This window comes from Equus quagga, chromosome 13, assembly GCF_021613505.1.
Source record: "Equus quagga isolate Etosha38 chromosome 13, UCLA_HA_Equagga_1.0, whole genome shotgun sequence".
Lineage (NCBI taxonomy): Eukaryota > Metazoa > Chordata > Mammalia > Perissodactyla > Equidae > Equus > Equus quagga.
The window spans coordinates 85,028,269-85,091,000 of NC_060279.1; the positions used below are offsets into that span (position 1 = coordinate 85,028,269).

General features: G+C 53.5%; 4 protein-coding genes and 1 long non-coding RNA gene across 10 annotated transcripts; 2 read left to right on the forward strand and 3 right to left on the reverse strand.

Moving 5' to 3' along the window:
- The first annotated feature begins 20,157 nt into the window (after window positions 1-20,157).
- On the forward strand, window positions 20,158-36,087 carry TTYH1 (tweety family member 1). 3 transcript variants are annotated; one of them, XM_046681007.1, is made up of 13 exons: window positions 20,158-20,283; window positions 22,897-23,075; window positions 25,037-25,148; window positions 26,015-26,235; window positions 28,954-29,049; window positions 30,317-30,389; window positions 30,876-30,951; window positions 31,443-31,498; window positions 31,671-31,763; window positions 31,971-32,063; window positions 35,250-35,392; window positions 35,530-35,575; window positions 35,863-36,047. In XM_046681007.1, the coding sequence occupies exons 1-13, from the start codon at window positions 20,158-20,160 to the stop codon at window positions 35,902-35,904; spliced, it is 1,356 nt and encodes a 451-aa protein (XP_046536963.1). In that variant the 3' UTR covers window positions 35,905-36,047. The 3 variants fall into 3 exon arrangements, with proteins under 3 accessions (XP_046536963.1, XP_046536964.1, XP_046536965.1); XM_046681008.1 differs by having other exon boundaries at window positions 35,866-36,047; XM_046681009.1 differs by lacking the exon at window positions 35,530-35,575 and having other exon boundaries at window positions 35,866-36,087.
- Window positions 36,088-39,723: 3,636 nt separating this feature from the next.
- On the reverse strand, window positions 39,724-40,673 carry LOC124249735 (uncharacterized). The gene is made up of 2 exons (XR_006891453.1): window positions 40,353-40,673; window positions 39,724-39,947 (listed from the first exon to the last, which is right to left on the reverse strand). It is a non-coding gene; the product is annotated as an uncharacterized LOC124249735 (long non-coding RNA).
- Window positions 40,674-40,738: 65 nt separating this feature from the next.
- Window positions 40,739-52,851, forward strand: LENG8 (leukocyte receptor cluster member 8). 4 transcript variants are annotated; one of them, XM_046681005.1, is made up of 16 exons: window positions 40,747-40,924; window positions 42,468-42,560; window positions 43,275-43,449; window positions 43,813-43,908; window positions 44,733-44,843; window positions 45,675-45,927; window positions 46,148-46,289; window positions 46,567-46,755; window positions 47,154-47,432; window positions 47,510-47,650; window positions 47,797-48,082; window positions 48,664-48,765; window positions 48,846-48,914; window positions 49,003-49,132; window positions 49,215-49,422; window positions 51,587-52,851. In XM_046681005.1, exons 2-16 carry the CDS (start codon window positions 42,523-42,525, stop codon window positions 51,747-51,749), a joined length of 2,382 nt encoding a protein of 793 aa, XP_046536961.1. In that variant the 5' UTR covers window positions 40,747-40,924; window positions 42,468-42,522; the 3' UTR covers window positions 51,750-52,851. The 4 variants fall into 4 exon arrangements, with proteins under 4 accessions (XP_046536960.1, XP_046536959.1, XP_046536957.1 ...); XM_046681003.1 differs by having other exon boundaries at window positions 40,742-40,924; window positions 46,151-46,289; window positions 49,215-51,728; XM_046681001.1 differs by having other exon boundaries at window positions 40,744-40,924; window positions 49,215-51,728.
- Window positions 52,631-55,572, reverse strand: LENG9 (leukocyte receptor cluster member 9). Its single transcript, XM_046681006.1, has one exon. It carries the CDS (start codon window positions 54,478-54,480, stop codon window positions 52,966-52,968), a length of 1,515 nt encoding a protein of 504 aa, XP_046536962.1. The 5' UTR covers window positions 54,481-55,572; the 3' UTR covers window positions 52,631-52,965.
- A 42-nt stretch (window positions 55,573-55,614) lies between these two features.
- CDC42EP5 (CDC42 effector protein 5) lies at window positions 55,615-60,514 on the reverse strand. The gene is made up of 3 exons (XM_046681010.1): window positions 60,270-60,514; window positions 59,575-59,722; window positions 55,615-56,151 (listed from the first exon to the last, which is right to left on the reverse strand). The coding sequence occupies exon 3, from the start codon at window positions 56,149-56,151 to the stop codon at window positions 55,690-55,692; it is 462 nt and encodes a 153-aa protein (XP_046536966.1). The 5' UTR covers window positions 59,575-59,722; window positions 60,270-60,514; the 3' UTR covers window positions 55,615-55,689.
- Window positions 60,515-62,732: the final 2,218 nt, after the last annotated feature.

The following is a 62,732-nucleotide window of genomic DNA, read 5'->3' on the forward strand; positions in this document are numbered from 1 at the left end:
CTCCTTTCTTCCTTCCCTCCCCCACCTCCTTCCTTCCTGCCTTCCTTCCTTCTTTCCTTCTTGCTTTCTTTCTTTCTTTCTCTCTTTCTCTCTTTCTCTCTTTCTCTCTTTCTTTCTTTCTTCTTTCTTTCTTTCTTTCTTTTTCTTTCTTTCTTTCTTTTTCTTTCTTTCTTTCCCCCTTCCTTTTTCTTTCTTTCTTTCTCTCTGTCTCTCCCTCCCTCTCTCTCTTTCTCTCCTTCTCTTTCTTTCACTTCTTTTTTCATTTCTAGCTCCACAAGTTGCATGCTCAGCAATTAATGTCCCAAAATTCATGTTTTCTTTACCAAAAAAGTCTAAGGTCATAAAAATTTCACTTTAACTTCCATTGTATCTAACAAGTTTCGATATGAACCACTCTCTGTTCATTTCTAAATATTTTGTAACTTCTGTGTTATTTTTACTCTGTAATTCATAAGTTATGCAGAAAATTTCTTTTTCATTTTAAAATGTATTTTTCCAGTCTTTTTTTGATTTCTGATACAATTTTCGTAGTCAGAGAATGTGGTTTGTATTACAGTAAATCTGTGGCATATTTTGAGGTCTCCGTGGTGAATTAATAAGTCAATTTTTAGAAAGGCTCCGTATGTTCTTGAAAAGAATGTTGATTCTCTGTTAGTGCTGCTTTGTGAATATAAATGTAACAACAGCAGCAACAGTAACAATCATATTTTTTTTAATTTCTTTCTTTCTATTCTTTTTTTTTTTTTTTTTTTGAGGAAGATTAGCCCTGAGCTAACATCTGCTGCCAATCCTCTTTTTTTATGCTGAGGAAGACTGGCCCTGAGCTAACATCCATGCTGATCTTCCTCTATTTTATACGTGGGACGCCTACCACAGCACGGCTTTTGCCAAGCGGTGCCATGTCCGCACCCGGGATCTGAACCGCTGAACCTCGGGCTGCTGAAGCAGCACGTGTGAATCTAACTGCTGCGCCAACGGGCTGGCCCCACGAGCATGACTTTATAAGCATAACTCTTTTTCTACGAATAGGGAAGTATAGGGTCAGTCATTTTTTTCTAAAGCACGTTACTGCTTTAAGAGATGACATCCTTGTCAGTTCCTTTGATTAATATTCCGTATTTTGTTGATATAGTGGGAAGTTCACATTTCTTGTGCTAGCCTATTGACTTTTCATTGCTGCCTAATGTAAGGTTTATTTTATTTATTTTCAAACAGATGTATTGAGGTATAAGTGATATATATAAAAACCGCCAAGTGTGTAATGTACACCATTTGATGAGTTTGGAAACATCCGTGCAGTAACCTTTTCAAGGCACCTTCGAGCACATACATTGTCCCCTTTGCTCTTCACTGCAGCCCATTTCTGATTTCCATTCCCACGGTACCAATGGGGAGGTGGAGACTCCTGTGGTCCGGGTCACCCGGCCCTGGTCCTGGTCCTGGAAGATCACGGGCAGAGACCACCCACCTGGGGTTGCAAAGACTTAACATGCGTCTTGCGCTCCCTCTTGTGGCTGCAGTGGGGAAATTCCCGTCTAAGTTAAAGGCAAAATGTCTTTTTCATCCGACAAATTCATGTTCTCGTGCAATAAGTATTTGATGATCCTCTACTGTGTGCCAGGCACTGTTTGGGGATCTTGGGATCCATCAAGAAGCAAAGCAGACAAGGATCCCTGCCCTGGAGGGAGACAGACTATACTCCACCGACATAAGTAAATTCATAGTCTACCAGAAGGAGGAGAGTGATTTGTCAAAAGGAGAAAGTGGAGGGGAGGTCCAGGGAATCCAGAATGCCTGAGGGGACGGGACAGGCTGAGGTGTTAATAAGGTCAGGGAAGGAGCTGAGGACGTGGCATTTGAACAATGATTAGAATGACAGGTGAAATTGGTCAGTTGTCAGCTGGGGGAACACAGCTCCAAGTAGAGGGGGCAGCGATAGTAAAAGACTGGAGTGGGCGCATGTGGGGCTCATTCAAAGATCCGCAGGGAGAACAGTGTTGCTCGTGCAGAGTGGGGGTGGGGAGAGAGGAATTGGGGGGTTAATTCAAAGAGGTAAGGATGGAGGCAACAGATCATATAGGGCCCTGCTAGTCACTGAAATTACCCTAAGTGAGATGGGAAGGGACACGAATGACCCCATAGGGGAGGAAGAGAATTCCTCTACCTTCTGGGTCCTTCTGGCTGGTCTATGAATTAAATTGACATGAGACAGATATCAGGAGAAAATCAAACAAAGCTTTATAACATGTATACACGGGGGAACCCAGGAAAACTGGGTAACTTGCTAGAATGGCCAAGCTTCCACCTTAAATACCATTTTCAGCTAAAGACATAGGAGGGTGTTGGGGTAGTGGTTTGGGACTTCAAAGGGGAGGAAGACAATTCACATGGAAATGGAAAAGCAAATGTTTGGTGGATAAGAATGGGCTTAGCAAGGACCCTTACAATCTATGGATACCCAGAGTTATCCTCCTGGGGACAGGTCTTTTATCTTAAATTCTTTTAGGCAGTTGGGGAAAAATCAAAGTTTCTTTTAGAGCCTTTTGTTCTTAAATATATAACTGTATCAAATCAACACATTGTACACCTTAAATTTACACAATATTGTGTGTCAATTATATCTCAATAAAGCTGGGGGGGAAAAAGTATGGTCTATATTAAAAAAATGATAATCAAACCGAAGAGGCACATTTTGGCATGGCCAATTCTGATTCCCCACAACCCCAGAGGGAACACACCTTAATCAGTGATTCTTTCTCCAGAATCTCCACAAGAAAGATGAGCCATTCCTCATAGCAGCGAATGCATCATCCCGTCAGCCTTCACACATCCTCAGCAAGTCTTCCTCTTCCTTCCAGGAGTCAGGACTCCTTCCTCCTGCTCTAGACCTGAAACTGGCTGACCCCTGGAATCCACTCAAGTTTCCAGGGGGCTCTATTGAAAAGTAAGTTTGTGGGATGGCGACCCCAGAGTTGCGCAGTTCACAACCTACACAGCTGTCCATGAAGGTCCTGATGTTCTTCCTCTGTGCTCCCACCGAGTTCTGTGCTGGCTATGTCATTTTTCTGGGTGATGCAATGCCTCAACTTCTCTCCTCCCCTCCCCATAGCTTATAAGCTTTTTGAGGACAAGATAGAATCAGAGTGCCATCTATATCTCTGGTACCCAGAAGAAAGACTGAAAAACTGGAGGCTTCAATAACGTACTACTTAACAAGTAAAATAAACAAATTGGGTAATTATGATTGGATTTCTGTAAAAGGTCAGACAATTATGGCAGGGTCCTAGGAACTGGCCCGTAATTATGTAGAGTCACTGAAGGATGTAAAGTCACTAGAATCAGCTAGGGAATCATGGTGTAGTCTTAGGAACCAGCTGGATAATTGCACCAGGAGCTCCCAGGAGCAGCTGGGTAATGATAGTAGAGTCCCTGGAATCCACTGGTAATTACTGTGGAGTCATGGAATCAGCAGTGACAATAGAAGAGGCCCAAATACAGGCATCAGGAATGTCTGGAGACGTTTTTGATTGCCACAATTCAAGGTAGAGAGGGATACTCCTGGCGTCTAGCAAGGGGAGGCCAGGGATGCTGCTCAGCATCCTGCAATGTGAAGGACATGCTCCACAACAAAGAATCATCCACTCCTGTCTAAGCATCCTGCAAAGTACAGGACAGCCCCACAGCAGATCATCATCCACTCCTGTCTAAGCATCCTGCAAAGTACAGGACAGCCCCACAGCAGATCATCATCCACTCCTAAGCATCCTGCAAAGTACAGGACAGCCCCACAGCAGATCATCATCCACTCCTGTCTAAGCATCCTGAAATGGGCAGGACGGCCCCACAGCAGAGCATCATCCAGTCCTGTCTAGGCATCCTGCAATGGGCAGGACGGCCCCACAGCAGAGCATCGTCCACTCCTGTCTCAGTCAGTTCAGGCTGCTATAACAAAAACACCATATACTGGATAGTGTAAACCACAAATATTTTTTCTCACAGTTCTGGAGGCTGGAAGTCTGAGATCAGGGTGCCAGCATGGTCAAATTCTGACGAAGTCCCTCTTCCTGGCTTCCTCACACGGCAGAAGAAAAAATAGTCCCTCATCAGGCACAGAATCTACTGGCACTTTGGTCTTGGACTTGCAGCCTCCAGAAGGGTGAGAAATAAATGTCTGTTTTCATAAACTGCCTCACCTATGGTATTTTATAGCAGCCTGAACGGACTAAGACATTGACCAACGCTTGAAAATGTTTACCCATATTGAGCCCATAAGTAAGCTTGGTTAGTAAAAATAAGAGTGATGGTAGTTCTATTTGTAGTGTATCTGTTCAGTCTTGGTTTGCAAGCAACAGAAAATGACCAGCTAGCTTTGGCAGAAAACGGATGTGTTGCCAAGAGTTTGGGTAGCTTATGGGCTCTAAGGAAAGGCTACAGAATCAGGATCTGAGAATGGGCAGAAACACAAAAGGCAAAGCATCTTTGCCTCAGCTGCCTCGAGAGGAAATTCCCACCGTGTGGGACTATGTGATGGGCTGAGCCCAGGACCCATGCACACTCTCTACCTGTGATGTTGTGATTTATAATAAGAAATGCATATTTGGTCTTCATCCTCATTCCTGTCACAGAGCTCCCAAAACCCTTGGAATTTACCAAGTGATAAGAGCTGTAAGGGCGTCTTTTTTATATATTGGCTTATAACATTGTGTAATTTCAGGTGAACATTATTATATGTCAGTTTCTGTACAGATCATATCGTGCTCACCAGTAATAGTATAGTTTTTATCCATCACCACACATATGTGCCCCTTTACCCCTTTCACCCACCCCCCACCCCCTTCCCCTCTGGTAACCACTAATCTGTTCTCTTTATCCTCATGTGTCATTATTTTCCATATATGAGTGAAATCATGTGGTGTTTATCATTCTCTATCTGGCCTATTTTGCATAACATCATACCCTCAAGGGCCATCCATATTGTTGCAAATGGGAAAATTTTGTCTATTTTTACGGCTCATCAGTATTCCATTGTATATATCTACCACATCTTCTTTATCCCTTAATCAGTCGATGAACACTTGGGTTGTTTCCACATCTTGGCTATTGTGAATAATGCTACAACCAACATAGGGGTGCATAAGTCTCTTTGTATTGTTGATTTCATGTTCTTTGTCTAAATACCCAGTAGGGGGATAGCTGGAACATATGGTATTTCTATTTTTAATTTTTTCAGAAATCTCCATACTGTTTTCCATAGTGTCTGCATCAGTTTACACTCCCACCAGTAGTGTATGAGGGTTCCCCTTTCTCCACATCTTCTCCAACATTTGTTATTTCTCGTCTCCTTAATTATAGCCATTCTGATGGGTGTGAGGTGATATCTCATCGTAGTTTTGCATTGCATTTCCCTAATAACTAGTGATATTGAACATCTTTTCATGTGCCTGTTGGCCATCTGTATATCTTCTTTCAAAAAATGTCTGTTCATATCCTCTGCCTACTTTTTGATCTGGTTATTTGTTTTTTTGGTGTTGAGTTGTATGAGTTCTTTATATATTTTGGAAATTAACCAAAAATTACAACACATACCACAGCAATACCAAGAATTATAAGAGAATACTATGAAAAGCTACATGCCAAAAAATTGCATGACCTAGAAGAAACGCATAAATTCTTCGACTCATACAACTTCCCAAAACTGAATCAAGAAGAAATAGAGAATCTGAACAGACCAATTACAAGTACAGAGATTGAAATAGTGATCAAAAACCTCCCAAAAAACAAAAGTCCAGGACCAGATGGCTTCTCTGGCAAATTCTACCAAGCATTTCAAGAAGACTTAATACCTATCCTTCTCAAACTATTTCAAAAACTTGAAGAAGACAGAAGGCTTCCTATCTCTTTCTATGAGGCCAAAGTTGTCTTGATATTCATAACAAACCCCTTTCAAACATACCTGAGTTTATGTGAAAGAGGTGAATTTTGGAAAGCTCCTAAGCATGGGGGCTGGTTATCAGTAGAGCCAACCACGTGATTGGATGGTTGGAATTTTCAGTCTCACCCCTTGACCTCTTGGTGGGAAAAGGAGCTGGAGGATGAATTAGTCGCCAAAGCCCAGTGATTGAATCAATCACACTCATGTAATGAAGCCTTGATAAAAACCCAAAGGGCTGTGTTCAGAGAGCTTCCCAGTTGGTGAACACATGGAGACGCTGGGAGAGTGGGTCACCTGGAGAGGGCATGGAAGCTCCTCACCCTTTCCCTATACCTTGCCCTTTGCACCTCTTCCATCTGGCTGTCCCTGAGTTATACCCTTTTATAATAAACCAGTAATCTAGTGAGTAAAATGTTTTTCTGAGTTCTGTGAGCACTCTGGCAAATTAACCAAAGCTGAGGAGGAAATCATGGGAACCTCCCATCCATCTATCGCTGGTCTGTCAGAAGCACAGGTGACAAGCTGGACTTGAAGTTGGAGGTGGGGGGAGTCTTGTGGGACTGAGCCCTTAACCTGTGGGATCTGATGCTGTCTCCAGGTAGATGGCGGCAGAACTGGGTTGAATTGTAGGACACCCTGCTGATGTCAGAATGGCTTGGCAGTGTGGGAAAAAGCACGTATCAGAACGGATGTCAGAAACACACTATCGTTACCTCAAAGGGTGTGGACAGCAGGTACCTTGACTTCCAAAGAGGGAAGCAGAAAAGACATCCCATGAAGGCTCAGATTGACAGGAACTTCTTCCTAAACAGGAAAAGGGTCCCTATGCGGAGAGCCAAAAATGACAAATGTGCTCTGCACCACTATGCATACCAAGGTGATTCCTTAAATAAAACCTCTCTTCCCACACACTTTCTGCCAGCCACCAAGAGGTTTTTTGTAATGAAGAGACTGACAGGCAAACCTGTGGGTGAGATGATTGTTATAGGCTTAGTTTTTCTCCAACATTTTATTATGAAAACGTTTCAAACATACAGAAGAGTTGAAAGAATTTTACAGTGAATACCCGTATACACCCCACCTGGATTCAACCATTAACATTTCATTCTTTCTATTTTACCGCGTAGCTATCTGTCATCCCATTTGTGGTGTTTTGGGTGCATTTAAAAGTAAGTTGCTAACATTGTTATGTTTCATTCTGCATACAATGAAATGAAATACATAAATCTTACATATACTAGTAACTGTGTTTTAACAATTAGATACCCAACCACTATGAAGGTACGGAATGCAGCCATTGTCCCAGAAAAATGGTAGGTGCTGCGGCTCAAGGGGGTGGGGGCCTGGGGAGTTAGTATTTAATGGGGACAGAGTTTCAGTTTTAGAAGGTGAATAAGTTCTGTGCACGGATGGTGGTGATGGTTGCACAACCACGTGAATGTATTCAATGCCACTGAATCACACACTTAAAAATGGTTAAAAGGGTAAATTTTATGTTGTGCACCTTTTACCGCAATTTAAAAATGAAAATAAAAAATAACCTTTTGCAGTTAAGATTGTTAGCTTCATTTAACTGCTAAATAATCAAGGCCAGATCAAGGATGTGTTTTCCACGGGGTCGCAGACCTATACAGTGAGGGAGTCAGAATTTGAATTTGCATTTGCATTCCTCCAAGATCACCTGCTTTCCTTCTCCAGGCTGTTTTTCCATCCTCTTCTGCAAACATCCCCAGTAGATGTAATAATAACAGTATCAATAATAGTAACAGTGGTTGTTGTTGTAGTAAGAATAAAAATGAGAAACAAAATGCGGAGTAGTCATCCAATAGACTGTTACTCAGTCATAAAAAGGAACAAAGCCCTGATACGTTCTACAATGTGGGTGAACCCTGAAACATGCTGCTCAGTGAAAGGAGCCAGATACAAAAGGCCACATAGTGTATGATTCCACTTACATGAAATGTCCAGAAAAGGCAAATCCATAGACACAGAATGTAGGTCAGGGGTTGCCCAGGGCTGGAGGGGAAGGGAGTGCAGAGTGATGGCTAATGGGTATGGGGCTTCCTTTGTGGGTGAGGAAAATTTTTTGGTACTAAATAGAGGTGATGGTTGCTCAGCACTGTGAATGTACTAAATGCCACTGAATCATGCACTTTAAAATGGTTAGTTTATGTGAATTTCACCTCAATAACAAAATAATGATAATAACAGCTACCGTATATTGAGCATTTACTGGGTGCCACACACCATGTAAGCCCTTGGACAGGCAGGAATTTACTAATTCATGGCACCTTCTGAGGTCAGGATAGTTATCTCCATATTCGGCAATGGATATTCCAAGTCACAGGATCACAAAGCTGGCACGTGGCAGATCTGAGACCTGAACCCAGGCTGTCTGTCTGGCTCCAGAGCCTCTCCTTTTAAAGATTATTCTGCCAGGGGGTGAGGGGGATCAGGTTGCGGGACTCAGGGTTCCCATCCTTTCCTCCACATCGGCTCAACTTTCACTTCTCTGAGTTTAGGCTTCTGAGCAAGGTTTCAAGTTTCCTATGAAACATGGATTGTGTGGCACACCTTACCCCACCCCTACAAAAGATATAGAATGTAAAAATGAGAGCAAAAGAAAGAAAAAAAGAGGAAAGAGAGAAAAAATATACTTGAAAATCCCTGACGCTCCTTTTCCTGCCAGCCCAGGTGAGGCACACCTGTCCGGCGTCGCTCAGATGGGATTTCAGGAGCCCGTAGGTTATGCTGTCTTTTTCTTGGTTGGTGGCCAATCACTGCATGCCTGTCATGCTATAAATAACATGGTTTAATTTTTGTCACACCTGCTGCAGCTAAACATATCTGCAGCATCTGGGCACACACAGCGTTTCTTGACAAACTCCACTCACAGCCTCACTGCCATGCCCTGAGTTGCCTAAAAGCCCCTAGAGGCTCTCTTGAAAATAAGCTCTAAATTCCTTCTCTGGATTTCGGACCCTGCACGAGCTGCCCTGCCCACCTCCCCAGCCTCATCCTCTAGCACACCGGCTCCCTTGCTCACTCCATCCACTCCCCACATACAGTTTTTGTCTCCAACCCAAAGCTTATCCCTGCCCCAGGGCCTTTGCACATGCAGTTACTTCTACCAGAAACTCTCTCCCTGTGGCTTCTTCTCCTTCTTCAGGTACCATCTTGTATCACTTCCTCCAAAATACCTCCTCATCATATCAAATAAAGTTGGTCCCTTGTTATACTCTCTCGTAGCTCCTCATCCTTTGCTATCACATCTCTGCTCTCAATTTGTAATCTTATAGGTAGTGCTGTACATTGGGTCCCCATCACACCACCAGAAACTAAAAAAGCATCAAAGGAAAATCACCAGAGTGACGAGAAGGGCACATCATTTCTCTGGTCCTTACCCCCAAAGGCACAACCTCAGTCCAATCACGAAAAAACGTCTGACAAAGGCAAACTGAGGGAGGCTGCGCGAAACCCCCAACCAATGCTCTGCTGACCCGTCAAGGTCGTAAAAAATAAGGAAAGACTGAGGAACTGTCACAGACAGGAAAAGACTAAATGTCACGTGGGATCCTGGGTTGGAGAGAAGACATCAGCGGAAAAATGGGAAATTCGAATACAGTTTGTAGTTTACTTAATTCTAACGTGTGAATGCTGGTCTCTCAGTCTTAATCAAGAGCCCTGGTTATGTAAGATATTAACCTCAGGAAACGGTGAGCGGAGGGTGTGTGGGAACCCTCTGTACCATCTTTGCAACTCTTCTGTAAATCAAAATTTATTTCAAAATAAAAAAGTAGAAAATATAAACAAAAAACAAGCATCGGCAATTCCACTTCTGGGTCTGTGCCCAAAAGAATTGAAAGCAGAGTCTCAAACAGAATTTATTGTTTCAGGGAACAGACTTACAACACGCAGTAAATAAGCCTTAGAGATCCAATGCACAGTATAGTGAATATAGACAATAATATTGTACTCTAATCATCAAATGTGCTAAGAGACTAGAACTTAATTATTCCAACCACTAAAAGGAAAGGATACTTATGTAATACGATAGAGGTACTAAATATTGCTACAGTAGCAATCATCTTATGATACATAACTGTATCCAATTAACATGGTATGCAACCTAAATTTACACAATGTTGTGTCAAATATATTCAATTTAAAAAGATTTTGAAACAGTTTGCACACTTGTGTTTATAGCAGCATTATTCACAATAACCAAGAGGTGGAAGTAACCCAACTGTCCATCGATGGATGAACAGATGAGCAAAATGTGGTCTATCCAAACAATGGAATATTATCCAGCCTTAAAAAGGAAGGAAGTTCTAACACGTGCTACAATGTGGATGGACCTTGAGAACATTATGCTAAGTGAAATAAGCCAGACATGAAAGAGAAATACTGTATGATTCCACTTATATGAGGCACCTGGTGGTCAAATTCAGAGGCACAAAGCAGCATGGTGGTTGCCAGGGGATGGGGAGAGAGTTGTTATTTAATGGGGACAGAGTTTCAGTTTTGCAAGACAAAAAAGTTCTGGGGATTTAGTTGCACAACATTGTGAATGTTCTTAACACTACTGAACGGTACACTTAAAAATGGTTAAGACGGTGAGTGTTACGTGTATGTGTATCTTAACACAATTAAATTTTTTTAATTAAAATTTAAAAAGCCAACCTATATGTAGTTACATAGGAATGGGTAGTTGTTTTTTGTAAGGGTGCAAAAACCTTCCCGAAGGAGGATATAAAAGGTGTTAAAAGGGAAGAAGGAAGTGTGGGGGGTGTTGGAGACGTCTGTGACCCCGAATGTAGTGGTGCTATCACGGGTGTTTACACCTGTCCAAAGTCATCACATCGTGCACCTTAAATACGTGCTATCCTTTGTATATCAGTTCTACCTCGACAAAGCTGATTGATCGATTGATCAATTTGTGAGGAAGATTGGCCCTGAGCTAACTTCTGTTGCCAACCTTCCTCTTTTGTTTTTCTTTTTCTCCCGAAAGCCCCAGTATATAGGTGTATATCCTAGTTGGAAGTTATTCTAGTTCTTCCGCTTGGGATGTCGCCTCAGAATGGCCTGATGGGCAGTGCTGGGTCCACACCCGGGATCCAAACAGGCCAACCCTGGGCTGCCGAAGTGGAGAGCGCAAACTTAACCACTCGGCCACAGGGCCAGGCCCCTAATAAAACTGTTTTTAAAATAGAAGGCATTTTCCCATTATCTCTGCACTTTGCTTCAGGTCCCAATATTGAAGCCAACAGATGATAAATGTCCACCTGTTCTGAAGAGTGGTTTCAGACACATCCCCATGGAACATGCCACACAGAAGCCCAAAGTGGCACATTTACCCCACCGCCCATCTTGAGGTGAAAGGTTCATAAAGAGGTGGGATTCTTGGAAATGTACTTTGCAGTGCAGACTGTGCCTTCCCTTCTTGTAGGGTGTTATAGACTGAATGTTTATGGCCCCCAAATTCATGTGTTGCAGCCCTAACCTCCAATGTGCTGGAATTAGGAGGTGGGGCTTTTTGGAGGTGATTAGGTCTGGATGAGGTCCTGAGGGCGGGATTAATGTCCTTACAAGAAGAGGAAGAGAGGGGCTGGCCCCATGGCCCAGTGGTTAGGTTCCAGCACTCCACTTCAGCGGCCTGGGGTTCACCAGTGTGAATCCTGGGTGTGGCCTTAGCACCACTCATCAAGCCGTGCCGTGGTGGCTTCCCACATAGCAGAACTAGAAGGACTTATAAGTAGGAATTGCAACTATGTACTGGGGCCTCAGGAAAAAAAAAAAAAAAGAGGAAGATTGGCAACAGCTGTTAACTCAGGGCCAACCTTAAAAAAAAGAAGAGGAAGGGAGACCAGAGCTCACATTTGCTATCATTTTCTCTCTCTGTCTGTCTGTCTCTCTCTCTTTCTGCCATGTGAGGACACAGCAAGAAGGCAGTCAACTGAAAGCCAGGAAGAGAGAATGCCTCCCCAAAATCTGTGAGTATAACAAACCATGTTTTCAGTGGCAGTCTCCTGATCTGGTGGCCTCGCCATACCTGAATAATAATAAAACCTATATTTCACAACATCTTGGTTCCTCCATGACACTGGGCTGGAGCATCGTGAGAGAAGGATATGAGTCCCTGAAGTTTGGGGGCATGGAGTGGGGGACATAAAGCTGAGCAGCCGGCTAGAGCCACCGTTGCTGGTAGAGCGAACACACAGCAGAAGCAAGTCTGACACAGCGGAAGCTGCATAGCAATGAGAACACCCAGCGGAGTGCCTGAGGGGGAGAGCGCCCAGGGGTGTGTGATGGGGAGCAGGAGCCAGGAGGGTCACAAAAGGACAAGAAGAAGGGGGGAAGGAGGGTGAAGACAAGTGCAGTGCAGAGGGATGACCTCAGGTGGCTCTGCAGTAGGCGAACTCCCACTTTAAAGGTTTAGCATGATCCAAGTGATTTCTCCCTCACATCAGGGTCCCCTGCAGGTGTTCCTGGATGGGTGGGCATCCCATGGCCTTTCAGGACCCTGCTGCAGATGGCAGGAGAGATGAGCCAAGCCTGGAAGACACGCCCATCATCTCTGCAGATATTCCAAAAGCCAGAAGAAGTCATGAGGCCCTCGAGGAAGAGGAGATAAATGCCAATACCTGGCTGGCAGGTTGCTTCCCAGTGAGAAAGAAAAAAAAGGAGCCCCAGATGTGCTGAATGGATATGAGGCTCACAGCCAGGCTGGGACCCTCTCTCGGGGGGACACAAACAATCTCACAGGACATCTGCTTCAGTCAACATCACTGTGCAACCCACAAACATCCCCCTCTCTCACTGAGTGATGACTGTTGCTTCTTTACCTAGAACAACTTTCTCCTCACTCTCGTCTTCTTCTTGTGGATAAGCCTTCTGGAGATGCCCAACGTGGGGTATCAGAATTGGCCACCCCAAAATGTGTCTCTTTGGCATGAAGATTATTTGGGGCTGGTTACTTTTAAGAAACTTCAGACAGGGAGAAGCTCTGAAAAGTAGAAGTTACCCTTTGCAAGAGATATTTACATTTGTAAGGGAAATCATCTGTAAAGCTGTCTCCCTCTCTGTACCAGGAAGAGGGGGATGACCTTACCTCTAGAAACTCTTATCAATGCAGAAGGCAGGACTTAAATCTGCACAATAACCTCCCTCTTGTTTACTGTGCTTTTCTACCGTAACTGACTCCCCCCAGCCCCAACATCCTCCTTTGTCTTTAGCTGAAGACAGGATTTAAGGTAACATCCTCCACCATTTTGTCAAGCTACCCAATTTTCCTGGATTTCTCCCATGTATATATGTTATTCAACTTGTTTGATTTTTCTCCTGTTATTCTGTCTCATGTCAATTTAATTTGTAACCCAGACAGAAGGACCTAGAGGGTAGAGGATTTGTCTTCCTCCCCAACACTGATCACAGAACTACCCCTGCTTCCTGACAACACCCAATCCAGAGTAAGCTCTCTCTTCCTTTGACCATGTTCAAAATGACTCAAGAAAATCCGAATCCTAAGAGAGCTCCTTTCTAACACCCTGTACATTGGTCTGCTCAAGCTGCCATAACAAAGTACCTCAGACTGGGGGCTTGAACAACAGAAATTTATTTTTTCGTGGTTCTTGGGGCTAGAAGTCTGAGATCAGGGTTGATGTCTTCTGAAGCATCTCTCCTTGGCTCATAGATGGTCATTGTGATATTGTGATTTATAGTAAGAAATATATATTTGGTCTGCATCTTTTTTTCTGGCACAGATCGCCAAAACTTTTGGAATTTCCTAAGTGATGAGAGCAACAGAGGGGTCTTTTGTTATGTTAATGAGGTGACTTTTGGATCCCACCTAAGGATGGGGGTTGGGTTGGTTGCCAAGAGAACGGACCCAGTGATTATGATGCGGGGTCGGTGAGCCAAGGAGTCGAAAGAAAGATTTCTTGGACTCTCAAGGTCTGACAGTAGTGCTCTTTTATTTAGAGAATAGTGTGGAATAGCATGGGGACAGGACCCATGGGCAGTCAGGCTGCTGCGTGGGGACAGGGCCCACGGGCAGGAGGAGCCGCTGCTGCCGCAGCTTCTGTTGCCCACATGGGTGGAGAGTAAGGCTAAATTTAAGGCATAGGTATGAGAGCCATCTCTTTACAAGACGAAGGAAAGAATATGTAAAAAAGTTAAAATGGTATCAGTGCAGGTGGGGTCTGGCCATTGGGTGGTCTCACAACTCTGAGATAACAATCAAATCGGATTAAGTAAAGGCCAGAAGCCACCACCCTAAATCAGTTACACGAGGTTGCCAGACAGTAACCAACTTAAGTTCTTGCCTTCCCCATTAAGAGTTTCTAGAGACAAGGTCATCTCTCCTCTTCCTGGCGCAGAGAGGGAGGCATCCCCACAGATCGGGGTTTCCCCCACAAATGCATATGCCTCCCAACAAAGGGCGAGCAAACTCTGCTCCTCGGAGCCTGCTTCTCATCTGCAGTTTTAAAAGTAACCAGCCTAAAAATCCTCATCAAGATGAGTCTGTGTCTCCTTTCCCTTTGCCCTCAGAGACTGGTCAAAGAGGGCAGAGAGAGTGGACAAGCCAACCTGTGACTCCCTCCCTTGGTCTTAGCCCAAGACTCCTCCAGGAGAAAGGGAGCGACTTTGAACTGGGCACCAGATGGATATTTTGCTATTAAGTTAGGCTGGACTATGGACCCCCTGAAATTGGGACAGTCGGAAAACCCCAAAATGGCAAGAAAATCTGGAAGATCGACTCCTGATGTAGCCTCGGGAAGGAAAAGGGACGCAGACAGATGGAGTGTGAAGGCAGGGTGGGAAAGAATAAAGCTGCTTCCTGTTCTCGCCAGTGAGCCCAGACTTTTTTTTTTTACTCTCATTTTTCTAAATTTTAAATTGCTTTTTTTAAGTAAAATTTTTATTTTAGAATAGTTTTAAACTTACAGAAAAGTCACAAGGATAGTACAGAGTTCCCATACACCCCTCACCCACTTTGCCCTGCTGTTAACATCTTACATTATTACTACAGTGCATTTTGTCACAATTTATGAACATTGATGCGTTATTGTTAACTGAAGTCCACATTTTGTTTGGACCTCCTTAGTTTTTACCTAGTGTCCTTCCAAAGAAGACATTCAATCAGCCAAAAGGTACATGAAAAGGTGCTCTACATCACTAATCATCGGGGAAATGCAAATGAAATCACCTCACACCTGTTAGAATGGCTGTTATCAGAAAGATAAGAGATAACAAGTGCCGACAAGGATGTGGAGAAAAGGGAACCCTTGTGCACTGTTAGTATGAAAGCAGACAGGTGTGGCCACCATGGAAAACAGTATGGAAGTTCCCCCAAAAATTAAAAATAGAACTACAACCAGCAAATCCACTTCTGAGTATTTATCCAAAAGGAATGAAATCACTATCTTGAAGAGATCTCTGCACCCCCATGTTCACTGCAGTATTATTTACAATAGCCAAGATATTGGAAACAAGCTGAGTGTCCACTGATGGATGAATGGTTAAAGAGAATGTGATACACAGACACACACACACACACACACACACACACTGAAATATTATTCAGCCATAAAAAAGGAAATCGGGCCATTTGCGACAGTATGGATGAAACTTGAGGGCATTATGCTAAGTGAGATAAATCAGACAGAGAAAGACAAATACTATATGATCTCACTTATAGGTAGAATCATAAAAAAAAAACTCATAGAAACAAAGAACAGATGAATGGTTGCCAGCAGTAAGGGGGGAATGAGGGTGATTGAGTGAAGGTGGTGAAAGGGTACAGATTTCCAGTATAACATAAATAAGTCCTGGAGATGCAATGTACAGTATATGGCTAAAATTAACACTGTATTATATATTGGGAGATTGCTAAGAGAGTATATTTTTAAAGTTCTCACCACACACACATAAAATGTAACTATGTGAGGCCATAGATGTGTTAACCAACATTATTGTGGAAATCATTTTGCAACATATACGTATATCAAATCATTACATCGTACACCTTAAACTCACACAGTGTTATATATCAATTATATCTCAATAAAGCTGGAAAAATATAGACTACTACAGGGACTACCTAGATACCCACCACCTGGATTCCACCATTAATATTTTGCTTTATTACATATCTATTCCTCTGTTGATCCACCTTATTTTCTCTTTTGATCCATTTCAAAGGAACTTGCAGACACCATTACACTTCCCCTCCATACTTAAGCATGCATGTCATTAACTAGAGTTCTCATCTCTCTTTCAAGGTAGAATTTGCAGAGAAATGCACAAATCTTAAGCTTGCCACAAATGCAGACCCCTGTGCAACCCAAACCCTTGTCAGGATGCAGAACAATGCCGTCACCCCGGAAAGTTCCCTAGCTCCTTTTCCAGTCGGCTCTGTCCTCACCCTCCCAGAGGTAACCGCTGCTCTGATTTCTATAGCCACCATAGATTAATCTTACCTGTTCCAGAACATCATCTACATGGACTCATACAATATGTACTCACAACCACCCTGTGAAACTGGCAAGTGTCCCAGAGTTTAAGTCTCAGGGAGCACATGCTGAGAACCCTTTAGCCAGGATGTGCCCTGGTCTTCCATCAAGAAAGGCTAGTCAGGAGGCCTTCCTGGAGGCGGTGGCATTGCTGCCTCTCTCAGGCTGCTCCTTCTCAGCTTCTTTGTGGGCCCCTCTTCCTCCGCTTGCCCCTTCCATGCCGGCACTGCTCAGCGCCTGGCTAGACCAGAGCTTACAAACCAGCCAGCTCCAACCCACGGACAGGTTTTATTTGGCCCACACAGTTTTCTTCTTGTATTTGAATTAGTTTTAACATTTAAAAGCTGAGGGATTTTGCTTTTAAAAATATCTATATTTCTGCCTTCTCTTGGGAATTTGGAACATCTGGTGATGCTGTGTCCCTCTTCCCATATGGCAAACATTGGCTGAAACTAGATAGCAGCAGCCATGTGCTCTGAGCCCTCCTCCACTGGGGGGTTCTCATGCACCAAAGCACTGAATTAACACCTACAGCACTTGGGATGGTGCTGGAACAGCATTCAGCTAAAAACCCTAAAAATGCTCCAGGACCACCCCATAATAACCATTTGTCTTCCCCAGGAAAAACAGACCCAGGGAACAATGGCAGGAGAAGTCAAGGAGAACAAATTTCTACCAGGTCTCCCAAACACTCAGATGGATGCCTTGGACTTAATTAATACAGGCTAATGGAATTCTCCAAAGAGGCTAGAATGCAGGCCTTTGGGGGCCTGAACCATGTAAGAGAGACAGAGAGATGGACACAAGAGAAAGAGCCAGAGTGAAACAGAGAGAGAGAAAGGGAGATTCAGTCAATTCAAACTTTTTTCTGAAAGGAATAAAAGGGAGTGGAGATTGTGTGTGTGTCTGTGTGTGTCTGTGTGTGTGTGCGTGTGCGTGTTCATGCATGCACACACGTTGGGGGCAGAGTACAGGAACCAAACATTGAGCTCCCCCTGGAAGCAATACAATCTACTTCTACCTAGTAGCTGTTATCCATTTTCTAACACCAACCCACATTCTTCTCTGGAATTTGAGATTAGTGTTTCAGATTGTGGGTCAAGACCTGTTAGCTAGGTATGAAAATTTTAGGAAGTGGTGCCCAGATTTTTATTTAGGAAATAGAAAACATAGGCTAGAAAATATCTGAAAGTATTTCACCTAGGAGAGGCTAGTTTTGTTTTGTGAAACATTTTACTTCGTGTGTGTGTGTGTGTGTGTGTGTGTGTGTGTACCAGATCATGATATAAAATGTATTTCGCTCTGTGGGTTGTGGTCCTACAAGTTTGAAAGCCACCACTCTCAAATATTATCTATATGGGAAGGGTTGACACAAGGCCAGATGGTGAAAGCTATAAAAGCAGGATTGAGTGGGTCTTGACTTGATCCCACAGGTAATAGGGAACCACTGAGTGTTCTTGAGTTGCACAGTCACAATGAACGCTTTACCCTATCCAAATACACACGCACCCAACCACACGCACCATAGCATTTGGAATTCTTTTCCCTTGAGCAAGTCCTACAGATTCAGCAAACATTGGCTGTGGACATGATATAGGAGATTATCCAACCCAGGGCTTTTAGAACAGGCTAATCTCACCTCCTACCCTCTCATTTTACAGATAGGGAAACAGAGACCAAGATGGGAAATCACTTGCCTGGGATTACTTAGCACAACTCACAGCTGCTTGTCTCTGGATCTTCCCCATCTCCAGGCCCCATGTAGCCCATCTGGTTGGGAACTGTGGAGGACATGACTCCAACCAGAACTGGAGGCAGGCCAGAGAAGATCTGGGTAGTGATGATGAGTATATATGTGTGTGTGTCAGGGGGCAGTTATCCTCACTCCATTCTGTCTCCATCATCATCATCACCACTACCGTTAACCATCATCACCATCACCATCACCATCATCATTGTCGTCACCATCATCACCATCTTCACTATCATCACCATCATCATCATCCTCCCCAGCATCCCTATCATCACCATAATTATCACTGTCATTATCATCATCATAAATATCATCACCACCATCACCATTCCCACCATCACTGCCTTCATACTATCATCGTCATTATTGTCACGACCACTGTCACCTCTTATCATCACCATCATCATCCTTACTATTATCTTCATCATCCCCACCGTCATCATTATCATTATCACCATTATGATCATCACCACCATCATCATCACCACCACCATCAGCAGCAGCACCATCATCATCATCACCATACTCACCACCACCATCATCATATCGTCATCATCATTATTGTCATCATTACCTCCTCACTATCATCACCATCATCTTTGCCATTATCTTCATCACCCCCATCATCACCTTCACCATCATCATCGCCATCATCATCCTCACCTTCACCACCTGCAGCAGCAGCAGCACCACTCTAACCATCACCATCATCATATCATCATCACTGTCACCACCATCACCAACACCATTGTCACCATCATCATTATCATTACCACCACCGTCACTATTATTACTTTTCCCTCAGTAATGCAATAAGCGACTACCCCCCAGCCCTTTCTCACTAATCTGGGGCAAAATATTAGGGTGAGATAGGAGGAGTATTAACCTCTCCTTCTTCCTCCTTCCACTCATCTCATTCCTCCCATGGGAGGTCATATGTGGAGACCCCAGGTGGCAAAGTCCAGCCCTGCTCCACAAGGGTGGGAAGACCCCTGGGTTAGATTCCTAGAAACCGTAGTTTTAACCCCAATGGTGATTGCCTGGGTGGAGACTTCAAAGTGGCCAGGTCCCCTCCGAGAGTTTCTACTTCCCCACGTATCAGTGTGGCATCAGTGGGCTCCTGTGAGACTTAACATAGGTAGTGGCTGGAAAAATACTTTGTAAACTGTAAAGTGAATGGCAAGGGGCAGGGAATCCTTATATACATAGAAGTAATCTTTAGCCAGTTTGAGAGGTTCTTAAATAAATGTGAGGCATCCTTATGAAGATGGGGAGGGTCCCTATATAGATAAGCGAGGTTTCTCGGGTGGGCGGGGTCCTCATGCACATGTGAGGGGGTCCTTACAGGAATATGGAGCCGTCTGTACACATAGGAATGTTTGTGTATAGAAGCTATGCCCTTATACAGTTTTTTTTAAGTGGGAGAGGGCTTTTACCCATTGGAGGTGTCCTTTACAGGTGAGAGTATGCTTCCACGCAGAAGTGAGGATTTTTTATTGATGCACTGACCATCATTTGTAAAATGCTGTGCAAATCCTAGCGACCTTTACCTTTACGCAGACAGGAAGGTTCTTCTTAAAGATAAAGGGATCGTTATGCTGTAGGATGACATAGTGTGAACTGCCTTATAGGACAAGGCTATCGCTGTACAGCCGAGCGCTCTCCACGCCACCCACGGAGCAGCAGCGCGGTACCTGCGCGGGCCGCAGGTGGGAGCCGTCGCCGAAGGAGCCGAGCGCCCGGGCCGGACTCGCGGCGCCGCAGTCCCCCCCGCAGCCGCTAGGGGCAGCACAGTCCCCGCCCGGCCCGCGCCTCCCCCCAATCTCCGCCCCCCACCCCCTCCTCCCCCCGCTCCGCTCCCCCGAGCCCCGCCAGACCCCGCTCCGCCCGCGCCCCGCAACACTGCCGAGGCTCCCGCAGCCCCGGCGTCGGCCCCGCTGCGCCCTCCCCCGGGGGCCATGGGGGCGCCCCCGGGCTACCGACCCTCGGCTTGGGTGCATCTGCTCCACCAGCTGCCCCGCGCCGACTTCCAGCTCCGCCCGGTGCCCAGCGGTTTCGCGCCCCAAGAGCAAGAATACCAGCAGGTGGGAGCAGGCGCGGGGTCCTAGGGGCGGAGGCTGGGGGCCAGAGCTTCTGGGTCACGAAGGAGAGGAGGGCTGAGTGACAGATTCCTGTGCTCTTGGGGGTGGGGGCCGAGCCCAGACTTTGGGGTATCTGAGGGAGGAGGAGCTTGGGGCTCCCATATCTGGAGGTTCCCCTGGGACGGGCGCTGAGGGACCAGAGCCCCAGCTCCTTAATAAGGGAGGGCTAGGGGCCTGGAACCATGAGACCCAGAAGAGGTTAAGGACTGGAGCCCCTTGGATTCCAGGGTCTCTGAGAGCTGCCTGGGAAGCTAGCCTCCAGGGTCATCGGGGGATGGGTCCACCCTCCCTGTCCTAAAAGATGACCCCTCCCCTCATAGGATCAGGCAGTCCAGTTAAACACGTCCCAGTTAAGGCGGGACCCAGGAGAGAGAGAGGAGCTGATCATGGTGGAAAAGAAAAAGGCTGAGGATGCCCCGGTTGTGGGACGGGATTGAGACCCGAAGTGGGGAAGGGGGGTGAGGGCTTTTAGGGCCGGAGCTGAGAAAATGAGGGGGAGGTGTTGGAAGAGGAAGCTTCCAGCCTGTCCCAGGACTGAAGGGGTGGTCAGGACGCTGCAGGGCGGGAGGGTGGAGATGAGGTTCGGTTTGGGGAGCAGAGGATGACAGAAATGGGTCCAGAGGGTGGGGCCAGGGTGGGAACCTTACAGAAGCTGGGGTCCCTGGGGAAGGGGGCCCAGCCTGGGTCAGCTCCAACAGGGGCGAAAGAACTGTCCTCTGACCCAGTTTAATTCAAGTCCTTGACTTTGAGATTAATGAGGAGCAAGGCTCGGCTGAGCTGGGATCCAGGAGGGGGGGCTGGGAGTCCTGGTGAAGCCCCGAGATGGGTCCTGGGCTCTGTCTATAGGGTCTAGACCCCTGGGATCTGTCCTGGGTAGTGTCTGGGACAGGGGGCTGGGGACTGGAGAGCTTGGAAGGAGTGCAGGGGGGGTCCCAGAAAAGCGGAGAGGGGGATGTTTGTCCTATTCTGAGCTATTTGGGTCATGGCTGTGCCAGCATGAGCAGCTCCTCCCTGCAGACTCCACGCTGCTGCCTTCTCCCCACCAGACAGGGACCACCATCCCCTCGCCCACAGCCTCGGGGTGCACAATCACAACCTCCAACGCCGGTCACTCACGCCTCTTCACAGTCAAGGAGACCTGCCCACACGGATGCCCACACAGCCACACGCGGGGTCCTGGCCCCGGTCACCGCCAGAGGCACCGGGGAGGTTCACCACCCCCATCATCGACAGTCAGAGTGACAGCACTGGGACACGCGGACACAGAGTCTCACGCTCCAGGAGGGGACACTGCCCACCCCAGGGAGATCAGCCCTGTGGGCAGAGCTGGGGAAACAATCAGGGACGGGGTGAACCAAGTTGGGGACACACACACACATGCAGGCACACACACATATACACACAGACACTCACATATACACACAGACATATATACACACTCACATATGCACACATGCTCACACACTATACACACTCTCACCTATACATTCACAAATATACACACATTTTTGCACTCACTCAAGCATACACACCCTCACACACACCTATACACATATAGTCACTCACACACACATTCATATACTCACACATCACACATACACTCACTCACACACTTTCTCCCTCTCACACACCACCACCAGAGACCACTCACACACTCAAGGAATCGTGCCCAGAAACACACAAATGCTCACAGGTCACTCTCTCACACCTGCAAATGCAGTTGCCCCGCAGGGACCCACAGACACTCTGTCACACACACACACCCCCACTGTGAGGACAAAGGCAGAGACACTGTGGTTAACAGAGTTAGTGGTAACAGACTTAGTGATTCTGTGGCCATTGTTGTCCCTCCCATGCTGTGTGGCTCAAGGTAAACCCCTGCTCCGCTCTGGGCATCTGTGAAGAGGACAGGACTGCACAGCGTCCGCTGTGAGATTCTGCTGGTGGAGAGCACACACACAGACACAGGCTGTCACGGAGGCTGTCACGCCCCCCTCCCCATGAGTCCCTGGGTGACAGACTCACGCTGCAGTGGGTGTGCAGAGCTCAGCAGCAGGGGAGAGAGGGAGCTGCGAGTGGGGAGGGAAGAAGCCTGCCACCACCCCCCCAACCTCATACACATCGCCAGAACAGGCGCCCCCACCCGCCCCGGATCCTGCAGGGTTCCAGGATCCAGGTCCCAGCAGGTCCTTGGAGATGCACCATTCCGACTGCCTGGTTGCAGTGAGGAGGAAACTGCAGCTCAGAGAGGGGAAGGCCCCTGCCAAAGGCCACACAGTATTGGAGGGCAGGGCAGAACTGGAACCCAAGACTTGGGCCTCCCAGTTGGAAGCTCCCTCCAGTGACCCAGTCCCAAATCCTGGAGCCCCAGCTTCCAGTCTGGGGGGCTGGGGACCCCCATGTTTCCCCAAAAACCTGAATACCACAGATTGGAACTTGGCCCCAATCTAGTGAGGGATGCCCTCCACCTGCACTGAGATCCAGGATCCAGAACCTCCAGCCATGCAGGGAGGGAGGGCCGAGCCCCTCTGAGGGCTGACGTCACCCCCTCCCCAGGCCTTGTTGCTGGTGGCGGCCTTGGCGGGCCTGGGCTTGGGCCTGAGCCTCATCTTCATTGCTGTCTACCTCATCCGCTTCTGCTGCTGCCGGCCCCCAGAGGCCCCCGGGACCAAGAGCCCCCCGCCCGGGGGAGGCTGTGTCACCTGGAGCTGCATTGCTGCCCTTCTCGTCGGCTGGTAATGGGGCCCCAGGGTGGGTGGGGAGTGGGGATGGGGCTCCCCGAGCTCTCTGTCGAGCCTCTTGGTATTGTCCTAGAATCCCGCCACAGTCTCACAGCAGGGAGAATTGCTCCTATTTGATGGATGGAAAAACTGAAGTTCAAGAGAAGTGATTTTCCAAGGGCAGCCAGCCTGGCAGAGTGGGGTTAGGGTCATGAGCTGGGTGGTCAGACGCCCAGGGTTTGGTCGCTCTGCCATTGACTAGCTGTGCAACCCAGGGGAGGGAGATCATCTCTTGGAGCCTCAGTTTCCCCATCTCTGCAATGGACATTATGGTAACACCCACCTCCTAGTCACGGTGAGATTAAATGAGAGAATGTACGGTGCCTGGGTCACTGTTGCCCCAGATTGATGTAAACTAGTGATATTGTTCATTATCTCATTCATTCATTCATTCGGCAACTATTTCTTAAGTACCTACCATGCTGCCGGAGATACTGACCAAGCAGGACAAGGTCCCTGCCCTCCCTGACTTCTAGTCAGGGAGACAGACAAGAAATGAATATTCACAATCCAAGAACACCTCCTTGCCCAGACCTCGGCTGGTGCAACTCCTCCCCTCAGTAGCCCTGCTGGATTCACGGTTGTCACACCCACTTTTGAAAGAGGAAGGCTCAGGGAGCAGGGGAAGGCAACTTTTCAAGGCCATGCCACCCAAGTGGCAGAGTGGAAATGCAGACCCGCAGACCCCTGGGAGCCGAGGGGCCCTCTGCGGTGACACCCCAGGGAGGGAGGAAGAGGGCACCAAGGAAACACCATTTACCCAGAGCCAGCTCTGAGCACAGCCCCTCCCCGCAGGGCCACCCCTGCCAGGGCATGGACAGCTGTCCTATTCCACAGATTAGGGCACCCAGGAACCTGTCCCTGACCCCAGGGGAGTAGCTAGGAAGCCCGGTACTCCCCCAGCCCCTAGGCTGGGTTCTGCCACCTCCCTCACTGCAGGGAGCAGCAGTGTGTGTGTTTGGGGGTGTATGTGGGGGAGGGGGCTGGGTGTCCTATATCCAAGATGCTTCCTCTGCAGGCTCTCCTGAGTGAGGGTGGACGGGGGAGGTGGACAAAGGCCCCGTGGGGGAGAGACACACAGCCGCCCCTGAGGCCTGGGAACAACGGCAGCTTTGTGGGACTGTGAACAATGCGCGGGGGCGCTGGAGCTGGGCGTCGGATCCCAGGGCTGGGGGGTGGGGGCCTGCGTTGACCAGGGCTGGGAATTGTGAGGGTGTCTGGCTCCCTCCGCCCCTGTCCAGCCCTGGCCCCTCCACCAGGGGACACACGGGGGGGCTGGGGGATGGAGCTGTATTCAGGCCCCACAATGGAGCTCTGTGTGTTGGCCGAGGAGGGGTGGGCAGGGGTGCCAACTCCTGGCCGATTTCCCTTGCTGCCCTCCAAGCTAGCCAGACGCTTGTGTCCCTGGGGGTAGGGAAGGCGGGGGGCTCCAGGCTCCGGGGTCCCCCAGGAGATGTTGGCTGGGGGCCTGTACTCCTAGGAACCCCCAGGAGGTGGGGGAGGGACGGCTGGACCCTAAAGGGACAGGTGCTGAGGACTCTGGATACTTGGGGAAAGGATGGAGGGAATGGGTGTCTGGCTGGCAGTCATTGGTTGGGGATCATCTCATCCTGGGGCTGAGGCGACAGGGGTTGTGACAGGGGTTCAGCTCTGGTGAAGTGTGAGTTAAATCTGGGGGGCCCCCTCTCCTCCTCTACTCCACCCACCATTAGCATCACAATGACGTCCCTGGCCGGGGGAGTGAGGCCTTCCCGTTACCTTGGCAACTGGTGGGGGCCAGGCTGGAGACGTTCCTTTCCCACGACTGCCTGGACCAATGGGGTGGGGGAGGAGACAGGATTGGGTGTGTGAGGAGGTGGGGGGTGGTGGCCTCCAGGGTCCTGGGACCAGTTGTGATTTCTCGTCCCTCCTCACAGTGCCGGCATTGGCATCGGTTTCTATGGCAACAGCGAGACCAGTGATGGGGTGTCCCAGCTCAGCTCAGCGCTGCTGCATGCCAACCACACGCTCAGCGCCATTGACCACCTGGTGAGGGGTGGGCACTGGCCAGACCCCAGACCTACAGGCAGACTGGTTCCCTGCATGGGAACAGAGGGCCCCCTCCCAAAGAAATGGGATCCAAACCCAGAGCCAAGACCCCACCCCTGAAACTTAGGACCCCAGACTCAGAATTTTAGGGTTGGATTTGCAGATCTCGGACTATACACACAACCCCCAACCCTGACTGCAGATCAGGACCTCACACATGGCACCCTCAGAACCTTAACGCACATCTGGAACTCAGGGTTCAGACCCCGACCCCAAACTCACACCCAGTCCCGGCTCTGGGCTTCAACTCATAGCCCAAATCAGACAGAGACCACACACCAGGCACCCCAGCCCCTGCCCTGTGTCAGTTCCAGGACCACTGATCTGATCGTTGGTCCAACTGCAAGCTCTGGGACCTCAGCGCTGAGACCCGGGGCCCCAGTGAAAGGCCTCACTCCTATCCCCAGCCCCAGGTTTCCAGACTCAGGGCTGAGACCCAGCCTGGCTTTCGATCTTAGATTTCATGTCCAGTTGCAGACCCTGGACCACAGAACCCAGACTTGAGACCCCAGACTCAAGAAGGCAGGTACCAATGCCAGATCTAGGACCCCCAATTTAATCCAGGTTCTGGGAAGAGAATCGTCACCTGAGGCTCAAGCCACTGACAGCCCAGAGCTCCTGATGGAGGCCACAGAACTCCACAGACCACAGAACCCGCTCCTTCCCCTCCTCAAGCCTTAGATGCCCCTGCGCCAAGCTCTCAGACACTGGCCCCTGCTCAATCCTACTTCACCCCCACAACCCTGTCCCCCAATCCCGGGCTACCCCAAGAATGCCGTCCCCTGACCCAAGACCCCTGTGCCCAGGTGTTGGAGATGGTGGAGAGGCTGGGCGAGGCCGTGAGGACAGAGCTGACCACTCTGGAGGAGGTGCTCACACAGCGCACAGAGCTGGTGGCTGCCACCCGGGGGGCTCGGCGGCAGGTGGAGGCCGTGGCCCAGCAGCTACAGGGGCTGGCATTCTGGCGGGACGTGCCCTTGAGCCCCCTGCAAGTGGCCGAAGATGTGTCCTTTGTGGAGGAGTACAGGTGAGTGACCGCCCTGTGTGGAGGGGGTTCCATCCTGGGTGACTGCCCCAGGGGACAGTGGGCAATGTCTTAGGACGTGTTTGGTTGTCACAACTGGGGGAGGGGGGGCTTCTGGCATCTGGTGGGTGGAGACCAGGGATGCTGCTGAGCATCCTACAGTGCACAGGATGGCCCACAGCAAAACATCATCCATCCCAAAGCGTCAGCGATGATGAAGTTAAGAAATGGTGCTGTGGAGAGACAGACCACGTGATCCTGTGCCCCCTCAGGGCCGAGTCTTCATCTGCTCACCCACTCCCTCAATTTATCCAGCCCCCCACTCACTCACCCACTCACCCATTCATTCACTCCTTGACTCATCCATTCATCAATTCAGTCTTGCACCCACTCACTCCTGTACTAGCCCGTTAACTAGTTCACTTCCTCAGTCATCCATCTGACACATGTAGTCCTTCAATGAATATTTGTTTCTCACTTTCTGGTGAGAGAGATGGCACAGCCAAGTGGAAACGTAAGCTCTAATGCCAGGCGGCCACTCCCTAACCACGTGACCTTAAACAGGTTACTTTCCAGCCCTGTGCCTCAGTTTCCCCATCTGTAAAATGGGAATAATGGGTAGGGCTCCCCTCATTGTATTATTGCATTTTTGAGGGTCAGCATTGGTTAAGTGCGTACAATGGTGACTAGCGCGCAGTACAGGTGTTTGTAAAATGAGGGTTTTTTTTTTAAAGATTGGCACCTGAGTTAACAACTGTTGCCAATCTTCTTTTCTTTTTTTTTCTGCTTTTTTCTCCCCAAATTTCCCCAGCACATAGTGGTATATTTTTAGTTGTGGGTCCTTCTAGTTGCGGCATGTGGGACGCCACCTCAAGGTGGCCTGATGAGTGGTGCCATGTCTGTGCCCAGGACCCAAACCAGCGAAACCCTGGGCCGCCAAAGCAGAGCGCACAAACTTAACCACTTGCCACGGGGCCGGCCCCCGTTTTTTTTTTTTTTTTTTTTTTTTTAATGACGGTTTTGATGAGATAGAACAATGAACAAGACAGACAGTGATTCCTGTCCGTCCTGCAGTAGAGGGATCAATAAGAAACAAGCACACAAGTAAAACATGTCTGTGAGGTGTGGCTGGTAAGAGGTTTGGAGAAAGTTAAGTAAGAGAGGTGGGTGGAGCCTGGCGGTTTGAATGGGAGTGGGTCCAGGAAGGCCACACTGAGAAGGTGACATCTGAAGGAGGGGAGGAAGAGAGTCATGCAGACATCTGGAGCAGCCACCCTTCCCAACAGTCCTTGTCGCTTTGTCCACTAGAAGTTATTTCTCTTGTTCATCCCATGCCCGAGGGCCCCACTCAGGCATGGGGGCAGAGGTGGGAAAGACTGGGTCTTGGATTCTGTGCTCCAGGGGGAGGCAGACCCGGGCTGAAGCAGTCCAAGATGAGGACACCGCCTGGGGTATAAGATAGGCCTGGGTCCCAGTGAGTCCAGGTTCTGCATTGTGGCCAAGCCCAGGGGCCACACAGCTGGGCCTCAGTCCCTCCCAGTAGGGCTGGGGGTAGTGTGCAGACGACGACACCAGGGTTAGGTGACCCACGATCAACAGGAAATAGCTTCTGGATGCACCAATGTGAGAGCACCTGGCACTGGGAGTCCCTCCAGGAACGTGGCCAGTTTTCTGGAAGGAAATTGGGACCCCTGGAGGGAGAGCTTTGCTGGAGGTCAGGGCACCTTACAGCAGGAGTTCATGGTGGCTTAGGGCAGAAGGGGCCGCCTGCCCCTGATGGAAGTGGGAGTGGACTGGCAGTGGGGACAAGGAGAGCACAGGCCTGGGGGTCACCCGGAGCCACCTGACCCAGCTTCTCCTTCCCTAGGAGAGTCTGACCCTCCAGCCGCACAGGAAAGGAGGACAGAGTGAGCCCCGTGGGGTCCAAGCAGAGGCTGCCGTGGAGGGGGTGCCACACTGGCCCCCTGGCCTCTGCACGGCTATGTGGGGACCCTGGAATGATGCTTCTGATGGGCACTTACCACAGGCCGGGCACCGTACTGTGGCCTCTCGGGCAGTCTCTCTCCTGTCGGAGTGAATTACTCATGAACACTGAATGATTAAATAACAAAGTTCCCTTAATTACGTTCAACTAATATTTAGGTGATTTATGTGTTCTCATTCATTAGCCTCACGGCAACCTTTGGGGGTGGCTGCTGTTGTTTTCCCCATGTTATAGGTGGAGAAACCCAGGCATGGGAGACAAAGTTACTGAGACAAAGCTACACGCTGCCAGGAAGTGGTGGGGCTGGCACTGAGACCCAGGCAGTCTCTGCCTGCAGACACCACATCCTTAGGTTGTGCAATAGGATGCTTGGTGCATGCGGTGCACGCCTGGGAATGATTCGCTGCACTCTCCAGGGTTGGGTATGGGGCTGGGGCTCCCAGAAGCCAGATCACACGTGCACGGTCACTGGGCTCCTGCGTGGTCCAGTCAGGGCATGGTCCCAGCTGCTCTGGAGTACCTGGGACCTGTGCTCTAAGTGGCTACATTGCCCGCCTCCTGGTACATCCAGTTCACAGATGAGCTGGGCACAGGACAGGGAGGTCACAGGGCCAGGCAGAGCCGAGAGTGAAGTGGGGTAGCCTTCGCCTTCTGCCAGAGTCCTGGTCCGGGAGCCTGCGTGCCCGCAGACTGGATTTGCTGCTTCAGCCACACCCCTGTCCTCCCTCCACCCCCAGGTGGCTGGCCTACATCCTCCTGCTGCTCCTGGAGCTCCTGGTCTGCCTTTTCACCCTCCTGGGCCTGGCGAAGCAGAGCAAGTGGCTGGTGGTCGTGTAAGTCTGTGCCATCCTGCAGGACCTCGTTCCATCCTGCAGTGCTCGGACGAGAGGGACCATGGTCCTTTCCAGGCTCACACTGGTTTATTCCCTTGTCCCATGGACCTCCGTGGAATTCCCAGGCTGGGCCAGGCACAGAGAGAGGAATCAGACGCGGAGCATGCAGGAGGGGCAGGAGCAGACTTGCAAACAGGCTGCCCTGCAGTGGGAGGGAAGTGTGCCAAAATCCTAGAAAAGCAACAGTGATGATGCTTGCGCTGAGGATGGGAGTGATCCCTCACACTCCTGCAGGCAGACTCCTTCTGTTGCCACAACCCCGTAAGGGAGGTGCCCATCAGGTCTTGCAGATGACTGACCCGAGGCAGAAGGTGACCACCTCAGAGGCTGCATGGCCTTTCCGTGGTGTGGGAGAACTGCAGGACCACACTCTTATTTAATGGCTTGTTCCAAGTGTCTGAGCTCTTCTGGAACCCTCACACCCACCCTGAGGAGGCACTTTTGTCCTTCCATTTAACAGAGGAGGGACTGCTGCTCAGAGAGGTTGGGGCACTCCCCCAAGGCTGCAGAGCCAGGAAGTGCTGGAGCTGGGATTCGATCCAAGCCAGCCTGTGCCATTTGGAGTAGCCCTTGCTTCCTCCCCGCCCCTGGGGGTTTCAGCTGGTGCCCACCCCCATCCTCACACTCCCTGGGGGTGAGGGGCCCTGCGGCTTGGAGACGGTAAAACAGGGCTGGCCAGCTGGGCAGGTGCCCTTCTTGCTTGCTGACCTCCCTCCAGTGCTGACGTCCCTCAGACCCCACTCCCAGAGAAGAACCGGGAGGCGATTTCAGCCCTGGAGCCGTCTCCACCTCTGGGCAGAGCTGGTGGCTGACCAAGCTATGGGGCAACCTGGGAGCGTGCTTAGGAATTACTGGGCTCCTGTGGAAGTCAAAGCTAGGAAATGGGGCTCACAGGTGGGCAGTAACCACCGCCCCACCCCAGGCTTCCAAAGTAAGGTGGGGGCAGGGCTGATATCCTGTCAGCTCAGGGCCCTCTCACCGCCTCCTCCACCTGCTGGGCAGGGACCAGATGTCCACTTTGACGTCAACAACCACAGGTCCACACACTCCCCCCAACCCCCAACTTTTCTGCCCCTAATTCTGATCCTCCAGGCTCCAGAGGTTGGGGGTGGGGCTGTGATGGGATTTGGGATAGGGGAAGGGAAGAGGAGAGATGGGTGATTAAGAACCCCAGCACCCCAAGTCCAATCCCCCTCCCCCACCATAGGATGACAGTGATGAGTCTCCTGGTTCTTATCCTGAGCTGGGGCTCCATGGGCCTGGAGGCAGCTACAGCCGTGGTGAGTGCTGTGGGCTGGGCCCCTGGGCTCTGGGACTCAGAAGGGCTGGAGGCCCCAACTCCTGGATCCTGGGGTGAGGTGGGGTCCAATGCCTTAGGTCCTGAGAGGAAAGACTTGGTGCCAGGATCACAGATTCTTGGGTTTGGGGCTAGTTTTCTAGATCCTGAGGGGCTGGAAGCTGGCATCCTGGACATTTGAGTTCTAAAGGAGGAGGGGCTGGGGGCCTGGATTCTTGGGTCTGAGGGAGGAGCGGCTGGGGGCCTGGACTCCTGGGTCTGAGGGAGGAGGGGCTGGGGGCCTGGATTCCAGGATCTGAGGGAGGAGAGGCTGGGGACCTGGGCTCCAGGGGCTGAGGGAGGAGGGCTGGGGGCCTGGACTGGGGCACTGGGGAGAGCCGGGCACTGGGGAGAGCCAGGCACTGGGTCCTGTGGGATTGTGGAACTGGGACAGTTTCTGGTCTGAGCTCCTATTCCTGCTGCCTCTCAGGGCCTCAGTGATTTCTGCTCCAGTCCGGACACCTATGTGCTGAACCTGACTCAGGAGGAGACTGGGCTGGGCTCAGGTGACCCGATTGACACAGTGCAGGCCCTGGATCCTCAGGCCTCTGTGCCCATTCCTGCCTGGGGTGGGGTGGGGGTCTCCAGCTGTCAACCAGGCCTGGCCCAGTGGCCCTGGAAGCTCTCAGTACCTCCCGTGGTGGGCTGGAAAAGAGGAAGGGATAACCATGCTGGAGTCAGGAGATGGGGGTCCAGAGAGGGGGTGCCAGGCCTGAGGGATGGGAGGATTTGGCCACTTGGAGAAAATGGGGGGAGCACAAGTTAGTCAGTGGGAGGATGGCAGAAGCAGGGCTTCCCAGGGATGGTGAAGACCAGGTGTTCTCTTGCTGTGGCTGGTCTCAGAATGCCAGGCCATTCGGACCCCAGGAGGGTCCTGAGCTGGGGAGGGTCCCTGGGCCTGAGGGTAGAAACGCAGGGCCCTGCCCCCTCGCACTTTACCCTAGGGAGGCCCCGCGGCCCAGCTCATGGCCTCCCCACTCTTCCCCTCCTGCTTCAGACATCCTGAGCTATTATTTCCTCTGCAACCAGGCCGTCTCCAACCCCTTCCAACAGGTTAGGGCTGCGGGCAGGGGAACTGGGTGGAGGAGGGCGGACGGAGCTGGGGCCTGGACTTAAGGGTTTTGGGGGAGGATGCAGAAGCTGGGGGGCCCAGTCCTGGTCCTGAGAGGGGAGAGCGGGCTGGGAGTGTCGACCACTGGGTCCTCCCCCCTCTCTCTTCCTGCAGAGGCTGACTCTGTCCCAGCGAGCTCTGGCCAACATCCACTCCCAGCTGCAGGGCCTGGAGCGAGAAGCTGTTCCCCAATTCCCTTCTGCGCAGGTCGGCGGCCCAGCGCTCCCCCTACACCCGGACTCAAAGAAGGAGGGCGGGCGGGCGGGGCAGGACCCGGGCCTCTGGGGCGTGGGCGGGGCCTGCGTGAAGGGGCGGGGCCTGCAGGCTGGGGGCGGGGCCTGCAGAGATGGGCGGAGCCCAGGCGTCAGACAGCCCTGAGGAGCAGGTAGGATAACACCCTCTCTCCCACCGCAGAAGCCTCTGCTGTCCTTGGAGGAGACGATGAATGTGACAGAGGGAAACTTCCACCAGTTAGTGGCACTGCTGCATTGTCGCGGCCTGCACAAGGTGACCCCTGTTTCCCTCCCCAAATTCTTTTCCCATGGGGAGCTGCTGCCTGGACCCACAGAACAGCCTCATTCCTCTCTTCAGACACCCCCCCCGTCCCCGCCGCCAGTCTTTCTCCCATTGTCTCTATCCACTGATCTGTCCATTATTTATCTATCAAATATCTATTCTCTACCTGTTACCTACCTACCCATCCATCATCTATATTCCTTCCTTCTTTCCTCCCTCTTTCTCCCCCCACCCCTCACTCCTCCCTCTCCCTCCAGTCCTCCCACCATTTCCTGCCCTCTCCTCCTCCTCCCCCCCTTCTCCCTCCATCCTCCCCACCTCCTAGAGGCTTTGCAGCCTAGTGAATTCTGCAGCAAGACTGGCGGAGTTCCATTCCTAGCTCTTGTCCTCAGGCAAGTGACTAACTTTTCTCTGCCTCAGTTTCCTCACTTATGAAACCGGAGTACAGGGGCAAACACCTATAAAGGTCTCGGGTAGTGTGTGCTATCAGTGATCTGAGGCAGGGGTTGGCAGGGCACCCAAGAGGAAGAGAGCCTGTGGTCCTATAGACTCACGGGTCCTGGCTCTGCCGCGGGCTGTGGGGCGACCGGCCGATGGACAGCTCTGAGTCTCGGTTTCCTCACCTGGGAAATGAGGAAGAAGAGGTTGTGAGGGTTGAGAAGAAAGTCGCCAGCATCCTGTTGTGAGAGCCGACATGCACAGGGCTTCACTGTGTACGGGGCTCGGTGGTGTTTACAGGTGGGAACCCACAGAGCTCTCATTCCTGATGCTCTCAGGAGGGAGGGGCTGCTATCACCCCGTCTAGCAGACTTGGAAGATGAGGTGCAGAGGGCTCGGTCACCCAAGGTCACACAGCTGGCCTGAGCACACCACAGGGACAGGGACCTCACACAGGGTGGTTACACCTCTCCCTCCGAGCCCCACAGCCAGGCAGTGGCCCAGTCTCAGCCCTTCTGCCTCCTGGATGTCTTCATCCATGCCCCCCAGGGCCCCTGGGAGCGGGGCACGTGCCTCCTCCCCTCTTCTGATCTGTACCCCCGTGGACTCTCCGATAGGGCTGCTGGATTCACAAACAACAAATTCCTCTTTAAGTATGTCCTATGCCAAAGTGAGGAGATACTCGTGCTAATTTTTTGTTGTTGTTAGGCATCTGCAACTCAAATCTAATGGGCGTCCTGTGTTCGATCTGGCGACCCCACCCAGAGGGATCCATCTGTCCCACAGCAGGGATCTGAGGGGGTCCTTGCCCTATTCAGATCCCTCCCACAGCTCCCGCTGCCCCCAAAGCTTCTGAAGCTGGCAGTCTAGCAAGGGGATGGGGGGGAGCCTGAATCAGCACCCAGAATTGCTGGACACCTGAGCTGAGAAAGGCTGGGGCATCTCTAAGACAACCCTGCTCTTTTATTCAGGGGTAAACTGGGGCCTACGAATTTCTCTATGGTCCAGGCAGATGTGGGGCTGCATTACAGTTCCCAAGCTTCATTGTGAAGGGAGGGAAGGAAGCCAGGAAGGAGGGTGAGTCAGAGTCTCCACCCTCCACTGATGCACCATGTGACCCTGAGCCCTGGATGCCCCTGTTTGGACCTTGGGGTCCCCACATGTTAAAATCAGGATGGGGGACATCAGGAATGAGGTGGCAGGAAGGTGGGTTCTGAAGCCCAACAGCCCTGGCTCCCAACCCAGCTCTGCCCCTTCCAGGCTGTGTGACTCTGGGCAAGTGGCTTGCCCTCTCTGGGCCTTGACTTTACACCACGGTAAAAGGCAGCAGTGTGAGGGGGAGATGGGACAATGTATATGTGCCTGATACAGTAAAAAAGGAACAGCCCATTGCCCTGACAGGCCCGTTCCTGGACTTCACTGGCTCAGGACCGGGCATTCCCACCCCACATCTGGGGGCTCCAGCCAGAAACCTAGGCATATCCTTTTTGCTCTCTGTCCTTACCTCCCACAACCATTCCGCCAGCAAGTTCTCTTGGCCTTTCCTCTAAAACCCACTTGCACTCTGAGCACAGCTGACACCACCACCTCTGCTACCCTGGCCGCCACCCTCGCCTCCTGCCCATGGCCACAGAGCCTTTGTCCTGTCCCCCTGCTTGCCGGGCCCCATCTGTCCTCCCTGCAACAGCCAACAGCAGGTGAGCTTTTTAGACACAATCCGATCAAGTTCTTCCGCTTAAAACCGTCCGCTGATTCCCCTGCACGCGGATTAGAGTCCCGGCTCCTCCCCTGACCTACAAGGGCCTGTGTGGTCGGCCCTGGCTGGTCCAGGCCTCAGCCTGGGGCACCCTCCTCCCGACTCAGGCCACAGCAGCCCTCAAACAGCTCCCGGAGTCCCTCCTGGGGGCGCCATCTCTGCTGCGGGGGGCCCAGGACCGCCTTCTCATCCTCCTCTCTCATCAGCTCGCGTTCCTCTGAAATGACCTTCGGGGGCCTGGCTCCTGAAGCATCCTCAAAGCAACTTGGAGCCACGCCTGGCGGAGCAGGCCCCTGGCCAATCCTCCCTGAATGAATTACTGCTGGGCACTCCGTAAATTCTGGTTCTGCTGATTTCCAGGGACGGCAGTAATGAGAGCCAGCATTACTGAGTCTGCATTACGTGCAAAGTATAATTCTAAGCCGGTGGTTCTTCTAAGGGTTATTCTAAGTGTTGTCCTAAGCCAGGGATCTTGCCCCCAGGGGACATTTGGCAATGTGTGGAGACATGTTTGATGGTCACACTGCTGGTGGGGCTGCTACTAGCATCTAGTGGGTGGAGCCCAGGGGTGCTGCTCAGCATCCTGCCGTGCACAGGACGGCCCCCACAAGGGAGAAGGAACTGGCTTAGGACGTCAGGAGTGTCTAGGTTGAGAAGCCCTGCACGAGACCAAGGCCCAGCTGGTGCGGTGGCTGGGAATGGGGTAGAGGGGATGAGAGGAGGCCCACATGTGGGTTCATACCTGTGGGTGTGACAATGACAGTGACCACAACACCTACCCTGCACTCAGCACTACCTCTGTGCCACGCCCTGTGTTGAACACATATGACAAGGGAGGAAGCTGAGGCACAGAGATGCTGAGTGACTTGTCCAGCATGCACAGCCAGGTGGAGGGTCTGAGTCATGCACACAGTGTGTGTGTGTGGGGGGGGGGGGCAGAAAGAGCAGTGCCCGCTGATGCCCTCTCCCCACTCCCATCCCAGGATTATGGTGCCGCCCTGCGGGGCCTGTGTGAAGATGCCCTGGAAGGCCTGCTCTTCCTGCTGCTCTTCTCCCTCCTGTCTGCTGGGGCCCTCGCCACTGCCCTCTGCAGCCTGCCCCGTGCCTGGGCCCTCTTCCCACCCAGGTCAGGAGGGGAGAGAGGGCAGGGTCCTGGGGGAGGGGACAGGGGGAGGATCCTCAGGCCACTGTTCGTGGGGGGGAGGCAGTCTCCTGATGGATCCGCCTTCCTATTTCTCTGCCACTCCCCCCATCACACCCCAGTGACGACTATGATGACACAGACGATGATGACCCTTTCAACCCTCAGGTACTGGACTCCTGGGTCTGAGGGAGGCGGGGCTGGTGCCCTGGACTCCTGGGTCTGAGGGAGGAGGGGCTGAGGGTCCAGACTCCCAGGTCTGAGGGAGGAGGGGCTGGGGGCCCGGACTCCCGGGTTTGAGGGAGGAGGGGCTGGGGTCCGGACTCTTGGGTGTGAGGGAGGAGGGGCTGGAGGCCTGGACCCTTGGGTCTGAGGGAGGAGGGGCTGGGAGCCCACCCTACAAAGCCAGATTCCCTCTTGATGGTCATGCCCTCCTCTCACCCGAATCTCCCCAGCAGGAATCCAAGCGCTTCGTGCAGTGGCAGTCCTCTATCTGAGCCCCTGCTCCGTGCCAGACTGGAGCCTGCCTCGCGTCGCTGGTGAGCTTCCAGAGTGACACCCCAGCTCCCAAGGCCGGCCTGTGCCCTCCTCTCCCTCACTCTGGGCACTGTGGGGGCCCTCCCGCCTGCATCTGGTGCCCTGTCTCTGCAGTTCCTTCCCTGACTGCTGGAGAAGACCCCACTAACCCAGCCCCACTGGGCTCCCACCACTAACGACACCCCTGGCCACGGACACCCCAAACAGGACGTCCCCCTCTATGTGTCCTATCCCCTGGGAGTAAGCTGAGGGTGCAGCCAGGGCCCAGGGCTGGCGGGGAGGGGCAGCCAGCCAGCCATGCAAGCCCCCATCCTTATCCTTGGCCACCGGGCCCATCCTTGAAGGGACAGGAGTGCCCCTGCCATGCCCCACTGGGCCTAGGGCCCTTGGTCTCGACTTGTGGCACTAACTTGGGAATGGGTGGGTTTGAAATAAAAGGGAAGACTTTATTTTACAAGGAGCTGGGTCCTTCTTATTTCTCCCCTCCTGGATCTGGCCTCCTGGTTGGGGCGGGGGACTTCCTTCACCTTAGCCTCCTGGCTGCCAGGCATTTCTGCTCCTGTCCAGGGTCTGCAGCAGTTCCAAAGGCATTATTCTTTAAAAAAGAAACAAAAAAGCTTTTTTCCAAGATTCTAAAAGCAGTACCCGTGTCCTGACACAGGAAGAGGCAGGCGTCCCTGGAACAGGATAGGCAGACCAGTGATAGCTCTCAGTGTGTGCAGATGACAGAAGACAGGTTTCAAGTCAGGGTGAGAAGGACCCTTTAGTTTCGAAGCACTGCTGACATCACTGGCTCACTGTCTGGAAGACAAAATCCTACATACGAGATGGGTGAGAAATCTAAGTGTAGACAACAAAGGGACGGAAGTATTTCAAGAGAAAGTCGGAGAATTTTGTATATTGTATATCTTGGTTGGAAGTGGAGGATTTAAGCAAGATAACCTAAAGCTGGAAACAAAAAGGTAAATTGTTTGACAAATTGTGGAATGAAAAAATGCCGTCACTGGGGCCTGACCAGTGGCGCAGTGGCAGGTTTGTGCATTCTGCTTCAGCGGCCCAGGGCTCACCAGTTTGGATCACAGATGTGGACCTATGCACCCCTTATCAGGCCATGCTGTGGCGGGCGTCCTGCATATAAAGTAGAGGAAGGTGGGCATGGATGTTAGCTCAGGGCCAATCTTCCTCAGCAAAAAGAGGAGGATTGGCGGCAGATGTTAGCTCAGGGCCAATCTTCCCCCTCCCAAAAAAAAAATGCTGTCAAGTCAAGAGGCAGATTGATAGCATGGGGAAAACTGTGCTTTTTCTTTTAACACATATGGCAAAGAAATATATAATTCTTAGTACATAAATATAATCTACAAAACTTCCACAAACTAAGAAAAAGGCAACCCAACTTAATAAGCAATGAAGATGAACATTTGATGAAGTGAAAATCCCATCACTAATGAAGAGATAAAAAGACATTCAAACCCTAATAATTGGGAAGTGCAATTTGAAACAACCACCAACTTTTTTTTTCCACCACCCAGTTATCATGAGATGACAAGAGTGCTAATGTTCTGGGCTGGCAAGGATGTGGGACCCAGGCACCCAAGCGCGCTGCTCCCGAGGCTATGATCTGCAGTCCTATGAAAAAAATAATCTGCTCCCATGTGATAACATCAAACTATACAGACCCTGTGAGCTGGTAGTCCTACTTTTGGGAGCCAATTCATGGACGTAAAGCAGAGGCATGTGAGGACGTGTGTTAAGGGCTGTTTGCATCACCGTACTTCGATTGGCTCAACTCTGGAAACTAAAGTCCGCAGGGAGCAGACGTGTCCAATAAATCACCCCCCTGCAGGGCTCTCTGGAACACGACAGCTCTTGGCTGGTTGTAGGATTCTAGGGAAAGCCTGAGAGAGGAGGATTGGAGGTGGGTGTGACAGACAAGGGCAGCAGCGTGGACAAATGCCGAGGAGACAGCCCTGGTTAAAGGCCCCGCCTGCCTCAGCCATCAGATGGGTGACAAAGGACAGCTCCCCGGGCCCTCCTCTGCAGTTCCGAAATCCAAGGAGCTCTGCTGGGCCACACGTCCTCCCCTAACTCACTGGGCAGTGGAAGCTGACCTGACCTGGCATGGGGTGACGCACAGACTATTTCCCTGCCTGGTGTGAATGTTCTTCTATTTCCCTGCAGAAACACTGATGGGGTTACTTCTGAGTTCCGTGCAGGGTGCAGAGGGTGTGGTGTACCACGTGGAATATAAACCATGTTGTCTCTCGAAGCTCTGAAAAATCCTGAAGCCCAAAACACATATGTGGTCCCGAGGGTTTCGGGTCAGGGCTGGTTAGCCCAGAGTGTCAGATGTCAGGTATCCAGCGCAGGGCCCACCATGGGGGAACTGCTCCATGCTTGCCAATCATTTCCCTCTCGAGCTCTGCAAGGGGTGTTCAAGGAAGCTATCGATGTGTGGGCCTGAGGCTGGGAAAGAGAAATCGACTCATTTCCTGTGAGGGGCTCTGGGGGCCACCTGTGTTGACTCACTTCCTTCTCAAGAGCACGCAAGCTGACCCTGGGGCCAGCCCTGCTGCCAAGGCTGGCTGTTTGGTTCTAGGACACTGCCCTCTAGTGACTGTGAATCCAGCGCTGACGTGCTGGATTCTTGCAAAGTACCCTGAGATTCAGGCTGCCTCGTTTCCTGCCAACCGCCTGCCAGTGATCTCTCATCAGGGAGCTTTAACCAAGAAAAAACGACATTTGCCTAACCTTTACAAAAGTAAATCTATGTTTATTTTAAATGATCCATATGAGGCCTCCCACTTCTGACCAAGATGGAGTAACAGGGACTGGATTTGCTCTCCTTCCTGAAACAACCAAAAAGCCAGACAAAGTACATGAAACAGCAGTGCTCAGGACTCTGGAAATTAGACAAGGGGGGAGAGTGATCTCTCAGATGGGAAACACTGAGGTGAGCCCTGAAATCGCCAGTCTACTGTCAGGAGAGTTTCCCAGCACGGGACAGGGGAGGGGAACTGAGGCAAAGCACCTCCTGAAGGCCCCACCTAAAACTGCTCTGAAAAGTAAAGTCTGTTTTTAAAGAATGCTCAAACCAAAAGAAGGCAAAAAAAAGGAAAAGGGGAATAAACAAAGATGGAACAAATAGAAACCCAATAGTGAGATGATGAATTTAAAGGGAACCACGCCAATAATCACATTAAAAGGACAGTTATAAGCACCTCTTTGAAAAGGCAGAAATTGTATGTTTGGGTAAAAAGATCCAACAATATGCTACCTACAAGAAAACCCCCTTAAATATAACTTACACATAACAGGATGCTGAATGCAGAGTCCTGGACTGGACCCTGGCACATAAGGGAGACCTTAGTAAGAAAAGTAGTAAAACTCAAATAAAGTCTGCAGTTTAGTTAATAGTCACGTGCTAATGTTGGTTTCTTTGTTTTAACGAACATATCACAGTAAAGTGAGAAGACACCATTAGGGGAAATTGGGTGTAGGATGTGTGGGACTCTGAACTATCTTTGCTGCTTTTTTGTAAATCTAAAATTATTGTAAAACAAAAAGCTTAATAAAAGTAAAAGAATGGCAAAAGGTCAACTATGTGTCAGCACAGATAATCCATAATCAATCTATAAATCAAATTTGGGTGAGTTTATTATGGGCCAATCTTGAGGACCATATAGCCCTGGGGGGTACCTTCCCCAAGGAAGGAAGCGCTCCAAAGAAGCGGGTGTACAGAGTGGTTGCAGACCGTCTTGGAACAAAGAACATCTATCAAATATGACCGGAATATCTCTTTTATTACAGTCATGAGATGATTTGCTAGACCAGCAGGTCAGTAATTAATCCTACATTTCCGGGAAGAAATGCTTATCTTTAAAGAAATGCTGATACAGGAGGAGGCGACGCCCCTACCTGTCAGGGCATCATTCTCTGCTTTGGGACATTGTCAATGTTTAAGGCAGATGGACAATGCATGCTGGACAGGTCACGGCAGGCCTTTCTGGAAAAACAAGGGCAGGCTGAGTTAGTTTTACACCAGATAGTTTCCTCATCTGCTGCAATGTATCTTACTGCTGTTCGTTGATTCATCATATGCTAACGGAAACAAAATGCTACATAGTTACCAACAGGAAAGTTTATAGTAAGAGAAAGACTGTTCTACCAGCCACTGGGACTACAGGGACCCGTCCCTGAACTGGACTGGATAATTTATCAGCCAGAGGTCTGGATGGAAACAGATGACATGCCCAAAAGGTTACTTGCAAGGAGTTTAAAGAAAGGCCAATCTACAGAGATGGTCCAAATTCCTTAGACTTTCGGGATCTGCTACTGGCCCACCTGCACTGACCTAGCTCTTCACTCCAGGACCCCACACACTTCTATTCCGCCACAGCCACCTGCTCACCGCATTCTCCCGAGCTACGCTTCTTTCCCGCCTCTGAGTGTTTGAACACGCCGTTCCCTCCACCAGGTGCACGGTTCCCGATTTATCTACTAAGGAAGCTCCCCTTGCCGAGGGGAGGCTGTTCTCACCCGCTTTCTCTGAGTTCATCATTCTCTTCCCCTGGCCTTCCACATCACTGTACGGTGATCACCCTAGTCTACACCCAAAAATAATAATGGCTACCGTGAACTGAGCCCACACAAGCTTGCGCGGAAGGGCACGGGGGGGGTCGAGCAACGCTGCGGCGCCTGTCCACTCGGGGCCACCGTCCCCAACCCCTTTTCCGGCTTGCCTTAAAGCTCCCACCGCGTCATTTGCGTAGGCGGGGGGCGGGCTCAAATCAAGCTCGTTGCGTCCATTGGCTGTGCGGCATCTAGGGAGGCGGGGCGAGGCCTCCTTGTGACGTCAGGACGCCGCGGTCGGGACGTTGGAGCCCAGGGAAGACAAGAGTCAGCCGGGTTGGGAGTCGTGCCGCGGCCGTGTTGCTCTCGCCTTGGGCCGCTGGTGACGAGTCCCGGGGGCGATCAGCCGAGGTAGGTGTGGGGAGCGACGGGCCGGCGGGCGGGCGCGAACGGCGTCTCCTTTCGGCGTTACGTCGCGCAGGCCCCGGGGCCTTGGCGGCTGTCGCACCAGCGGACGCCGCGCGAGAGCGGCGACAGGGTGTGGCGGGCTCGAGCGGCCACTGCGCCTGCGCAGCTGCGCGCCTGCGCCATCGGCCCCCGCCCTCGGAATTCCGGGGCCCCGAGCGCCCCCGCTCTCAACCCCCCATTGACCGGGAGGTTCCACCCGGAGGACGGCGTTGCCCCGGGCGACGGGCGGCACTTGGGCCGGCTTCATCCTTGGGGACGGTGCGCATGCGCGGCGCGGCTCGGGCGGTGGCTCCGGAGTCAGACGTGGGGACCCGGGCGGCCTCTGCCTCCCCCCGGCGCCCCCTCTGCCTTCCCCAGGCCTGCGGGGCGGCCAGGTGCCCCTCTGGCCCCGGCCTCGCGTCCGATTTCAGACCCACTCCAGGCCTTCCCTTTCCGCCTCCCCGATTCTCTCCGCTCGTGACCTCCTGCCCTCCTCCCCCACCCCCGCCAGGTCCTGTTTCCTCCTTAAGTTAGCCTTTCTTTTCTAGGGCTGTTCCCAGCTCCAGACTCCTGTCCCTGTTCCCTCACTTCTTGTAGGATTTTTGAATTCTCCCGTGAGACTCGCCTTTGAGCCCACCCGTAATTCTCAGTTATCCCCCCCAAGTTCACGCCCGCCGGTCCTTGCCCCCAAGACGCCCCTTCACTTTTTTCAGTCCTCTCATCCCCTCCCAACTTTCTAAAGATGCTCTGGATCTCATTAGACATCCCTGAAGCTTTCTCCCCAGACCCCCAGTGGCGGGGCTACGGCTTCTCCCTCCTGGGCCTACCCCTGCTTTTAGGAACCTGCCGTCTAGGGTTCTTCTCTGTCCTTAGGAGTCCTTCCTGAAATTAATCCCTTAAGAACTTTCTAAGCACCCGTTTCTTCACCAAGGGGTATCTCTTGGGCACCCTCAGCTTTTCCCTGTTTCTAGGATAACTTCCAGAAATCTTCTCTTTCTCTGATTGATTTTTCCTTTCTCCGCTGTTCTCTCTCACATCTCCCTCAGAAGCTTCCCTCTTGACAGAGTTCCCCTCAGAAACCTTTCCAAGTCTCCCAGCCTTAGGGGTTCCCGCAGGCTTTGCTCATGAGGGCGTCGTCTTCCTTCTCCTTCCTCTCTGGCATTCCTTTTACTCGTTACCTCTTGACTGAGGTCCCCCAGCCTACCCTCCCCACCACCTTCTTATCCGTCTCAGAGTTTCCCTTGAACTCTTCTCCTTCCTCATACGGGTTTCAGATCCTTCATTTCCCACCCAGGGCACTGCAGGGCGGCCAAGGTCTTGCCCTCGCACTGTAGCCCTTTTATTCCACACCCAGGATTCTCTTCAGATTCTTTACCCCAGTGCCTCCTTCTTTCTCAAACTCCCTTTTCTGCCTGCCTTCTCGTGAGTCCATCTGCTTCTCCTCCTCTCATTGTGACATGTTTCTTGCTCCTTCTTGAGTCTCCCTAACTCTTTCTTTCTCTCACAGACAGTGAAAAGGCAGTCTGGCTCCCGCGGTCCACCCCTTACACCCCAAGGTCCAGATGGCGGCCAACGTGGGTGATCAACGTAGCACAGATTGGTTAGTGGGGCTACTGGGACAGAAGCTGGAGGGGAGGGCAAGAGGAAGTAAGCCTCAGTGTTGTCCTCCGAGATGGGCCCTCCCACAGCGTGGGGGAAGTGATGCAGCAGTGCCTGTGGGGGGTGGTGGGGACACAGCCCTCCTCTGGCCTCAAGGTTAAAGGGAAGCATTTGGCTGTAGTGTGGAGGAGGTCAGTCTTCACCCCTCTGAACTTTCGTTTTTCACAGTACAGTGCTTGCTTCACAAAATTGTGATGATTGATTCAGTGAACTGTGATTAGGGGGCAGCGTCCAACACTTAATACTCAGTCATTTATCTTTTTGTTAGTTGCTTATTTTTTCCACACCAGCATGATAATTACCTGCTGGCTGGGGTGGTGTCAGACAGAATTCATTGATTCATAAAACATTTACACCTGCTAGGCGCCAGGTTCTATGTTTAGCTCTGTGGACACTGATAATCTTTTCATTTGTTTGATTTTTAACAACTGCTGTGTACCAGGCACCTGGAAAAGTGCCTTAGGTAGGTAATTCCATTTATCCCTCAGAAAACTGTGAAGCAGAAACTAGTTGTCAGCATATCATAGATTAGAAGATTTAGGCTCCAATAGATGATACGAGGGAGATCTGGGGTTCAAACCCTGGTATTTGCCTGCCTCCATCTCGCACTCTGTGTACTGGGAGGACAGACTGCCTGGACGTGCTCTCTCTGCAGGTCCTCTCAGTACACCATGGTGGCCGGGGCAGGCAGAGAGAACGGTATGGAGACTCCCATGCACGAGAACCCGGAGTGGGAGAAGGCCCGCCAGGCCCTGGCCAGCATCAGCAAAGCAGGAGCCGCTGGCAGCTCCGCCAAGGCCAGCAGCAATGGACCCGTGGCCGGTGCACAAGTGAGCAGGCCACACCAGCCTGGGCACCCTGCGTGGGGGGCTGCTTGGGGAGGGACACACGTGGTGGACACTGTACTCTGAAGATATTCTAGGAGTTTTTGGGTAGGGGAAGTGGGTCTGTTTCCTTGAAGAGTCCTGAGTCCTCTGTGGTCCTAGTCCCTGGGAACCTAACCTGAAGAGGGAGATGTACCCTTGGTGCCCCGGTTCCCGTGGTAGAGGCGGTGGCGCTCTGTGGAGAGACGTGGACGCACTTCCATTCCTTGGCAGTTAAACACCAGAAAATCAGTGTGCCCTTTTGGGGCCTGTGGGGCCCATGGGCTCCCGCTGCCAACGCTGATGGCACGTGGGCCTCCCTCTCCACAGTACGTGTCGCAGGCAGAAGCCCTGCAGCAGCAGCAGTACTACCAGTGGTACCAGCAGTACAACTACGCCTACCCCTACAGCTACTACTACCCCATGGTGAGTGCCCGGCTGGGCCGGGGCCGGCAGGCGAGGAGTTGGCTCAGGCAGGATGCACGGGTTCAGGTGTAGTTCATGGGTTGAAGTCAGCAGTGACACCTGCTGAAAAGCCCTTCACTAGCTCATTGCCCACGAGGTAAATCTCCGGTGCTGCCTGTGGCCCGCCAAGTCCCACGTTAACGTGGTTCTGGTCACGTCTCCTCTCCCTTTGCTCCTTGCACAGTTGCCACAGAGACGACCTCTGTCTCTCACACACCCGGTCCACTCTCGCTCTGCTCTGCTGCAGCTCTCTTCCCACGTTCCCAAGCACCCTGGGCCCGCACCTCCTGGAGGGCTGCCCAGATGTCACCTTCAGAGAGCCCTTTTCTCTGGCAAACGTAGTGTACAGGAGCATCCCCCTACCCTGTCATCTGTTTCTTTATTTGGCCTCTTTACTTCCTGCTGGATGTGTTACATGTCTGTCTACAACTGTGCCTACGTTTTGAATGCAAACTTCTTTAGAGCATAAGTTTTATCTGTTATTTTTTGTTCTCTTGTTGTGCTTAGGAGAGTTGGCACTCAGTAGATATTTGTGAAATAGATCCTCTAAGATCTAGTAGAAGTGGGGTATGGAATTGATAGAGGTTTTCATTTTATTTATTAATTTTTTTAGTGTAAGATAATTTGTTGCATTTATGCAGCGGAGGGAAAAAGAGAGGGAGCAGAGGTGAGTGGAGGGTCGTGGATCGCGTAAGGCTCCTGAGTGGCAGGAGAAAGGGGAAGGTCTAGACCTTACGGGCAGGAATCGGGCCCACCCCTAACCCTCCTTCCTGTGCCTTTGGCAGAGCATGTACCAGAGCTACGGCTCGCCTTCCCAGTATGGGATGGCCAGCTCCTACGGCTCAGCCACACCCCAGCAGCCATCGGCACCCCAGCACCAAGGGACTCTGAACCAGGTAATGCCCTAGCCGGCTCCGTGTCGAGTTCAAGCAGGGGCTCTAGTTTTGTGAGTGGGCTCGCAGTGGGGATGCCTGCATTATTTACGCTGCTCTCTCTCCCTTTTTTCCCCCCTGCCAAGCAATTTCTGATCTGAGAACAACCAGGGCAAAGCAGTTTTAAAACCAGGATGGGTTTAGGGCAAGGCCAGGGGCTGAGGTGTTGGGATGACAGTGGGAACGCTTTGTCATGTGGCAGCCTGTCTTGTGTATTTCCTCCAGCACGCATGCACACGCATACATACACACACATGCACACACACAGTCTAGCCTTACGGTTAACGTGCAGCGTGGAGGAGCTGTGGAGCTAGTGCGGGGGAGGCAGGTCTGGGTTTGAATCCCAGTTCTCTGCGTGACCTCTGCGTCTCAGCCAGCTCTGTCACGTGAGAAGGATAATTGCATTTTATTATAAGGCTTCTGTGAGTATGTCTGAGCGCGTGTGTATCTTGACCGGCACATGATACCTGCTCAGACAGTGGCCGCTGGTGTGGGTGTGCTGTCACTGTGGCTCACTAGGAGGTGGACTCCCGTGTTTAGATGTGGGCTGCTGCCACTCAGCAGCCGGGGGCCCCGAGCAAGCAGCTCAGTGTCTGAGCCTGCATTCTCTTGGCTGTGAAAAGGGTGGGTAATAAAAGTCCGTCCTTCAGAGGGTCATTCTGTGGGTCCAGGGTGATACTCCACCTGGGGCTCATGACATAGAGCTGAGAGCTGAGTAACGTTACAATCATGAGAGCAGAGTGAGAGAGCATGGAGAACTCTGCTCGCGCCTTCAGTGCCTGCTTCCTCCGACAGCCCCCGGTCCCCGGCATGGATGAAAGCATGTCCTACCAGGCCCCCCCTCAGCAGCTGCCGGCAGCCCAGCCCCCTCAGCCCTCCAACCCTCCCCATGGGGCTCACGCTTTGAACAGCGGCCCCCAGCCCGGGACGGCCCCAGCCACCCAGCACAGCCAGGCAGGGCCCGCCCCGGGCCAGGCTTATGGGCCGCACAGCTATCCTGAGGCTGCCAAGCCCAAGAAGGGCCAGCAGCTCTGGAACCGCATGAAGCGTAAGTTGGCGTTGGACCCCAGAGAGGACAGGGCATGGGGGTTGCACCTCTCAGGCCTTGGGCCTGAGGCACGTCGGGGCGGTATCCTTATTTCTGGGTGTGTGATGTCCCAAGGCTTTGGGTGCAGCCACTCTGCAGCTTGGCCTGTCCCCTTCCTGGGGGTAGGGCAGCCCCAGGCGGGCCCAGGATGTCCTAACCCCAGCTTTTGCTGCCCCCACAGCAGCCCCTGGGACTGGTGGTCTCAAGTTCAACATTCAGAAGCGGCCCTTTGCCGTCACCAGCCAGAGCTTCACCTCTGCCTCGGAGGGCCAGCACAGCAGCTTCGGCCCCCAGCCCAACCCCGAGAAGGCGCAGAACCACAGGTGATGGCCATGCCCTTGCCCCCACCCAGGCCCCTTGCCTCTGTACTCAGCGTCTATGTACAGTCCACTGGCAGGTTCTGCACCCCGAGTCTCAGTCCGCTCCTCCAAACACGGAGAGGGGTCCCTTCCCCGGGGTTGCTGAGAGCATGAAATGAGAGGGAAAAGGAAAACACTTGCCGTGTATCTGGCACATGTGTCAGCTCAGTGAGGGGTCGTGATGACAGTTTTTGCTGGGGTGCGGGGTGCCTCCCAGCTGAGTGCCTGCATCCGCCCCCAGGGGGAGCCTGTCCGGGAAGCCTGATGACTGGCCGCAGGACATGAAGGAGTACGTGGAGCGCTGCTTCACGGCCTGCGAGTCGGAGGAGGACAAGGACCGGACGGAGAAGCTGCTCAAGGAGGTGCTGCAGGCCCGGCTCCAGGACGGCTCAGCCTACACCATCGACTGGAGCCGGGAGCCTCTGCCGGGGTGAGTCCGGGTGGGGGCCATGCAGGGATGAGGGCGATTTTGCACAGGAGGGGAGCTGGGTGCTGTGTGGAGACCTCCATATGTGGGTACCTGGAGCCCCGAAGAGAAATGAGCAGGGATGTTGGATCTTGGGGGCGGGAGGCCAGGAGTCGCCAAGGGTTGGAATCCTCGGGTGGGTGAGGGCCGTGGAGGTTGGCAGGTGTGTGTTACTCAGCGGCTAAGAGCACCCCGTAGACACAGAAAACCTTGGGTTTGCCTCTCATTTCTGCAACGTATTAGCTGAGTCGCCTGGGTAAGTGCCCTTCCCGCCTGAGCTTGTGTGTCCCTGGGGTGGGTGGCAGATGTTGGGAGCGGTGGGGGCGCCGGGTTGGTGATGCCCTGCCCTGCTATATCCTCAGGCTGACTCGGGAGCCTGTGGCTGAGAGCCCCAAGAAGAAGCGGTGGGAGGCCCCTAGCAGCCTTCATCCTCCCAGGGGGGCAGGCTCAGCGACAAGGGGCGGGGGTGCCCAGTCCCAGCGAGGGACACCAGGGGCTGGGGGTGCTGGCCGAGCCCGGGGCAGCAGCTTCGCCAAATTTGGCAACCGCAATGTCTTCATGAAGGACAACAGCTCCTCCTCCAGCACGGACTCCCGCTCCCGCTCCTCCTCCCGGTCCCCGACCCGCCACTTCCGCCGCAGGTGCGCAGGCTCCAGGGTGGAGGGTGGGCCTGGGGGAGCAGCCATTCAGGCCTCACCTTCTTGCTGCTTCTGTGCAGTGACTCCCACTCGGACTCCGACAGTTCCTACTCAGGGAATGAGTGTCATCCTGTGGGTCGCAGGAACCCGCCCCCCAAGGGCCGAGGAGGTCGGGGAGCCCACATGGATCGGGGCCGAGGCAGGGCGCAGCGTGGGAAGAGGTGAGACCTGGGGTCGGTGACCAGGAGGAGGAGGGCTGTGTCCTTGGGGAGCGTTGGGGAGGCACATCGCTGACTGCCCCTGTGGCTGAGGCTGGAGCGTGGCACCCACCCTTTGCCTCCTTCCCTGCCCGCTTCTCCCTGCCCAGGCACGATCTAGCTCCCACCAAGCGCAGCCGCAAGAAGATGGCAGCGCTGGAGTGTGAGGACCCCGAGCGTGAGCTGAAGAAGCAGAAGCGGGCGGCCCGCTTCCAGCACGGACATTCCCGCCGCCTGCGCCTCGAGCCCCTGGTGCTGCAGATGGGCAGTCTAGAGAGCAGCGGGGCTGACCCTGACTGGCAGGAGCTGCAGATCGTGGGCACCTGCCCTGACATCACCAAGCACTACCTGCGTCTCACCTGTGCCCCAGACCCGTCTACCGTGCGCCCTGTGGCAGTAAGTACCCAGGAAGGCTGGTGCTGGCTCTAGGCCCGTGTTGCCAACACAGGGAGGATGGCAGAGACCACACAGGAGGGGGTGCTGTCGCAGGCAGGCACCTGCAGCTGGCTGGGGACATCAAGGCCGGTGGGCACTCTGAGAGGTGAAGTGAAGACAGAACCTGTGCTTCGGAGCCCTGAGTCCAGCGTGTATGGCCTTGTTGGGACACTTGCTTGGCCTCTGAGTCTCCGTCCCCTGCTTAGGAGATAGAAGGAAGCCCCCCTCCCAGGCCCGTGCCCCTGAGGCAGTGGGATGATTGGGCCTCAGCATCCTCCGCTGAGGCCAACGGTAGAAACATAGTCAACATTCCATCCCAAAGGACATGCCCGCATGTGCTGATGCTGAAACCGAGGCCTGGGAGCATTTTATTGTAGCCGGCTGTTTTGCGATCTTTCTAATGTTGGTGGCGAGTCGTTCAGTGGGTTTGATGTTGCAGCCCTCTTTTTAAGACAGCAAGTTAGTGGGCCTGTAGCAGGTTCTAGTGTGTCTTTGCGCCCTTGCCTCAGTCACACTGAGCATTGATTCCATTCCTTCCCCAGGTTTTGAAGAAGTCACTGTGCATGGTCAAGTCCCACTGGAAGGAGAAACAGGACTATGCCTTCGCCTGCGAGCAGATGAAATCCATCCGGCAAGATCTGACGGTGAGGCGGGTGCTGGGAGGGCCTGGCCCTGGCGCGTCCTGCCCTGCTCCGGCCTAACTTCTCCCTGCCCGCTGCCCCAGGTGCAAGGTGTACGCACCGAGTTCACAGTGGAAGTGTACGAGACGCATGCCCGAATCGCCTTGGAGAAGGTGAGTGGGCTGACGAGGCCCTCCTGGGCTCCTCCCGGGCTCCCTCTCCTGGCCTCATTCTGCTCCTCCTCCGTGCCTGACCCTCCAGGGTGACCACGAGGAGTTTAACCAGTGCCAGACGCAGCTCAAGTCACTGTATGCTGAGAACCTGCCAGGCAACGTGGGTGAGTTCACGGCCTACCGGATCCTCTACTACATCTTCACCAAGAACTCCGGAGGTGAGAGGCACGGTCCACGGGCACGGCTGCCCCAGGCCTCCAGGCTTGGGCCCTCCTGAGCCCCTTTTGTCTCGGACCCCAGATATCACCACGGAACTGGCGTATCTGACACGGGAGCTGAAGGCAGACCCTTGCGTGGCCCACGCCTTGGCGCTACGGGCAGCCTGGGCTCTGGGCAACTACCACCGCTTCTTCCGGCTCTACTGTCATGCGCCCTGTATGTCTGGCTACCTCGTGGACAAGTTTGCAGACCGAGAGCGCAAGGCTGCCCTCAAGGCGATGATCAAAACGTATGTGAAGCTGAGCTTCCCCCGGCTCTCTGCTCTGCCGGCCCCGCCGCCACCCTCCTCCCTGTCATCCCCCCCTTCACGCTCCTGGCCATCAGGCCTCCGGCTCCAGAGCCCTTGTGTCCCCTGGTCGCCCTCCCTCGTGTCCTGGTCCTCTGTCCCGTCTCGTCTTTCCACACTCAGCCCTCCCTCAGATCCTCCTGCTTCCCTTCACACAGCCCACCCTGTTCTGGGCCCTTCTCTGCCTCACTGCTCCGGGGGTCACTCTTCATCCCTCTGCTGCTCTCTTTCTCCTGCTCAAGTCACCCTGGTTTCTAGTTCGTTTTCTTCTTGCTCTGGGCTCTTGGCTTCCTGCCTTGAGGTCTCTGTCCGCCTGTCTTTTGCGGCTCTCCTGTCGCTGAGCTCCTTGCTCTGTAGAGACAAACTAGAAAGGCGGGCCTGCTCTTGGCAGCTTATGGTCTGGTCTAACGGGACAGGGCCCCATTCCCACTTGAGGTCCTTTGAGACTGCAGACAATGTTTAGGGAAATAGGCGTGACATGGGGGCCAGCCAGACTGGGGGTGGTACTTAAAAAGAGCACGTCCTCGGCCCACCAGGTGTTGCATATGCCCACTGTGAGTGGGTGCGTGTGTGTATGTGTTGGGGGTGGGGATGCTTGGGTTCTTGGAAGTGAGAAGCCCCCAGGGGATGGAGGGCAATATAAGGAGACCACTTTTATTGTCACAACTAGGGGGTGCTACTTGTTGAGTGGGTTGAGACCAGGGGTACTGCTAAACATCCTGCAGTACACAGGATGCCCCACAGCACAGCAGCATCCAGCCCCCAGGTGTTAGTCTTGTCGAGGTTGAGAACCCCTGGTCCGAGGTTAGGAGCCATGGGGATGCTTTGGAGCTGGGGAGGGACAGTCACCCTGAAGGACAGGAGATGTACTCTAGATCCAGTTTAGGTCAAGAAGACTTAAGGCAGAGGCTGAGCCAGGGCAGTGGCACAGACATAGAGAAGAGGATGTGGGGCAGAAACATGGAGGAAGCAGGATGCACAGGGCCTGGTTACCGACCTGGGAGTGATGAGGGAAGTGGCCATGTGGCTGAAAGCTGCCCTGGCTGCCCTCAGAGTCCACCTCTGTAACTAGACAGGCTCCGTCAGGGCAGCTCCCAAGCCCCCGGACTGTTCCGGGGCTGTAGCTGGGCGACCTCTTATTCCTGGACCAGGTTTATATGCTGGCCCTTGGTCGGGGACCCAGCCGCGAATGGGCCTCTGGGAGGGGCCCTGGTTGTTGGCCGCCTGCTTTCAGGCCTTCCCACTTCCGAAGGTGGCCCTGCCTTTCCTTGGCAAACGTGCCCCGCCCCCCATCCCCACCCCATCCCAGAGCCGGGTTCCTGCAGGGCAGCCAGGAGGCCAGCTCAGAAGTGAGGGCAGCAGGCTCTCCAGGGCTGAGACAAAGCTTGGGCTCGAGGCAGGACTGGTTCAGGTGCTTTCTGCCACTCCCTCCCTAGGTGACGCTGGCCAAGTGGCCCTGTTTGGAACTGGTTGCCTCAGTGTGTGTTTATAAAGGGTAGGGTGACAGCTGACCGTGGGAATTCAGTGAGTTAATGTGGCAGCATTTAGAACTGCCCTTTCCCAGCACATGTCAGGTGCTCAAGTCTCTTATCAGCAACCAGGAATTAACTGTTTTAAGTATATACTCAGTGCTGGCTGACACCTGTGCCTGGGGTGTTCCCCTGGCAGGGGAAGCAGTGAGGGGCGGGTTCCCCAGAGAGGCAGTACCCCCTGCTGGCTGCCCCATGCCCCTCCCATGCCCATGGGTCACTCCCTCCGCCCAGCCCCTGCCCCTTGGCCACAGCGGGGCCCTCTTCTGAGGGACTGCTCAGGCCCTGAGCTGCGGAGGAGCCAGCTGGGCCCTTCCCTCCCATTCCCTCTCCTTCCTGGTCCCCCTGCACAGGTAAGTGAGGGTGAAGGGGGGCACAACCGGGGTTGGGGCCGCCAGCCCCCACCCCGGGCCCCCCCAAGCCCCTGAGGTGGGGAGGCTGGGGGTGGGGTGAGAGGTCAGCAGGTAACGTGCTGAGGAAACCCTTTGGGTGCCTGAGGGGGGGGCACCCACTCCCTGCAGGTGGGGCCCTCCCCCGCCCGCCGCGTGCCTCATCACCTTCTCCTCTTGTCTCCATAGCTTCCGCCCTGCGCTGCCCGTCTCCTACCTGCAGGCCGAGCTGGCCTTCGAGGGCGAGGCCGCCTGCCAGGCCTTCCTAGAGCCCCTGGGCCTGGCCTACACGGGCCCGGACAACGCCAGCATCGACTGCCGCCTCAGCCTGGCGCAGCTGTCAGCCTTCTGAGCACCAGCCGACGGGGCGGGGGGCGGGGCCGCGGCCCCCCAGCGCCGCCTTTGCCGATTTTGCTTTTGAGCCATGGACTTGGGTTGTAAATTAATTTGTGGGGAGTGGGCTCCAGGAAGAGCTACCATCCCTGCCTCCGTTTTCCCACCAGGGAGTCTGTACAGAGATTTTTTCTACATTTTTATTTTTTGCCTCAGAGGAAGGGGATTAGGGGAGGAGGGTGGGACAGTGGAGGGTTGGGGGCACGGTCTGTGGGCTGGCTGGTCTGTGTCCACCTGGCACCTCCACTAATGCTGTCTCAGTGTTTTCTCTCTCTCTCTCTCGAGCTTGTACTCCGGTACCGACCCGGCACCCTGGCCCGTCCCAAGCCGGGGGGCCAGCGGAAGAAGACAGGCCGCTCCGCCCGTGCCCGCCGCGGCAGGGGCACCAGCACACCTGCCCGCTGCCATCTGCCTCACCACAGACTCTTGTTGCTCAGCCCTCCGGGGCCTCAGTGTTTGGGGCGAGGGGAGCCGCGTAAAGACTGTGCCCTGCCCTCGGCCCCCACCCCAGAAATGCCGACGCCACGCCGCCACCAGATCCACCACCACCCGCACTGAGGACTCCGGAGGCCATCGCGGGACCTCGCCGGCCGGGCCGCCTCGTCTACAGTTGTATTAAGTTGTTTCCGTGTTCCCTCCTCCCTCCATCCCAGTGTTTCTTCTGGTTTTTTTTTTCCCTCCCCTCCCTCCTCCTCCTGCTCCCACCCCTTCCTTGGTTCAGCACAGGTAAACCAGTTACCCCTCCCCGCCTTCATGGATCACCAGCTCACGTCATGTTTCCTTCTCTTTTCTTTTTGTGTGTGTTTATTTAAGTTACTTTTTCTTCTTCCTCCCCTTTTCTTTTCCGTCCTCCCTCCCTCTTCTGCCATGTAACTGGAGGATGTGCAATGAGTTTGCAAACAGCTGGACTGTCAGGCTGCTTTTTTTCCAGATGTTCCTTCTCTGCCTCCCCTCCCCTTCCTTTCCCCTCCCCTTTCCTTCCTTCGTTCTTTCCTTGGAGCACTGAGCACCATTTGGAAGCTTGAGAGAAACCAAAATTAAAGAGAGAGAGAGAGAGAGAACACCGTTTGTCCCTCCTGCTTGGACTGGATCTCCTCTGTCAGGTGCTTTGGGTCCTGGCCGTGATTTCTTTTGGGGCTGAGATCCAATTTATCTTCCCCAGAGGTCTGGGACTGTCACCCCAAGGGGATCTCAGCTAGGGACTGGTAGGTGCCGCCTGTCCTCCCCATGCTGCACAGCCAGAGTTTCCCCAGGGGCTGGCTCCCCAGCTCCTGCCCAGGGCTGAACCCAGGCACAGGAAGGCACACTTCGGAACCCTGGGGTACCTTGGCCAGGGTGAGGTGGGGGTCCAGCCCTCCCGGGGGCTTTAGCACTCTGAGCCCCTCGGCCTCCAGCCTCTGTCCCAGCACTTGGGCCATGCTTGCCAGGGAAGGAGAAGGGGGGGCACAGAGCACATGGTGGCCCAGGAGCACCAGGCGTGTAAAGCTTAGCCGAGGGGGTGCCTGAAGCCCCGGGGCCGAGAGCACGCGTCTTAGGGTGCTGACCGCAGCCTCCACCTCCCCGGGGCCCACCAGCCGCAGCAGGGCCAGTGTCAGGTGCAGGGCCTGCGCAGGCACCGTGAACGCAGCACATGATGGCGCAGTTCGGACCATCTCTTCCTGGGCCTTGGCTACTCCTGCCTGCAGCCCGGGCTCCGTCACCATGAGGGCCACAAAATGTGTTGGCCGGGGCTGGCGAGGGGTCTCAGCCCTGGCCACAGTGTTCTCTCTCCTGTCTAGGGGCCAGGCCCCGAGACCCCACTCTGCTGCCTTATCAGGAAAACCTTCTAGGGTCCGCTCTGGGGCTGCCGTGGCCTGTGGCTCTGCAGTCCTGCCGAGGGCACTGGCTGGTTTTAAACGTTTTTCTGGCTCCGTCCACGGGGCAGCCTGGCCTCCAGCCCCTCCCAGCTCTTGCTTCTGGGCCTTCGCAGATGTCCCTACCACCTCCAGGTGCTGGGCCTCCGAGCCTCCCCTCTCGCGGGCAAAAGTATCCTCGAGTTCCGTCGTGTCCCACTCTCCTTGCTCTCCTGCCGGAGCGCCAGCCGGGCCCGCAGCTAGGCGGTCCTGCGCCTCTGCGGTCCGATGTGCATCCTCGGCCCTAGCTTCCCCGGCGTGCACATCTCCAGTCCCGCGCGCGTCCCCGCCGTCCGGCGCGTCCCCGCTGTCAAGCACATCCAGGATGGTGGGCCCACGACCCGCCGCCGAGCCCGAGCCAAAGACGTGGTCGGTGCGCGAGGCGCGGTCCCACACGACGCGGCCGCGGAAGCGGAAGTAGCGCACGCGGTGCTGCGGCACTGCCAGCACGCCCGGCCCGAGCGCCGCCAGCGGCTCGTCCCAGCAGAAGGCGCTGAAGGGCTCCTCGCGCACGCCCAGAAAGCGGTCGACGTAGCCCACCGAGAAGTCAGCCGGGTCGAGGCGCGGGTCCCAGCGGATGCGCTGGATGACGGCCGCGGCCGTGCGCAGCGGCGGCTTCTTGGCCCCGGGTTCGGGCTCGGGCTCATCGTTAGGCCGCGCCGGCGCCCCGGGGTGGGGCTGGTGGCAGCGGGCACCGAAGCGGCAACGGCCCTCCAGGAAGAAGCGGCAGGCCGGCGGCGGCGGGGGCTCCGCAGCAGGGACCTCCAGGGGCGACTCCGGCGCTCCGGCCGCCGCCATGAGAGCCGGGGTGTGGCTGGCGCGCCCCCGGCCTAGGCCGTCTAGCGCCGGGGACGGGTCTGCCTGCCGGGACAGGTCTGCCGGGACCCGCTGTGGCTTCACCCGCCGGCGCCCCGGCCACGCCCCGACCGGGGAACCACGCCCGCGCTCGCGAGGACTCCGGCCCGATCCCGGGACCGCCCTCCGCGGAGTCCTCCGGGAATCTGACCCTGCCAGCTCCCCCGCCAAGCGATTGACTGGCGGGGCCCCGCCCCCAGTCCAAGTGCTTTACCGTTGCGGCCGCGCCGCTCAGACACCTTAGAGAACCTGGCCCCGCCCCCAGCCGAGAAATTTACACGTCCGGCGACGCCCCCAGTGGGGCCGCCCTCCGCCGCCAGGCGATTTACACTGTGGTCCCACCCCTGGCCCTAGTAATTTGCATGTGCAGTCCCGCCTCCTCGGTGTCAGCGAGCCTGGCTCCGCCCCCCGCCCAATGATTTGCATGTACAGTCCCGCCTCCTCTGGGCCTCCGCGAGCCTGGCTCCGCCCCTGTCTGATTTGCATGTGCAGCCCCGCCTCCTTTGGGCACTTAGCGAGCCTGGCTCCGCCCCCTGCCCAAAGATTTGCATGTGCTGTCACGCCCCTCGGGCCCCCTCCCCCGTTTGGTCGCACCGTCCGCGGGCGCCCGGGACAACTGGACGCCTGGAGGTTCGGACTGAACTTCGTACCTCTGACTCGGGACGCTGCTGCCGCCCTCGGACCCACGCATCTTTGGGGGAAAAGGGAGCCTCCTCCACGGGGACCACGCCTCTTCCCGGCCACTTCGCATTGCGGACGCTCCCAGGGTCAAGGGTAGCTCCGCCCGAGCGAAGCCCACCTGGACGCGAGCTCAAGTCAACATCAATGAAAGAAAGAGGCTGTGGGAGGGGCCATGCCGGGACCCCGCCCCTGGGAGGGGCACCACCTAGCCACGCCCCCGAGCTCTCTTAAAGTGCGGTATCCCTCCAGTCCCAGCCCATTATCCGACCTCCACCTGTCTGGTCCAGTTACCGCATAGACCGGACCGCAAGGAGACAGACCTGGCTCTTAAAGGCGCAGGCCCCATCAGCCCCCTCCCCATGCTCCCTTCCCACATGTAAAGTGAACAGACAGAACTGAGGCACAGACCTTGGCCGTTTATGTATAAAGAAGTGGGGTGTCGGACTGTAGAGGCGCGGGGAACCGGGGTGCCTACAGGCCAATGACGTCGTCCAGCGCGAGGTCCTCGCCAGGGCTGCAGCGGGCCCTGGGGTGCTGCGCCCCGGAGCCGGGGTCCGCGTCGGGCTTGGCGGCCGCGGCCCCTGGGCGTTCCGCGTCCATGACGCCCAGCACGGCGTCCAGCATGGAGGGGCCCAAATCCAGGTGGAAGGACAGCAGCGGGTCGGCGGGCGCGGGCGCGCGCAGGGCGGGCGGCGGGGGCTGCGGCACGGCGGGCGGTGGCGCGCAGCGCGGGGCCTCTGCGGGCGGCGCCCGGGGCTCGGGGGGCGGCCCTCCGCCGTGGCGGCTCAGGAACGACGTGTCCCCGAAGGCGTCGCCGCCGCGCCCCACATGCAGCGTGTGCCGGAAGTCGCCAAGCGGCGCGGAGATGGACAGGGCGCCGCGCTCTGGCCGCTTCTTGGGTTGCACGGGGCCCAGCTGCTTCAGCACCGGCATCTGCGGAGTAGGGGCGGGTCAGTGCTGCCTCCACCGGGATGGAGCGCCCGATACCTGCCATGTCCCCAGCCCTCCATGAGGACAGGATGCCCTCCAAAAGGACAAGATGATGATGAAAGCGGTTTACTCCCATTTTACAGGTGGGGGAAACTGAGGCTCCCAGAGGCCCCAGGCCACAGTGCTTGATTCAAATCTCAGACTCAAATTTAGGTCTGCCCATGACCACCAAGCTATGCTGATTCCAACAAGAACTAACATTTGAGCTTCCTATAGGCCCTGCAACGAGCAACAGGCGTCACCCACCCTTCTGCATGCTTCCCAGACTTGACAGAAAACTCCAGCTTCTCAAAGACGGAGATTCCCAGGCCCCGTCCCTGAAGACGGGGCTAACTTTGTCCCTTAGGTGCAGCAGGTGCAGTGCCTGGGGCCCACCACACACGAAAAAGTGAAAATGTTTTCGTTTATTTTAAAATGTGTGGATTCTATTTGTCTTTATAACAACACAGTCGTAAAATATAAATATATAAATACAGGTACACACACCCTCATGAAAGCTTTGCCTAGGGCACATAAAAGTCATCCTGCAGGCCTGCTGGAAGATTTTAATTCAGGTTTAGGGTGGGTCTGGGAATCTACTTGCACAGTATTTTATAATTTGAGTTATTTGATTTTGAAAGAGACAATGTAATGGCTCAGTTTTTGTAAGATGATAATAAAATTTCCCTATGTTAAAAAAACGAACAAGAATGGCGTAAATTTGAAGCTGGCAGCTTGTGAACTTGAATTAGGTACACTATTGTCACGTGGCTACCCTGGGGATTCAATGGTCAATAGAAATGCCTGCCAACCTTTGACCATATCCTGGAACCTGGGTGTTTTTATGGAAATTCTGGGAGGGACTGTGATGGCCTTGGACTTTTGTAATAACTACAGTCACTGTTATTATAATGAAAACTCTTTCTATTTGAATTGAAGCCCCACCCTTTGCCAACTGTATGAAATGGGATGAATTATGTGATCTCTGTTTGTCTGTCTGTCTCCTGTCTGTAAGATGGATGAAATAACCCTCCTTTCCTTGCAGGGCACATGGGAAAACTCAATCAAAGAAAACCCTATTTGTCATAGTGCCAGCCAACTGGTAGTGCTAGTGTTGGAAGTAGGGGAGTATTTGTTTCCAAACAATAACTGTGGAACAAAATTTAGATTTGATAAACTCCTATGAGGAAGTCAAAACAGCCAGCATTGTTCTCTTAGTAACTAGCACCCTGGGAAATATCAGTCATGCGGAGAAAAATCAAAGTCAAAAGAATTTAAAATAAATGTAGATGGATGTGTTCTGAGGGCTGCCCTCTACCCTACCCACACACACACACACACACACACTCACTGTTCACATTTATTTCTCTGGGCAAACCAGTCTTAATTTACTACCTCTGCAGTGTGTCTCAAACTTCTCTGATCTCAGCCTAGATGAGCAGATATATTTTTATTGCAACCTAGCACACTATTCCCACCCCCTCCCCTCCTGCCAGCACATAAGGGAAACACAAATTTCATGAAACAAACATGTTACTCTTATAACATGCTAGGCACTTGGATATTTTAAATTCCAAACCATTTTATTTTTTAAAAAATGCTGACCTTGCTCATTAATGAATCTCAATCCACAGTTTAAAATAACAAATCTGCTCTCACTGCTAACAGTGCCCATCATTACTCTGCAGTAAATTATGGATAAGAAAAGGCAGAACTCAGAAAGCCAACTGCCCAGGTTTGGATATGGCTGTGCCCATTGCTGCGTGGCTTTAGGCGAGTTACTTAACCTTTCTGATCTGACCTCATTTTCTCATCTCGAAAATGGAATGGTACTCATATAATACTTTGTAGTCTCTTTGTAGGAATTGGTGAGATTTTACCCATGAAAGTCGTAGCACACAGCAAATGCTCAATAAATGCTCAGTGGAGTCCCACCTTGGATCATTCTCCCCTGTCCCAGAGAAGGAAACAGACAGAGGGTACATGACTTGCCCAAAGTCACAAAGCCAGCTCCGTGGGACTCCAGAGCCCAGAGTCACCGGTTCCACTGTCTGCTACCCTGTGAAGTGACCCCTCCCTGAACAGCTCCCAGCCACCACCCCTTCTGCCTGCCCACCCCCCAGCTTGTCCCTCATCCCATCCTGCTATTGCCCTGCCAGGTGACCTCACTGCACTTTCCAGCACCTGGCAGCACATTCAGATTTTGGTTCCTGACATCAAACACACCTGGCTGCCTTTTCCTTTCTGTGGGACCCCAAACAAACCTCCTCAACCTTAACCCTCAGTTTACTCCACTGACAAACAGGAATCAGAATGCTTGTTTGCTAGGGGTCCTCGTAAAGCAGACTCACGATGCTGACATTTCACTTCCCAAGCACTTATTCCAGGCCAGACACAGGCCTAGGTGCTTCACAGAGATGAACCAATTCATTCAACCCTCAGAACAACCAATGAGGCAGAAACCCTTATCACAATGTCCATTTTACAGATGTGGTGGCTGAGGCACAGAGAGGTGAAGTAACTTGCCCTGGGTAGTTCAGTAGCAAATGTTGGGGCTGGATTTGGACTCTAGGTGGATGAACTCCAGGGTATTGCTCATAGCCCCTCACAGGATGGGGTGGGCCAGCGAGCATCCCCATGGAAAAAATAATGTTTTGATTTGACATGAAGGCCAGAGATATACTTGATCATTTGTTATTCTTTTCTTTTTACATTCCAGACAAGAATTAGAGAAATCGTGTTTGAATGCCACCTTTTCTCCTCCTATACCTGAGACCTTGGGGCAAATCATTCCACTGCTTCCAGCCCCAGTGTCCTCTTAAATGAGGGCTCCAACCTCCCTCTAGCAGAGTTGTGTGCTTGATGCAATGAGGTCATGCTTGGAAAAAGCCCGTCACATGGCCAAGGCTACACACAGAGGGGTTGTTGTTTGCGACAAAACGTGAAACAGACAGAGAGGGCAGGAGCCAGGTGGGTCCCCGGAGGCCCTGACCCCGCGCCCTAGGCAACCGGCCCTCCTCCCGCCTCCACCCTCCCCGTCTCTTTCCAGCCCCCGCAGGGCCTCAGCTCCAGCTGCAGGGGTGGGGGGCACAGCTGGTTCACCTCTGTCCTCTCCAGGCCCCGGCCCCGCCAGGAGGGAAATAACAACCCTCTCCGGATCCGGCCCGACTGGTTCTCAGCCCTTTGGGAGAGTCTGCGAGGCGGGTGGGGCCGGGGCAGAGCCGGGGGACCCGGGAGTGGGTGACCCCCAGCTCCTTGCAGCTCCAGCGCGCGCTTCCTGAAGCCACGTGGCTGCGGCCCGGACTTCAGCGGCCGCCGTCCTTTTGGCCGTCTGTCCTGCTTCCCTCTGGACCTGCCCGGGGGCCCTGGCCCACCACTGCCCCTCACCTCGCGGTCCTCGCCAAGCGGGTCAGGCACGCTCTCTGGCTCCGGCTCCCACTCTGGCTGGGACGCCCCTCTCCTCGGTGTGGAGACGCCTCCGCCTCCTAGTCCCAGGCCTGCACCTTCTTCCTTCTTCCTCCGGGCGGGATCTCACCTGGCAAAGGAAGTGTCATGGGGAACTTGTAGGGGGATTTGGGACCCAGGCGTCCGGGTCCACATGCCACCTCCTCAGGCCCCCTCCTCCTCTCTCAGGTTCCAGGAATCGTTCCTGGTTCTCTTACTCCTCAGACCCAGGAGTCCAGTCCCCAGCCCCTCCTCCCTCAGACCCAGGTGTCCAGGCCCCCAGCCCCTCCTTCCTCAGACCCAGGAGTCCAGGTCCCAGCCCCTCCTCCCTCAGACCCAGGAATCCAGGCCCCCAGCCCCTCCTCCCTCAGACCCAGGAGTCCAGGCCCCCAGCCCCTCCTCCCTCAGACCCAGGAGTCCAGGTCCCAGCCCCTCCTTCCTCAGACCCAGGGGTCCAGGCCCCCAACCCCTCCTCCCTCAGACCCAGGGGTCCAGGCCCCCAGCCCCTCCTCCCTCAGACCCAGGGGTCCAGGCCCCCAGTCCCTCCTCCCTCAGACCCAGGACTCCAGGCCTCCAGCCCCTCCTCCCTCAGACCCAGGGGTCCAGGCCCCACCCCTGGCATCGAGTCCCTTCTTTACCTGCACCGGGAACTGAAGTGTCAGCCCCTCTCGGGGGCCATGGTAGGAGCCCACACCAACGCAGACTCACAGCCCCGTCCAGCTCAGTCTGTCAGGGGCAGAGAGGGTTAAGGTGCAGGCCCCTCCCAGCCTTCCTTATCCCCCAAAAGTTTGCCTTTAGGATTTAAAGGACTAGAAAGCGGTGGTGGAAAAGCAGAGGCCCCTCTGGACTGAGTGCGGGGGCGGAGGAGGCCGGGACTGGATGTGCTCGGAGGACACGCAGAGGGGTGGGGGATGGACAGGGCGCGCCCTCAGCTCGGCCCCTCCCCCTGCCCAGCTTGGAATTTCCTGAAACTGGGGAAGTCTGGCTGTTTAGAAGGGTAATTTCTTCCAGATTGCAGCTGTTGGGGAGTGTGTGTGGCGCGGGCGAGAGGGAAACAGTGAAAGTCAGGCAGGAGACCAGCAGGAGGATGGCGGTGTGGAGGGGCAGCTCGGACTGCGCTTTGGAGGGTTCCCTGGAGGGATGTCCCGGCCTGAAGCTGCTCATCCTTAGAAAGACCATTACATCACTCTGAGCGCCTGTGGCTATCGGTGACAAGAAGAGGGTCAGATCTGGGTATTAGGAAGATCCCTCAGCGGCCAGTGTGAGGGAGGGCCTGACATGGAGGAGAGCAGAGGCCCAGGAAGGAGGCCAGCTCAGTGTGGGGTGGGGGGAGGTAGAGGCCCAGGAGGAGGCTGGCTCAGTGGTGAGCTAGGGCTGGGGGTGTGGGGCTGGAGAAGAGAGAGTTCAACTGATAACAAGGAAGTGCGGCTCAAGAGCTTCAAAGGAATCTCAAAGGAGGAGCGGGAGTTTATAGGGCTCAGGAGAGGGCGCAGGATATTCAGATCCAGCCCGGGAGGCCAGGTGGAGCAGAGGGCACAAAGGCATGGGGTGGAGTTCGGTTTGCCTGGAGAGATCAGCTCAAAAGCCATTAGAAGCTTAGACTTTGTCCTGGAGGCTGCGGGGCACCAAACTGGAGCAGGGTAAGGAGTAGGTATAACAGGGCCAGATCCAGGTGGTAGAGAGTTCCCCACTGGGACCCACGTGGGGGATGGACTGGAGCAAGGCTGGAACTCACAGCCAGAGCAGAATTTAAGGGGGTGGGGGGTGGTGATCACCCAAAACTCAGTAACGAAGATAAATGATATCTTTAAATAGCACATTTTTATTAAGTATTTTTATTAATGTTAAATTCACTTGAATAAAATTAACCATTTCCGGGTGGCATTTTGTATATTCTCAGTGTTCTGAATCATCACCTCTTTCAAGTTCCAAAACATTTTCATCGCCCCGAAAGGAAATCCTATACCCATTATCAGGCAATCCTTCTTCTCCCCTCTCCCCCAGCCCCTGCCAACCGTTAATCTGCTTTCTGTCTCTATGGATTTGCCTGTTCAGGACATTTCATATATACGGAGTCATATGATATGTGGCGTTTTTGTGTCTGCTTCTCTCAGGTAGCGTAATATCTTCCAGGTTCCTCCAAATGTAGCATGTATCAGTGCTTCGTTCTTTTTATGGCTGAATAGTATTTCATTGTATGGATAGACCACATTTTGTTTAAGGTAAATAATATTTTAATGCAATATTTAAAAAATGCAAAAAAAAATCCATAATGGACAAAACCCCCCAAAACTTCAAATAAAGACAGGATCCAGGGCTGTGATGAGCTTTGTTGAAGCCTGAGGTAGAATAAAAGTCAGTCACACTGATTCTGTCCTTGCTTAAAATGTCGATAGTTTGTTCATCATGGATGTGTTCTTCATTCTTTTTGTTGCATTTATTCTTTTGTTGCATTACAACGTTGTTGATCTTGGTTACTGAATCTTTGGTGCTCCCTTAATTTTTTTCCCTCACTGTAGTCCCAGCCGTGGACTGGAGCCTGTGAGAGTGAGTGCCGGGACCCCAGCGAGGGGGCCACAAGGATGGAGAGGAAGGTACAGACAAAAGGGGTTCAGGAGGCAGGCTCACTTGGACTTGGGAACCCAAACAGACAGGGGATGCAGGAGACAGAGGAGCCAAGGACTACGGTATTAGTTTTCCGTTGCTGCCATAAGGAATCACCACAACCCGCGTGGTTTACAAGCACCCACACTTATTATTTCACAGTTTCTATAGGTCAGAGTCCGTGTGGGTCCTTAGGAGCTTTCAAGGTTGAAATCAAGGTGTCTGCAGGCCACATCCCTTACTGGGAACGACCCTCTTCCAAGCTCATTCAGGGTGTTAGCTGAATTCAGTTCCCGTGGCCACAGGACTGAGGTCCCAGGCTCTTGCTGGCTGTCAGGTGGGGGCTGGTCTGCTCCAGGAGGCAGCCTGCATCCTTCTCATGCTTTCCATGTGGCTCTCTGCTAGCAATGGTGGGTTGAGTCCCTCTTAGGCTTCAGGCGACTCTGACTTGAGAGTCTGGTCTGCTCATCTCTCTTCTGCCTCCAGCCTGAGAAGGT

Bases quoted from the DNA above. Each gene is read 5' to 3' on its own strand.
- TTYH1 (XM_046681007.1), top strand. From the start codon at position 20,158: ATGGGGGCGCCCCCGGGCTACCGACCCTCGGCTTGGGTGCATCTGCTC. The intron at 25,149-26,014 runs GTGAGGGGTGGG...CCCTGTGCCCAG, and splicing joins TCAGCGCCATTGACCACCTG to GTGTTGGAGATGGTGGAGAG. The intron at 30,952-31,442 runs GTGACCCGATTG...CTCCTGCTTCAG, and splicing joins GGAGACTGGGCTGGGCTCAG to ACATCCTGAGCTATTATTTC.
- LENG8 (XM_046681001.1), top strand. From the start codon at position 42,523: ATGGCGGCCAACGTGGGTGATCAACGTAGCACAGATTG. The intron at 44,844-45,674 runs GTAATGCCCTAG...TTCCTCCGACAG, and splicing joins ACCAAGGGACTCTGAACCAG to CCCCCGGTCCCCGGCATGGA. The intron at 48,915-49,002 runs GTGAGTGGGCTG...CTGACCCTCCAG, and splicing joins CCCGAATCGCCTTGGAGAAG to GGTGACCACGAGGAGTTTAA.
- LENG9 (XM_046681006.1), bottom strand. From the start codon at position 54,480: ATGGCGGCGGCCGGAGCGCCGGAGTCGCCCCTGGAGGTCCCTGCTGCG.
- CDC42EP5 (XM_046681010.1), bottom strand. From the start codon at position 56,151: ATGCCGGTGCTGAAGCAGCTGGGCCCCGTGCAACCCAAGAAGCGGCCA.